This window comes from Triticum dicoccoides, chromosome 5A (genome assembly GCF_002162155.2).
Source record: "Triticum dicoccoides isolate Atlit2015 ecotype Zavitan chromosome 5A, WEW_v2.0, whole genome shotgun sequence".
Taxonomy (NCBI): Eukaryota; Viridiplantae; Streptophyta; class Magnoliopsida; order Poales; family Poaceae; genus Triticum; species Triticum dicoccoides.
Window position 1 is genome coordinate 541,049,600 of NC_041388.1, and position 64,798 is coordinate 541,114,397.

At 46.0% G+C, this 64,798-nt stretch overlaps 3 protein-coding genes across 3 annotated transcripts; 2 read left to right on the plus strand and 1 right to left on the minus strand.

Moving 5' to 3' along the window:
* The first annotated feature begins 7,290 nt into the window (after positions 1 to 7,290).
* Positions 7,291 to 11,530, plus strand: LOC119302642 (protein XAP5 CIRCADIAN TIMEKEEPER). Its single transcript, XM_037579683.1, has 12 exons — positions 7,291 to 7,619; positions 8,263 to 8,328; positions 8,419 to 8,483; positions 8,573 to 8,685; positions 9,743 to 9,806; positions 9,900 to 9,976; positions 10,082 to 10,143; positions 10,234 to 10,365; positions 10,469 to 10,522; positions 10,918 to 10,983; positions 11,072 to 11,146; positions 11,248 to 11,530. The coding sequence occupies exons 1-12, from the start codon at positions 7,455 to 7,457 to the stop codon at positions 11,296 to 11,298; spliced, it is 990 nt and encodes a 329-aa protein (XP_037435580.1). The 5' UTR covers positions 7,291 to 7,454; the 3' UTR covers positions 11,299 to 11,530.
* Positions 11,531 to 12,288: 758 nt separating this feature from the next.
* Positions 12,289 to 13,911, plus strand: LOC119302643 (formin-2-like). The gene has a single exon (XM_037579684.1). It carries the CDS (start codon positions 12,310 to 12,312, stop codon positions 13,708 to 13,710), a length of 1,401 nt encoding a protein of 466 aa, XP_037435581.1. The 5' UTR covers positions 12,289 to 12,309; the 3' UTR covers positions 13,711 to 13,911.
* Positions 13,912 to 36,263: 22,352 nt separating this feature from the next.
* Positions 36,264 to 41,411, minus strand: LOC119302644 (disease resistance protein RGA5-like). The gene is made up of 3 exons (XM_037579685.1): positions 41,046 to 41,411; positions 39,940 to 40,951; positions 36,264 to 39,507 (listed from the first exon to the last, which is right to left on the minus strand). Exons 1-3 carry the CDS (start codon positions 41,296 to 41,298, stop codon positions 36,417 to 36,419), a joined length of 4,356 nt encoding a protein of 1,451 aa, XP_037435582.1. The 5' UTR covers positions 41,299 to 41,411; the 3' UTR covers positions 36,264 to 36,416.
* Between the last annotated feature and the right edge of the window lie 23,387 nt (positions 41,412 to 64,798).

Sequence of the window (64,798 nt, forward strand, 5' to 3'; positions counted from 1 at the left end):
CACCTCCCCTCACCGATCCCAGGAGACACGGATTCTATTTTTTTATTTGTTGATTTCTTCCCTAACTTTCCATTCTGAATTGATCCTCCCTCTCCAATTTTCTACTACAGAGTATTTTGTTCTATAAAATCAGGATATTTTGTTGTTAAATTTTGTATTTTTAGAAGCAGATACCGTTCGTTGTTTTTCATTTACAACGGTACATGTTCAGTTATGTATTCATATATTATGTACAGAGTTTTAGATATGAAGCAAACAGTTCAAGGTATTTCGGATTGGTAGAGCTTAATCTGTGATGTGTGATGTTTTCTAATGGCACTGCTTATTGTATAATTTAAGATATAACTCGTTATAATTCTGTAAGTCATACTTATACATCTAACAACCAACATGTGTAGTGATGTACTCAGCCACCTTCTTAAAATTGAAACTTCTTGCTAATTATAGCTGCATGCAAGAATTGATTTTCAATCTGGTAGCTATTAGTATCTTTTAGAAGGGGATTACTTTGCTGGAAAAAAATTATATGAGACCAGGTCTCACGGTTACCAGGTGAGACCCATCCTGATAGATGACACGTGGCATTCATCAGGATGGGTCTCGCGTGAGACCTGGTCTCATAGAATTCTTTTCCTTACTTTGCTTCAGGGTACAGGATGTTCTGATCTTTGTTTTTATTGCTTTCCTATATGCCACTGAATAGTTTTGACATTGACTTCCTTCCTTTCCTTTCATTCTCAGTGAAGAAAGGAAGCCTTGTGCCAAGGAGAAACAGAACTCTCGATGTTTCTTGTACCTTTGCTAAAAGAAAATTTAGATTGTTATGGTGAAAGTACATTACACGAAAATTATGAATGTTATGCTATTCGAGAAAGACACTTGTTTTCTCACTAACACTCTAAATGTCTTCTTACCTTGTATTGTATGAATGCCTACATTTCTTTTCTCATAAAAAGATGCAAATCATCTTTAACTTAAGATGTGTATAGATGTCCAGTAATTGTAGCACATGACCTGGTGTTTGTGCTTTATTTCCAAATAAGAACCAAGCTACTCTTTTAGTCACAATCAGTAAGAAGATTGAATCATCTTTATCCTGAATCAAACATTTTCAGATTAAAGCTCCATCTTTGTACCGAAACAAACACGTACAGATTTTATTCCAAAATAAGAAACAAACTTAATTAAATGTGGACGGATCCAGTCCCTTACCTCTCACCCCCATCGCTCCCGTGGACGACGGCTTGGCGAAGCCTAGCTTTGCCGCCTCCCTCCCCTCCTCCACCCTCGCCGTCGCCGGAGGGCCTCCGACGCTGCCAGGCAAAGCATCGATGGCAGCAAGGCCCCTCTTCCTCCTCGCTAGAGATTGGCAGCACGGGTTGTGGTCACTTGTGAGGGACATGGCGCTAGCATGGGGCGCGACGTCGGTGACGCGTGCGTTCACGCGGGCTATGTGGGGGTCCCAGGGTGAGTAGCGGCGCGCATGCTGGTGTCCTCATCTCCATGGGACAGGCTTGGGCGCAGGAAGCGGGCAGTCCTGATCGATGGTCGAAGGGGTGGGAGGCAGCATGGGCTTGGTTGGAGGGTGTCTTGTGGTTGCGGGTGTTGTCGTGCCTTGCTTGGGCGCTTGGTGCCCTGGCTCACCCATATCTAGAATTGCTAGCTCTGGCGGGTGGTAGCAGCCGCCCCTTCGGTAGCCCCGGCTGGCAACGGCTGACCATGTGGAAAATGGCCACCGGGACTTGTCCCTGTGCGTGGATGTCCTATCTTGCACCGTGTCGGGTCTTCATCGTACCCTCTGTCCTTGTCGAGGGAAGAATTTGTGGCTGAATGGTTGTGGCTCGGTGCTCTGTTGGTGACGTGAAGGTCCGGAGGTAGCCATGGGTGGTCGCTTGGGTCACTGGTGCACCCGTGCTGCTTTGGTGGCAACGGTTTGTTGTTGGTGACGGGGTGCGGGTGGTGGTAGTGCCATACCTTCTCCTTGGTCGAAATCAGCCGGCACGTGGATTGCTCGCGCTATGGGGATGGCGACGACATGGGGCTCGTGCTCAGGCGGGCCAGCTTTGGGTTCGAGGCAGGTCGGAGATTTTGCTCCGAGTAGGTGAGGCAAGCACGGCCCGGGTGGTGCTCGGTGGTGGTGGTCATGTTAGCGTTGCGTCGGTGTACGGATTGGCGCGGGTGACCATGTAAATGCATTTATGGCACCGTGTGAGCTCGCCTGGCCAAGGGCTCAGGGCTGACTCGCCGGTGGCCGTCGACAGTCTCAGAGTCGTGTCCCTCGAGTCCATCGGGTATTGGCTGGGGATGCAGGTGTGGACAACTCATACGGTTGAAGCGCCTACCTTGACTCTGGGACTGATGTCGGGCTAGGAGTATATGGAGTGTCGTCGCTCTTCAAACCGTGGTTGAGTGCGTTGTGATGTGGGCGGGGCGGCGACCCTAGATGGCGTTCCGTGCGGTTGCTCTTCGGCAAGCATCATTGCAGTAGTGGTGGCTACCGTCCCGGTTTGTGTCGGACAACGAGAGGTGTTGAGACGGGGCAGCTCGGACGTGCCCTCTCTCTCGGTGGGGCGACTTCCTGATTCGGATTTGGGGATATGACATTGTCGCACTACTTCTGGCGGCCTCGTGGTGGCACGGGTGAGTTGCCTAACAAAAGCTTCGTGCCTTGGCGCCGACGGTGACACACTCTTCTTGAAGACGTCGGTGTGGTTCTTCTTTCCGTGTCAGGGCTTCGGGTGAAGACTTTTGTCCGATGTGGACTCGACAGTGGCAACGCTCTGCACCACTATCCCTCTTAGGGGCGCTGTCGAGGAGTTTAGGTGTGCTAGGTTGTAGCATGAGGGTGTTTAGTTCTTCTGATACTTGTTGTTGGTAGCATAATTGTGTGTGTTCTGCATGTGCCGGATTTCTCCAGATCAGAGAGGGCTACCTCACCATCATGTATTGTTCGGCATGTACTTCTTCGGTTGTTGCTTTATCTATAAAGCGGAGCGAAAGCCTGTTTTTGAGAGGGGTGTGAGAGGAGGCGGAGCAATTGGACCTGGGTATGGGACACTAGTGCAGAACCGGGCAATAGCACCGGTTCGTAAGGCCCTTTAGTGTTGGTTCGGTATCCGGCACTAAAGTGTGGGCACTAAACCCCCCCCCCCCCTTTAGTACCGGTTCGGCATGAACCGCTACTAAAGGCCCACCACGTGGTGTGAGCTCATGTCGTGGTATGGGGGACCTTTAGTACCGGTTGATGTTACCAACCGGTACTAAAGGTTTTTTTTTAATTTTGAAAAAAATTGTTTTTTTATTTTTGATTCTCTGAACTATTTGATGATTTAGTCTCTAATCACCCCTCTTAACTGCTCAAAGTATGGATCACTCATTCCAAATCATCTAACTTCCCGACCGATCATCTATCCTCTCACTCCCCCAGCCTGAGCACGCTTAACTTCGGAGTTCTATTCCCCCTACTTTCCAAGTCTGCACTTGTTGTTTTCCTGACAAATGTAAGCTGTCAATCCTATTAACCCTCAGCAGTTTAGCTTGAGCATTAGGTCACATGTTTCACCGTTTGAGTTTGAAACTATTATTCTAAAAAACAGTAATTATTTAGTAACACTAATATTTCTTGAATAAGTTTGACCATAGTTTGACCACAGTTTGACTATAGTTTGACCAGATTTGACCAAAATTCAAAAAATTGAAATAATTATTTAGTAACACTAATATTCTTGACTAATTATGTAGTAACATTAATACTTCTTGAATAAGTAGTTTGACCAGATTTAACAAAAATTAAAAAAACTGAAATTTGGGCATATTTTTTTTCCTTTTGGAATTTGAGAATACTAAAAAATTGCAAATAGACTGTAGCCTGTCAAAATTGGATGCAGATTTTTGTGCTGGACTTTTTGATATATTATACGTTCTTCTCCGAAATCGTATGCAAAAGTTATAGCCGTTTTTACATTTTCCCTACACTTTTTGCAAAACATGTCCAAATTTAAGTTTTCAAATTTTCCTTGTAGATGTAGTAATATAACTACCTCTCAAAACATGTCCCGATTTTTATTGATGCGATACATGGGGGGGGGGGGCAGAGTTTGAAAATTGCCTTACAGTCCTGGTTTGTGTCTCCAACCGGGACTATAGGTCAGACCCCTTTAGTCCCGGTTCATGGCATGAATCGGTACTAAAGGTTCAACACGAACCGACATTAATGCATAGCTGTTCGAACCGGCATTAATGGTACCATTAGTACCGAATCAAAATCAAACCAGGACTAATGTGTCTCACATTAGGTGCTTTTTCTACTAGTGGGAGGAGAGGTACGAATGGGGGAGAAACAGACCTGCGTCACCGCTGCCTTGGTACATATGTCGCCCTGAGATCTCCTTTCATTTTTTTCTTTCTTTTCTTGGGCGCTAGGGGTCGAAGGGGTAAGTTTTGCGGGAGATGGACAAGTAAGAGGAAAATGGAGTGGTATCCATCCAAATGGTTGGAACGAGCTTTGCGTTGGAGCGAAAGCGGCATGTAATTGGCCAGGTGTTTCCAATACGAATTCCATATACAACTAATTGGCCAGGTGTTTCCAATACGAATTCGGTATACAACCAAACATCTGTATTGAGGTCAGATGATTACCAATTCAATTTCTTGGGCTTCAGTAAAGACATTTAAATACAATATTATATGTATTGTAGCCCGTAGCAATGCATGAGCATTCTACTAGTACGACTAATTTTTCAGTGCATACTAATTTCCAAAAAAATACTTGCTCCTACGGACTCGAGGCTACTTGCCTCTGCATACTAATTTTTCAGTACTACAACCCCAAAACTGGGACAAAGATTTTTCAGTCCATTCATTCAGTGCATACTTGCTCCTACAGACTCGAGGCTAATAGCATAGCAAGCGCAAGAAAAAATACCAGTGCTTTGCCGCGGTTGTAGTACCTCCTCCCTCGGTTCGTCGGGCTCCATGAGATCCATCCTAAGGCTTTCATGTCACAGCGGCAATACTGTAGCAGCTCGTACTCCATTGGGCCATGTCGGTACGGAACCGGCGACTGCGACGACGCCTGCGTGCCCTTGCTTCCGCTGGTCGACACCCGACTCATGAGGAGATCCCTGAAGACGCCATTGCTTGGTTGACGGCGAAAGGCGAGAGGCGAGGCGGGGCGGGGCGCCGGCGAAAGGCAAGAGGAGAGGCAGGGCGGGGCACCGATGAAAGGCGAGAGGAGAAGCGGGGCGGGGCGCCGGCGACTGGCGAGAGGAGAGGCGAGGTGGGAATTTTCTCTGCGGGAGAGACAAAGGGGAACAAAGGACAGAGGAGAAGCAAGGGGACAACTGGCTAATGGGACCGCCCTGTCAGGATCTAATCGGCATCAGGGGAGACAAAACCGCTCAAGATTTGATTGAAACCACTAAAGGATGCTATTAACCCTGTTTTAGTAATTTGAGGATGTGATTTGTTCCGGTTTTGAGTTCAGGGGGTATTTTGTATCCCAAAGATTGGGTTTGGGGGTGATTTGTATACCTCTTTCTTTTTAGAGCAACTCCAATGGAGCGATCTATTTCGTCCGCCTGCGTCCGTTTGGGTCGGCGCGGACAAAAGTGGCGGCCCAAACTCAAATCGTGTCCGCGCCGACCCATTTCCGGCTCAAAATTGCGTCTGAAATACGTCGGCGCGGACGCGCCGCGCGTCCTCTCGCGGTCCGCCGCGTCCCCACCTAGCGGCCACCCAACCGCCATGGTCAACATAATTTATGAAGACCGCCCACCTTGGGCCCACGCGTCAGCGACAACGATCGTCCTTTTTTAAGCCGGGCGTGTAGCGGGGCCGTCCTCATCCACTTACCACTCGCCCCACGTCCCCATCTGGCCACCCCTCCTCCCATGCCGGCGACAACCTAGCCATCGCCAGCATGGGTTACTTCTTCGGCATCGGCAGCAGCCGCAAGGGCAAAGCCCCCGCCCGCCATTCCCCCTCCCTTCCCACGCCGGCGCGCGCTCCCCGGCAGAGGCAGCGCATCAACGTGCCGTTGCACCAGGCCGAGTGGCACTGGCACCACCGCGTGCCTCTGCCGTACCCGGACGTGACGCTGCCGCATGACTGGCATTTGGATCCGGAGAGGATCCCAGTGCCGGCGCCGCCGCAGACGGCGAGGGCCCATGAGGAGGAGGTGTGGCGTCGGCGGGCGTTGCTGACGTCGGAGCAGCGCGCCGACCCGCACTTCGTCGCCGACTCGCCCAACTGGGCTCGATGGTTCGCCTTCGAGTACGAGGAGGCGGGGCGACGCGGCGTCCGCGGTATCGACCACAGCCTGCCGCCGCCCGCGCTCGTCGTCCGCGATGAGGACCAGGAGGCCGAGGCCGCCTACCAGGCGGCCATCAAGGAGAGCAAGGAGGAGGAGCGGTGGAGGGAGGCGGACGAGGCGGCTTTCGAGGCTGCCATGGCGGAGGCCATGACCCTCTCCGCGGCGGGCGACTGCGTCGTGCCACCGGTGGCCCCGTCGTCCCCGCCCAAAGCCGAGCCGGAGGAGCCGGCCTACCGCGAGCGCTACTCCTGGACTAGAGTAGTGCGCGAGTGGGTCAGCGCTCCGCCGATCTGGCTCGGGGCGACGGAGAAGCAGAAGACGGCCTACCTCGACCACTGGCGCCGCGTTCGGCTGGCCGAGAAGCACCGGGAGGGCGAGCGTCTGTAGATGCTCGAGCGCGAGGCCGATGAGGAGGCGCGCCAGGCCCAGGCAGCGGCGGCAAAGCCCGACATCACCGCCGTCTGGAACACGACGTTCCCCTCGGCCGGCCCTGCGCCGACGTTGATCGACCTCACCGGTCCCGACGCAGACGCAGTCGACGATGAGGACGCCTAGGGCAGCGCGTCGTCTTGTTTTTAGTGTTTTTATTAATGTAATGTGGACTTTCACCGGCCTTCATGGCCGGCTTTTATGTTTAATTAAATGCATATATTTATTTTCAAACTGCTTGCAATATTTATTTTTTTGGCGCGCCGACGAAATGGGTCGGGCCAGCGTTGGACGCTCGCACCGATTCAAACATAACACCAGACGTTTGTATCAGCCGGGCCGATCCAAACAAACAAAAAACGGACAAAAGCACCGTCCGTTTGGGTCGGCCCGTTGGAGTTGTTCTTAGGCTAACGGGAGAGAAAGAGTTTTCTCATCTCTTTGTCTGGACCTCAATCCGGGCCGGCCTAGATCGGGTGGCCCTGGTGGCGATCGCGTGGTATATGTCGCAGTAGGCGAGGCATAGACTCCGCGATCGAGGCCTTCCCGAAATCGCCCTATTCCTCCACTCTCGGCGACCCGACCTCCCGCCGGCCGCCGCCTCCACTCTCCGTCGGACAGCGGCGGCGCTCCCCCTCGCCCCCCCACCCCCCACCCCCCACCGCCACTCCCTCGGGCAAGGCCGCAACACGGGGAGATCCGGGGAGGAAGGATGTCGGGGTTCGGCGACGGGTACGTGGGCACCGCGCAGGATGCGGTGAAGATCCGGCGGCTTGAGAAGCAGCGCGAGGCGGAGCGCCGGAAGATCGAGGAGCTCAAGAACAAGAACGCCGACGGGCAGCCCGGCCTCCTCCAGTTCGGCTCCAGCACCTCCGAGGTAAAATCGTCGCCGCATCCATCGTGGGTTTGGCTCGCGACCAAATCTTCGTCTGTTTTTGCTGGTGGATTCCCTTACTAGCATGCATGTGGAGTTCGATTTAGATGCTGTTGGACTAATAGAGACATTTGGGTGCGCTTTGGCATGAGTAGGTAATTGCTCGATTTGTCAGCCCTGTGGTATGTTGTTACTTTTGTTGTTGGAGAATTATCTGTTGTGGTTGCCATGGCATAGTTAGCTTTACTTGGATAACTGCACTCAGAAGATGTAAGTTTATAGCCTTGAAGGACATGTGGGTACTTATATATTTGGTAAACAGTGTTGGTCGATGCCTTGCAGTATTGTTCGGCTGGTGTTTTGTTGGATTTGATGAGAAGTTGATAAATCCTGGAGGGTGTAGGACCTGCACGTTGGATTTTGGCACTTGAATGATTCGCTTAGGAATACCCAGAACTAGCAGTACTGATTCTTTTTTCAGAATTCTATGTATGTATTTTAATTTAAGTCACTGAGTGGAGTTATTTCATTGGATCTTTGACATGGCTTCTTCACAGGATTATAGAGGTTTTTGCAAGTGCCGTGTAAATGTATACCGTGGAGCTGTATTTTAGTACAAGCTAACACTAGGAATTGTGATTTTCAGATTCTTGAGACTGCATTCAAGAAGGAAACTGTCGGCCTAGTTACGAGGGAGCAGTATGTTGAGAAGGTAATAGACAGACCATTTATGTACCTTTCCTTGTCTATTCCCGGGCAAAGTAAATTTTGTTCACTTAATTTTCACCCATTGCCTGAGCAGAGGGTTAACATACGAACTAAGATCGAGGAGGAAGAGAAAGAGAAGCTTCAAAAATTGCAACAAGAGTGAGTTTGAAATCCTAGCTTGGCTGAATCAGAAACTTACTTTAGTTTTTTTCCTTATGCCAATTTAAGTGTTGTATTGTTGGTTTCAGAGAAGAAGAACTGCAAATGCAGAAAAGGAAAAAGAGGAGAGTGAGGGGAGATCCACGCTTGTCGTTCTATGATGACATTGGGAACGGAAGTGACGAGGATGAGTTTGAGAACCGTATGATGTTCCAACCTTTTCATTTTATTTACTCATGTTCTGTTGGCTTTACTAGTGTGATTATTTTTCTCAATAATACATCGTTTCAGTTTGTATAATCAGGTCATCTGTTACCTTTCATATTGACTGGATTTTCTGTGTTTGACTGTTTATGTACTTTTGTGATCAAGATTGTTGCGTGCAGTTTGGATATCATATTTCTTTCTTTCTTTCATATGCTAGCACAGCTGAGACTTTGTAGATGAATTTCATTTAATAATAGTACATATGTCATTCCTTTGTATGCGTTGCTCTCTTCTGTCCACAAATTGGTGTTGTGTCTTAGTATTCAAATTAGACCAGTCATTCTTTCGTTTCAACAACTCATTGTTGACGATCCCTATGTTGCTATAACCTATATGTTAATGAATTGGAATAGTAGTATACAACCTGATGGAATTTTTGTATGATAATACTACATTCTAAATGAAATGTTGCTTTGGTCCTTACTTGATTGGTATTTAGTCTTTCACATAAAATTTGGAATTCCATACCTGGTATGGTAATGCTTACTTTGGAAGTGAAAATGTGCACTGATTTCCCTTGACCTCAATTCTTTGCAATACTCGTGGTGTTCTATTTGTACGGTTTTTTTTTGCGAATCTGCAAGGTTTTAATTCTTGTGGACCAATAGTTTTTTCTTCAGCTGCACGTACTTCTTTGCAATTTACTTTGCTTTCAAGTGCTAACGAGGCAAAGCAATCATTTGATTGGTTCCACTGTAGGCTGCAATGTCACCTTGTTGTCATGTCCTGAGTTTTTGCATAGAAAGTTGTGTGTAGATGGCCTTGCATGGAAAGTTGGAAATAACTGAACCTAGACTAGACAAAGCCAATGGTCGGTTCCTGGTGATAGCAACGGAACATGATTATGTTCTCTTTATTTACAGTCTCACTGTTTGTGCTCATAGCGCCCTGGGATATGTATTGACCTATCGGCACTGTTTCTTTATGGATAGACCCTTTGAACTACTTATGAATTATCAGTGTATGAATATTTTGCTCATTATTCATTACAGAAGAAACTCAGAAGAAACAACTTGGAAAGGATCCCACAGTTGAGACAAGTTTTCTACCTGACAGGTATATCTTTTAGTTTATGATTCCTTGGAGTGTTGGTTGTCGGTTTCCAGCTTTGTTTAACCCTCAAGCTGTTTGCTAAGAATGATACTTCAGAGAGAGAGAGGCAGAGGAACAAGCAGAGCGAGAACGCTTGAAGATGCAGTGGTCGCGTGAGCAAGAATTGATCAAAAGTACTGCCACATTCTGATAGCATAATACCTTTTAATCTAATGTGTATCTCTCTTTTGGATTATTCTTGTATCAGAACTGAATAAACAAGCATATCCCTGTTTCAGATGAACCTCTTTCAATCACTTACAGTTACTGGGATGGTACTGGTCACAGGAGAGCTATCCAGGTGCATTTTTAGCACTGGAAAATTGTTCCTCTTTTGATTGTTCTAAAGATGTGAACTGTACATTTCAAACAAATTATTCTACACCCCCAGGTGCGTAAAGGTGACTCTATTGGAGAATTCTTGAGGGCTGTTCAACAGCAGCTTGCTCCGGAGTTCCGTGAAGTACGGACAACATCAGTTGAGAACCTACTCTATGTGAAGGAAGATCTCATTATCCCTCATGTATGTAAAGTTTGAGTTTGTTCCCCAATAAGTTGCGCCTTTTGTTTTATTTTAGTAAGTTTTATTCTGTTCCCATTTCATGTTTGTTATTTTGATTTGACAGCAACACAGCTTCTACGAGTTAATCATTAATAAAGCAAGGGGCAAGAGTGGACCGGTAATGCCTGTTCCTTAACTACCACTGTTTTCTTTTCTTTCCTCTAATATGTTTATTGTTATTCTGGAGCTTCCCCTAGATTTTAAAACATGGATATATGCAAAACTGATACGCTTCTCTTAGATGTTTGAGTTTCTGGCTTGCATCACCGTTATCTTTTAACTGCTCACTGTTTTTTTATCACCTATCATCAAAGCGCAGTAATATCATATGTGCTGTCTCAATATAGTTTAGCGCACTTATGAATGCTGATGGTGAGACTGCAATGTATAAAAGAAAAATCACGTGACACTTGTTCGTGTTCAACCACACAATAACCTTCTGGTTTTCTATATAAACTCTTCACGATCTAATGAGTTGAGGTATTAATCACTGACGCTGATTTCTGTTTCCAGCTTTTCCACTTTGATGTTCACGAGGATGTGCGTACCATTGCTGATGCAACAAAAGAGAAGGATGAGGTGACTGACCAATCTCTTCTATTTTTGGTGCCCACATGCGGCATTCCAGAACCCAGATGTCTAATAATATCATTCTTGATGGTTGCAGTCTCATGCGGGGAAGGTTGTGGAGAGGCACTGGTACGAGAAGAACAAACACATATTCCCGGCCTCGAGATGGGAGGTTTGGCACCGACCCTTTTATCTTTTCATTCACTTGAGGATGATCTGTCTGCATTGTCGGCAAATTCGTCCAGACAAGTAACCACTTGTATTTCCTTGCAGATCTATGACCCGACTAAGAAGTGGGAGCGCTACACGATCCATGGAGATTAGTGTTTGTAGCATGATGCAGCATGGTTTGAGAACTGAAGTGTTTCTACTTTGGATTTATGTAGCAACTAGCACGGTGATTTTGCTAATGCCATATCCGAAGATCATCAGTGTTGTTGTCTGCAACGATTTCCCTTACTGAACTGTAGTAAAGCTGTACACCTGTATGCTCCTGAAAATTTTCGTGTAATCATTTGGTGCACTTGGATATGGTAGCCGCACATCTTATTTTCGACGACCATGTTCCAGTTAGTCTTCTCGGTGCTTTTGGCGCCTGCACAGCGGGCCATGGAACGCCTCGCTATGGTGAGGGACATGTGTGGTTGCATGCTGCATGCTGCATGCTGTTGAAGGACATTTTCGTGTAGTATCATGCTTCTCGGATGCAGATATGGTTCACACACAAGTTTTTCCTGACCATGCATCACTCATGCCTGGGTAGGTTATCACCAACAGTTTGACCATCTGCTGATTGAAAGTAGTAGTTTAGTACTCCCTTCGTTCCTAAATATTTGTCTTTTTAGAGATTTTAATAAGTGACTACACTTTAAAATATGTCTACATGCATCCGTATGTGGTAGTTCATTTGAAATCTTTAAAAAGACAAATATTTAGAAACGGAGGGAGTAGGTTTCATGGCCTAATGCTCTGTCAATCCAGTGATGACACATCATAAAACTACTAGCTGTATCCTGAATTGTTCTGTGTTAATATTTTTAAGGAGAGGTGGCAGCAAGGTTAGAGACCTCCAATGCATCTAATGCCCTAGCTGTTGGAACAGGTGAGCACACCCAAAAAATTCCATCTGACTGAACGCAGCATCTCAATTTGAAATCATATCCCAAACAGCCAAACTGGACTAAGATGCTCTCCACTCCATGCAACGCACACCTTTCTCCTACTACCCCACTACACACTGGAGTTGCTCCACAAATTGAGCTTGCACCAAACCCTCTTCCACCTCCGTTAAAACCCTACACCACCCATCGCCAAGCTCCTCACACCATCATCGCCATGGCCTCTTCTTACCTTGCCATCCTAGTGCTACTCTTGCTGCGGCTCTCCGGCGGCGCCTTCGCCGTCCTCTCCAGCTACATCGCAAGGACCACCGAGCAGCAGATCATCGCCACCGTCGCGCCGGCCGCCTTCGCCGACGCCGATGACGGCGGCCAGAGCGCAGCGCAGCCTTTCCTCGCGTCCCCCTCCGGGTCGTTCGCCGCGTACCTCCGCCGCGCCGCCGTGGGCGATGGCGGTAGCGGGGACGTGTGCTACATCGAGGTCGTCCAGCAGCAGGGGGGCGGCGGCGGGACCAGCAGCGTGTGGGAGTCGGAATGCACGCCGGTGGGCGGCGCCGAGACCTGCGACCTGGCCTTCTCGCCGGTGGGGCTCGAGCTCTTCGCCGGCGGGCACTCGCTGTGGGACACCGCTGTCGACTCCGACCCCGCGATGCTCAGCCTCGACGGCGCCGGAGATATGAGGATCGTCAGCAGGGACGGCGTCACGGTGTGGAGGACGAGGGATGAGCCGTGGACGGGGCGGAGGTGCGGCGCCGCGGCCTTGCCGGTGTCGTCGCCTTCGATGGAGGACGTGCTCCCGCCGCCGTCGGCGACGTCGACTCTCGCCAGTCCGTGGGGCTCGGGCTTCACTTTCGGAGACCAAACGGCGCCACCAGCAGCTGACACGTCGCCTGACCAGATGCTGCCGCCGCCACCGCCAGCTGACGACGACGACGATTCCGCCGACTTGCCCGACCTGCCGCTGCCACCGCCGCCTCCGCTGTCTGACCCGTCAACGGACTGGCCGGACCTTCAGCTGCCTCCACCACCGGCGGACATGCAACCGACCCCCGAGACGCCGGACCAGCCTCTGTACTCGTCGCCACCACCGGCGGACATGCACCTGACCCCCGAGACGCCGGACCAGCCTCTGTACTCGTCGCCACCGCCAGCAGTCAGGCACCCGATCCCCGAGTCGCCGGACCAGCCTCTGCACTCGTCACCACCTCCAGCTCCTCCGACCCCCTTTGTCCCGCCTCAGACGCCATCGCCGCCCGTCGACACGCCCCCACTCGTGTCATCTCCCGGCTCGGGCATCGCCACGCCACCAGCTTCATCGGACGACGACAACATGGCATTCTCGCCACCACCTCACGGCACGCCGCACCCGCACCATCTTCCCCTGGGAAGCTCGCCGCCGACGGCGCCGGGCGCGGTGGCGCCAATCAGCGGCGGCCATGGCCCGCTCCCGTTCGGGCAGGGGCAGCATGGGCAAGGGCAGGGGGTGTTCGGGCAGCAGCAGAACCAGCTGCTGAACGGCGGGGGGCAGCCGCTGGATCACAGCGCCGGCGGGTGGTCAGTCAGGGGGCGCGGCGGAGCGGCCGCGAGCTTGGCTTTGGCTGCTCTGGTTTTCGCGTAGTTTTTCATTCTCATTGGCAAGTTTGTATCACATTCACATCATATCGCTCACTTTTGTAATTTTGTATTTGCTGGCCGGGTTGGGTTCGTTCATGGGCTAAGACATGTCCTTGTTGCTGAATTAGTTAGGGATTTCTGGTCAGCATGGCTGGTTTATTCATGTTATGCTTTGTGTTGATGTGTTCCATGTATCGGCAGTACACTCTCTGGTGTTTTCTATATTTTCTTTATCTATCCTTGATGCCCTGCTTGACAGTGTGTTGCAACAAACCAAACAATGGCAGCCAATTTTTCGGTATGGCCTGTGTGAGCAGCTAGCCGGACAGAGTGGTAGACCAAAACAATGCAAACAAACATAATTCACACAAACAAACAATGAATCGACAAGATTCGATAAAACAGAGACACCCATTGCCGATCTGGTTTCCTCCATCAAGGATGACATGCGTGCTTGGGCTAAGGCCGGCGCCACATGGCTACAATCTATTATCAATGTAATGTGAATTGTAAGGTCCTGGAAGAGACACCCCTGAAATATCTTGGCTCACCGGTGTCCAACAAAAGAATTGGTAATAAAATGTGGAGGAATGTAACTGAGAAAGTTAAGAAAAGATGTGCCTGTTGGCAAGGTAGGTTACTAAATATTGCAGGTAGAGTCACTTTGGTGCAGTCCTGCTTGTCCAATATTCCTATATACATGATGTCCCTTTATCTTTTACCAGCTGGAGTTAGAAAAAAATTTGGATTTTTACAGAGCCAGGATGGTGTGGCAATCAGAAGAGGATAAAAGGAAGTCCCACCTGGTGAATTGGAAAACTTGTTGCCTTTCAAAACAGCAAGGGGGGCTGGGGATTACCAACATTGAAATGTTCAACATTGCTTTGTTAGCTAAGTGGTTGTGGAAAATAGAGAATGATGTCTCTCTGGGATCAAACACGAAAATGGGGACTCCCAGTTTTGGTCTAATATCTTGAAAGTGAGAAAATACTTCTACCCACATATTAAGAAAAAATTGGGGGATGGAAAAAATACTAGGTTTTGGGAAGATTGGTGGGTAGGGGATGAACCTCTCAAGGAGGCTTACCCTTCTTTATTCTTTATCAGTAATGATCAAGGGATAACAGTTAAAGAGGCTGTTGATAAAAGTTGGAGTGGTTTTACTTTCAGGAGATCACTCTATGGTGACACTGAACAACTTTGGGAGAGTGTGAAAGTGAGATGTGAGGAAGTCCTGATGCATGGGGGTAGAGATAAACCTATGTGGATGCTGACCACTGATAGAAAGTTTTCTATCAAGTCTTCATACAGATATTTGATCACGACTGATGTGAGGTTCCCCAGGAAATTCATGTGGAAAATTAAAGTTCCTGCTAAAATTAGATTCTTCTTATGGCTTATGGCGAGGAAAAGTGTTCTTACTAGGGATAACTTGCTAAAAAGAGGTTGGAAAGGGGATAAACATTGCGTGTTCTGCGGGAAGGATGAAACAATTGATCACTTGTTTTTCTCTTGTTCGGTGGCCAAAATTATCTGGGCATTAGTAAGATGTGTGTTTGATTTAAAATGTACTCCTAGAGACCTTGATGATTGTCTCGGAAACTGGCTTAAAAATTTCCAGAAAGATAGTAAGAAGCTTATATTGGTTGGCGTCTCAGCGCTGTTATAGGCGATTTGGAGATGCATAAATGATATTGTATTTGATAGAAATAAGATTTCTGACCCAATGGGAATTGTTAAAATGCTTTGTGGTTGGACTATTTTGCAGAAAAGGGACCCAGAGGAAAAAATGTTGATGCTGGGGGCAAAACTCATCATGCAAGTAGCAAGTGATGCCTACAAGACTGCGCAAGGTCGGTGTTTTGGGGTTCTTCGTATTCAGCAGTGACAAGAAAATGAAGATCTCTCTTCTTTTGGCGCTCCAGCGAAGTGAAGCAGGGGAATTGCGCGTGCGACTCATCCTTTGGGGCCTGACCCCGGGCGTCTTTTCTTTATGTAGCTTCTGCTTGGTTATGGTTTACTTTGAGACTCCCCCCCGGCATGTAATAGGATTAGCTTAAGTCGTGTGTGATAACAACATATCCGGATGCTGTTTCGCTGGTTTCTTTAATGGAAATCGAAGAGGAAACCCTCTTTTGCTAAAAAAAGTGAATTGTAAGGACTTCGGCCGAGCATCCCCTTCCTTTGCTCTTCGGAGACTCGCGCACCTAGTGGTTTACGTGTTGGAGGCTCTCCACCCCCTGTACTGCCTTTCTATCTATCTATGAAGCAATGATACACACTCACCTTAGTGGCCAATATAGGACGTAATTTCAGGGCAGGCTCAACTTCAAGGATACTAATTTTTTGGTGTTGGATGTCATTTTATGCGCTGCACCTAACTACTAGTGTGCTGACCATTGGTGGTGTTTTTGTTATGGAAAATGTAGGATGACTAATGTTTGTTGTTGTTGTTGTATTGATCTGACCCTTGTGGGGGTATATATAGAGGTACAACGGAGGGATAGAGATTTGAAGTAGAGGACAAGTAATACATGGTTTAAACCTATTCAATCTCTACTCCTTATCTCTATATTTAACCCAACTTATATTCTAACATTTCCCCTCAGTCGTAGCGGGAGTGAAACGGATGATTACGACTGGATTTGAAGTATTGTGTTTCTGTCGTCTTATCCGTTGCGCCATCATCAACTGCGTCTCTAATGGGTGATGGGTCAGCACCTAGGGTGGTGACTGCGTCCCCTTCTGGTGCCTCCCTGGACTCTCCTCTATTCCCTCCCGCGGTCACAGCGAGAATGGCGTGGACGCTGGTGACGACGCAGACGCTGTTGACTGGAGTTGTTGCCGATGTGTTGCTGTAGACCAAGCCATTAATGTCAATGTCGAGGTAGCCGATCATGGTCATGTAGCCGTGGTCGATGTAGTCGTGGTCGATAGTGTAGTCGTCGTGGATGATGAAGCCGCACAAAGCCGGATGCGCAAAAAAATGCGCTATGACGGAGCTGCAGACGTGGACGATGCACCTTGCGGATGTCAGAGGGTGCCGTCGGCGATGAGTCCGTCGGTTTTGCGAAGACCGGAGGAGGCCCATCGAGCACACATCGGTTTTGCCAGAACCGTGTGGCCATGTAGGGTCGTCACTATAGTGACGCCGTGTCGATGCAGTCGTGCCGTCGTGGATGACATGGTCGTTGCCGTCGTCGTGACGCGGTCAATGCCGTCGTCGAGGTCGCGTCTTGCAGAAAACTCTGTCAGAGGACGCTAGGTGTCCATCTTGTGGACAAGGCGGCGGTGTGTTAAGAAAGATGTTGGTGAAGATCATGTTGATGAAGACCTTGACGATGAAGTGTCGGCAATGGTGTTGCAGCGGCGTGTCGACGATGATGACGCTTGAAGGCGTCCCTCACGGCGACGATGTGTCGATGCCGTGCCGTGTCGGAGAAGTCCATGAAGATTGCATCTTGTTCCACACCAGTCTGGCGTGTGGACAGTGCATGTTGAGGTCGCTTCTCATATGTGTGCTCGATGAAGTATGTTGGCTGGCAGCCAGGCTAGTCGTACAGGTCGATGGAGTCGGCTTGGTGAAAATCGCGTTCGTGCGCGTGCCTCGAAGTCAAAAACCTATGGGCCTTCCCGGTGTCCGGCGCCGCAGTGACATGCGGCTAGGTGTTGTGGTCGTCGGCCAGATCGGATCACAATGGTGATTGTTCCCATGTGCGGATCGCAGAGACCTGCGTGTCGTTGCCTTTCGACCCTTGCAAAAGGCGCGTGGCTGAAGTCCAAGGCTCCACGCCATGCGCGTACGCATGGACGTCTTTGTGAGTTCGGCCATGCACGTATGCATGCGCACATGGCCGTGTCGTTCCTTGCTGCTCCTTGCGTGAGTGTAGTCGACGCGGCTGTTGGCGCTTGGCGATGGGTAGCTCGGTGCTGAACCGCTGATTCGAAGGAGTTGCTGGTTGCGCCGTCGGGAGATCCGTGTACTCGTACGCGATGGAAATCACTGCAGGATCTACGCCCTCCTGTGAACCGAGAACGACGCGTCGTGCAACGTAGCCTCTCGCTGCAGTCGGTGCTGACTCGGACTTGCTTGCGGCTGGCTCGTCGACGGTTTGATCGGATCGTAGCTGGTTGTTGCACAGACATGCTCGCGCCGATCGGTCAAGGCTGGACGGGCTTGATGTAGATGAGCTGGTGTTGATACATGCATCTGCTCGTGCATGTGTTGCTGGGCTGCTGGCTATATCGTACTGCTCCATGGCGGGGTTAGCGGCCAGCGCATGGATCGGTGACCTTTGCATAGGCAGATCTCATCTGGTCCTCACCCGTCCGTGCGCGCGTCTCACGGGGTCACTGCTGCGTGTGGCAGCCGACGACGGATCATGAATCGTAGGTTGATGCCGCGTGCCGCAGACGGAGGAGCGCCCATGGCGCCGTTCCATCGCCGTCCGGCTGCTGGGTTGGAGATCGCCGAATTTTATTTGGCTAAAGAAGAAATATCAGAAGGAAAATCAAGATATTGATCTAAACTAATCTAATGAACCGAACTCATTTTTGATGGTCGGGTGCCGCGCCCCGGGGAGAGGAAATTGATCTCCCCGGGGGCGGCGCGCTGCGGAGGTGGAGGAAGGTCCTAGGATCGGTGTCGTGAGACTAAACGCTTTAATATCATGTGGAAAATGTAGGATGACTAATGTTTGTTGTTGTTGTATTGATCTGACCCTTGTGGGGGTATATATTGAGGTACAACGGAGGGATAGAGACTTGGAGTAGAGGACAAGTAATACATGGTTTAAACCTATTCAATCTCTACTTCTTATCTCTATATTTAACCCAACTTATATTCTAACATTTGTGTGTGCCAAATTTTGAGGGTAGGCTAGAGCCTATTGAAGCCTGTTGAGTAGAATCACCACTGCTAGAGGGCCGATCCATAGACTATACACCAACCTCCAACTTGATGCAGGCATAACATGCGAAAAGGCTCAATGGAGCTCCGCCTCCATGGAAGCCGTATTTCAAAAGATCAAAATTTGAATTTGCACATATCAAAAAATTGAAAACAAATACACATATACTTAGAGACATAATGCACAAGTGTGTAACTTCCAGGATGAAATACGTTAAAATAAGTGTTGCATAAAAAAGCAAATCTGAAAGTTCATCCAAAGTACAGAGACAATGATGTGTGTAATGAAGCCATATATTTGAGTTCTATAGTAAAATCAGACAGAAACACTTAAGTTGGCTAGCCTATATATACACACATCTATATAATATGCAGGAGCAGTATGCATGACAACCTAGGTTTGAGTCACAAGAGAAAGAGGACCACTGATCACCATGTTGATGCTGGTACAGATGGGGCGTATTGATCAGTGTACTGCTGTTTGGCTTAATTCAGGTCCTGATGACCTTTGTCTGTTATGTCAAAACGAGGGTAAAACAATTCCCTATTAAATAAAACTCTCGTTTAACCCGCAAAAAAAGGGTCAAAAACCTTGTCGAAACATGGGAACACACACTTAAAATCTGACATAGGCCTTTCCCCCTTTTATGGACTGAAGTACCAAGCAACCTTGCTTATTGATTCTGATCAATTTCATTTGCTTTGGACAGCTCCTCGCTCACAAAACTTTAGGACATTTACAATGATGGGCACTCTCATGCAATCACCAATCAGTGTAACCGTAAGCGCAAGGTCCATTTCAGCATCTTCTAAGTTTTTTGAAATGTTTGGCAGAGCATTATATGTTTTTTCTTCAAAACGGAGATAAAAGATTTGCCTCATCGCTATACAGACGGGCACTATATGCCCACCATGATATTTGCAGCGGCATGCATGTATCCAGCTGGATAGAGCAGCCAAGAGTTATTAACGCCACATGGACGGAGGCTTGTTCAATTTATACATCTGAACCATCCAAAGTACAGAGACAACGATGTGTGTAATGAAGCCATATATTTGAGTTCTCTAGTAAAATCAGACAGGAACATTTAAGTTGGCTAGCCTATATATATACATATACTCCCTCCGTTTCAAATTAGTTGACTTGAATTTATCTAAATACAGATGTATCTATACTTGTTTAGTGTCTAGATACATCCGTGTCTAGATAAATATGGGTCAAGTAATTTGGAACAGAGGGAGTATATAATATGTAGGAGTAGTATGCATGACAACCTAGGTTTGAGTCAGAAGAGAAAGAGGGCCACTGATCACCATGTTGATGCTGGTGGTAATCTTTGCACTAGCATCACAAAAGGGAGTATCTTCGATGGGAATGGGTGGTGTTGGGAAAGGGTGTCAAAACACATCACTGAATCTGACGATTCAGGGCCAGCCGGCGAGGTGGCAGGTTGCAGGGGCCCTCTCCTAAAGCTGAGCACAAGGTGACTATTATGAATATGATGTTCAAGCCTTCATCAGTTTACACAAGCACACGTCTCCTACTGCTTGCCGTATTCTGCTACGTGGTCGTTGCCACGCCTTGTGGCTTTCATCGAACTCTTGATGTGCTTAGATAGACCCCTTGAAAACTCTATGTTTGTTTTGCATTGTAAGTGCATTCCTGTAGTGTTGTAATTCGGCCAATCTGGACATAACTAACTTTAAGATATACTAGCATGACTTACCATCGTTTTTTTTAGAAAATCATAAGAGGACTTACCGACCACGATTGATCAACCACCCCTTGGGGCCAATATTTTCTACTAGTATTTAGTATGAATTTGGAGGGGAAATACCGCTTGGTTCTTAGGTGTATATACACCTCATATGGGGATTTTTTAATAATTAAAATAAAAGTCAAAAAAGTTTAGCAGTTTTTTAGAATAAACTTGATTTTCTTTTGCACTATTATAGAAATTTTCGTGAATAAAAACCCAAAGTTGACTTCAGGGCAAAAAACAAAACAAAATTTATTTGCTATCATAGGTCACTATTCACACTATTTTGGCCGATTTTTTTGTTTTTTCTAAAAGAAGTCAACATTTTTTTCTTTTTTTGTGGATTTTTTTACAAGTACAATGGAAGGTCAAGATTATTTCAAAAATATTTTCAGAATTTTTTAACATTTTATTTAATTACTAATATATTTTTATTTTTTTGAACACTACTAATTTATTTTTCCATATAGGGTGTATATACGCTCATAGACCAAAAGTTCCCCTCCGAATTTGAAGTATGTAGTTCAGAAATTGGTTTTGGCACGTAGTTGGTACAATGTACTAACCACTAATTTTGTGGTCTCTACTCAATTGCCTACATTGCCATGGTTGTGTTTAACCCATTTTTGTTACTCGTTTTAATAGAAAGAAAGAAATGCCTGAAACACACAAGGATAAAAAGGAATAGTCCTCATAAATCATGAAAAATAATTAAACATTTCATATTACTACAAAACAAATTCGGCCAAATACGCTAAAGCGAGGATGATAGGTACTCCCTCCGTTTAGGTATGTAAGTCACCTTACGAAAACCAAATAATCCCAAAACACTTAAGCACGGTACATTAACTTCCTTCTTGTTTCTTGTTTTGTGACATATCAACCAATAAGAGATGTGGGCCGTGCATGCTTTCAATGACTTGAGACTACCAAACATGACATGCAGTGGTTAGTTCATTGCACGCAATGCTATTAATTAGCAAAAAAGACATTAAGTTTTCTCGTTTTTCTCTCCGCCTTGATCGCGGTGCACAACGTAAGATGACTTAGACTGCTCATAGTGGGGAGTAACATAGAGTAGTAACTTGCCGATGTTACTAGTCTATGTTACTACCTTCATAGTGGATAGTAACATATGAGTGGTATCATGAAAGAGTTCATTTATTAGGCTATAGACTCATTATGCCTTGAAATACGTAATATTATAGTAACTACCTAAGTTACCACAAACCTCTCTCTCCTTATTAATTAGCTGTCACATAAGCAATATTATATTGAAATGTATGAATGTCAGGTTCAGAGGGGCGGGCAAGACATTGGTCGCCAGGAGGTGTACGAGAGCGATATTGTGGTCAGCCAGTACAAAGCATGGGCTTGGATTCGTGCGGCGGACAAAGGCGCGGTGGATGTTCTCAAGGAGATCCTAGAGGGAACTTGTCATGCAGGTTATTTGGGATGCGAGGACTCTCGTCACAAGTCTCAGAAAATGCTTGGTACTAACAACATCACAAAAGAGAGTATCGGGAATGGGAATAGGTAGCATTGGAAATAGGTGTCAAACGGAAGTACATAAATGCAAGGCAAGTCGGCAGGTTGCAGGGGCGCAACGACATTCTCCGTGAGAGCACCACAAATTGACTTTCGTGAATATGATGTTTGAGGAGTCCTTCACCGGTTTACACATGCACAAGTCTCCTCTGTTCCTCCAGCTTGCCGTACTCTCCTATCTAGTCGTTAGGACGCCTGGTAGTTCTTGGTGTGCTTGACTACTGTTGGAATTATGTGTCCTGCAACTATATTCAAATTACCTGAAATTGTTAAATATTCAGAATATCTCATTATGGAATTATACATGTATTTGTACATGGAATTGCTTTACATGTTTAGCATGGAATTATCACTTGTTGGAAATTACTTAAGTTGTATGCTTAAGGAAGCTAGTCAATTATCAGTAGAATACAATATACTATTTATATTGGAAAGACTACCCGGGTACACTGATGATTGGAAGGAGTTAGATCGTATAGTTAGATTACAGCCCTAATGTTGATCCATAATTAGAGAAATTTACACTCTATTATGGCGCGTTACTCACAAGCGCGTGCTCCGGGGACAAAACAAGTAGAATCCGTTAAACAGACAAATATGATCATGGTTGGTAATTTGATCTGGACCCTATCCCGGAAATTAGTGAAAAAGACTAGGAATCTTATATCTGTATAAAAGGCGGATTCTTTGAAAAGACAATATAATAAGGTCCCTACCCCCTAGCCTCAGATACGTTAATTGTGAGCGGCACCACGGATAAGCGCAGAGGAATTAGGGGGTAGACCAAAAAAAATCCAACATTGGCATCAGCGCAAGGTTCGATCGCTCTAACCCTAGTCCCGTGCAAACTATCCGCGGTCGTCGTGATTGCCGTCGGTCGCATCTGATTCCGCTGCGTACTCTCCTTCGTATGTTGATCGGTTCTCTTATACAATCGCATCCCACGCGTGCAGTCTGCCTGGTTTCAGATCTGCTCTTTGATTCAGCAATTTTCCTATAGCTACGTGTACCTCTTGGTACGTACAGTACTTTTTATATGTCCAAGCAAAAGGGGCACATGGATCGAGTCAGACTAGTACAAATTGCTGGATCGTTCTGCTGAATAATTTATGTGGACCGAGAAATCAAGCAGCAAGCGCGCCGCACTGCAGGTTGCTGGAAGTTTTGCGCGTTGATCAACCGGAAGCACAGCCGTGACAGAAATCTAGGAAGCTAATCGTGACATCACGTGGGGCATGGAAGGTTAAACTTGCTGCACGGAGATCAAGGAGTACTACTGGCGTTGATATTTCGTGAAGCCACATGAGGTAATTCTGGGCACGTGAGGAAGGAGTGCTGGAAGGTGATCCAATGCGTGTGTGTGTGATCGGAAACACGGCAAAGATTTGCTGCCGGAAATTGTTAACAGATTCTTCTTTTATTTTAATCGGATCTGGAAGTTAAAGATTTACTCTGGCATCATGTAACAGTCGCGACTCACATGGTCCTCGCATCGCTCCGTCGGGACGTTCAGAAGTTTGCGGCCTCTCCTACTTGCTGCACGAATAGGCACGGATGCGTCGACAGCTATACAGGATCAAACTCATCTCTAATTGACCTGAACTTGGCAGCTTGCTGACCAAGGAACAGGAAATCTCCACTCAAGGACTTTCCAAGTTGAACGAGCAACTGCTCGAAAACTGCAGGTCATGCCAACGCTTGCTGCCGCTACTATCTATATCATCAAGAACAGCAATTTTTCATTTAAAAATTACTGGAATTTCAAGCCATTATTTGAAGGAAAGAGAGGGAATTTCTATTGTTATTTATTGTGTCTAACATGTCTGCACGGTCGAGAGGCCGGCCGGAAGAGCCGCGCATGCACTTGTGCACGGGTGCTACGGGGAAAAAGAAGCAAATTACGAATCCTATCTGTTGATTATTATATTTTATTACATCACTCATTAATGGTTTGCTAATCAACTGCATGTATGTCATAACAAGGAAAATATGTCTACTCCTTGGAAGAAGTTGATCAGCAAATGGTTGAATTATTCTGCGGAAAGTTACGCATAACCTGGAAAGGGATTTCAGAGAAGTACATATTATTTTTGCATCACTTGTTTATGGAGGAAGATGTGAGTTGCTTCGAGGACAAGGAAATTTGCTCTTCATTTGCTGGTATGCCTAATGATAATATTTGCACTATATTTATTTATTTGGTGCTATTTTTTCAAGTATAAATGGATTTAGGCTATGTCTTATTGCTGGAATACAATAGCAATTTTATTGACATGCTGATAGCCAAAGGAAATTATCCATATTTATGTGTTTCGTCATTGCTGCTAAATCTTATACAATTTGGAATTGGAAAATTTGCCATGAAACTCCCTTGTGGAGGAAAAGTATTTTTGTTATAGGACATTCTGTGCAACTTTAGTAAGAAGGGATTTGATTTATGGTTCTATCTTGAAACCCATTGTTTATGAAATACTATTTGGAAAGGGAAGAGTGGAAATATTGCTCAATGATAAAATTAGTGCATTACCGAATTTCACACAATGGTTTATTCTTTCTTGATGGTCCATTGAAAGTTAGCAACCCAGATTGTCATTTGGGGAAGATAACTCACGGAGAGGAATGTTGTTAACGGGAACACATGCTTGGAATTTATCATTTTGTCATGGACGACTTGGTCAGATATCATGGAACAGAATTGAGTAAGAATTGAGTGGCTTACTGATTCTGGAATTCTAAACTTTAGTGGGAGGATTGTGGTACTTGGGAAGCATATATAATGAGTATTTTTACTTGCACACCTTCTTTTTTAAGGTGGAAGGAAATAAAAAGGTTTCACACTTTTTCTTGTGGTACTTATGGTATTATTTTTTGGACATTCCCACTAGAGGTCATGTTATTTATTTTTATCTTATCATTGATGATTGCACATGATATGGTTATGTTTATACTATTTCAAAATACAAGTCGGAATGTTTTATTGTGCTTGTCACATGTTGTACTGAAGTGGAAAATCGGTTGATTAAAGATTACCAAAGTTTTAACAACCAATTGGTGGGGGAAGTACACTTCAGTAATATATCAATTGAACATGTAAATATCATGGAATTATTGAATGTCTTTTATACTCCCTTGTATTTTTTAAAGATGTATTGGACACTGTCGTTTGTTGATATCATTATTCATCTAGCACAGTCACTATATGTCTTGTAGACTGGAAGGAAATCTTCTATTTTGACAGGAAATTCTCAGTTAATACAAAGTGCACACAAGGGAGTATAAACTATCTTCCAACATTGGCATCAGCGCAAGGTTCGATCGCTCTAACCCTAGTCCCGTGCAAACTATCCGCGGTCGTCGTGATTGCCGTCGGTCGCATCTGATTCCGCTGCGTACTCTCCTTCGTATGTTGATCGGTTCTCTTATACAATCGCATCCCACGCGTGCAGTCTGCCTGGTTTCAGATCTGCTCTTTGATTCAGCAATTTTCCTATAGCTACGTGTACCTCTTGGTACGTACAGTACTTTTTATATGTCCAAGCAAAAGGGGCACATGGATCGAGTCAGACTAGTACAAATTGCTGGATCGTTCTGCTGAATAATTTATGTGGACCGAGAAATCAAGCAGCAAGCGCGCCGCACTGCAGGTTGCTGGAAGTTTTGCGCGTTGATCAACCGGAAGCACAGCCGTGACAGAAATCTAGGAAGCTAATCGTGACATCACGTGGGGCATGGAAGGTTAAACTTGCTGCACGGAGATCAAGGAGTACTACTGGCGTTGATATTTCGTGAAGCCACATGAGGTAATTCTGGGCACGTGAGGAAGGAGTGCTGGAAGGTGATCCAATGCGTGTGTGTGTGATCGGAAACACGGCAAAGATTTGCTGCCGGAAATTGTTAACAGATTCTTCTTTTATTTTAATCGGATCTGGAAGTTAAAGATTTACTCTGGCATCATGTAACAGTCGCGACTCACATGGTCCTCGCATCGCTCCGTCGGGACGTTCAGAAGTTTGCGGCCTCTCCTACTTGCTGCACGAATAGGCACGGATGCGTCGACAGCTATACAGGATCAAACTCATCTCTAATTGACCTGAACTTGGCAGCTTGCTGACCAAGGAACAGGAAATCTCCACTCAAGGACTTTCCAAGTTGAACGAGCAACTGCTCGAAAACTGCAGGTCATGCCAACGCTTGCTGCCGCTACTATCTATATCATCAAGAACAGCAATTTTTCATTTAAAAATTACTGGAATTTCAAGCCATTATTTGAAGGAAAGAGAGGGAATTTCTATTGTTATTTATTGTGTCTAACATGTCTGCACGGTCGAGAGGCCGGCCGGAAGAGCCGCGCATGCACTTGTGCACGGGTGCTACGGGGAAAAAGAAGCAAATTACGAATCCTATCTGTTGATTATTATATTTTATTACATCACTCATTAATGGTTTGCTAATCAACTGCATGTATGTCATAACAAGGAAAATATGTCTACTCCTTGGAAGAAGTTGATCAGCAAATGGTTGAATTATTCTGCGGAAAGTTACGCATAACCTGGAAAGGGATTTCAGAGAAGTACATATTATTTTTGCATCACTTGTTTATGGAGGAAGATGTGAGTTGCTTCGAGGACAAGGAAATTTGCTCTTCATTTGCTGGTATGCCTAATGATAATATTTGCACTATATTTATTTATTTGGTGCTATTTTTTCAAGTATAAATGGATTTAGGCTATGTCTTATTGCTGGAATACAATAGCAATTTTATTGACATGCTGATAGCCAAAGGAAATTATCCATATTTATGTGTTTCGTCATTGCTGCTAAATCTTATACAATTTGGAATTGGAAAATTTGCCATGAAACTCCCTTGTGGAGGAAAAGTATTTTTGTTATAGGACATTCTGTGCAACTTTAGTAAGAAGGGATTTGATTTATGGTTCTATCTTGAAACCCATTGTTTATGAAATACTATTTGGAAAGGGAAGAGTGGAAATATTGCTCAATGATAAAATTAGTGCATTACCGAATTTCACACAATGGTTTATTCTTTCTTGATGGTCCATTGAAAGTTAGCAACCCAGATTGTCATTTGGGGAAGATAACTCACGGAGAGGAATGTTGTTAACGGGAACACATGCTTGGAATTTATCATTTTGTCATGGACGACTTGGTCAGATATCATGGAACAGAATTGAGTAAGAATTGAGTGGCTTACTGATTCTGGAATTCTAAACTTTAGTGGGAGGATTGTGGTACTTGGGAAGCATATATAATGAGTATTTTTACTTGCACACCTTCTTTTTTAAGGTGGAAGGAAATAAAAAGGTTTCACACTTTTTCTTGTGGTACTTATGGTATTATTTTTTGGACATTCCCACTAGAGGTCATGTTATTTATTTTTATCTTATCATTGATGATTGCACATGATATGGTTATGTTTATACTATTTCAAAATACAAGTCGGAATGTTTTATTGTGCTTGTCACATGTTGTACTGAAGTGGAAAATCGGTTGATTAAAGATTACCAAAGTTTTAACAACCAATTGGTGGGGGAAGTACACTTCAGTAATATATCAATTGAACATGTAAATATCATGGAATTATTGAATGTCTTTTATACTCCCTTGTATTTTTTAAAGATGTATTGGACACTGTCGTTTGTTGATATCATTATTCATCTAGCACAGTCACTATATGTCTTGTAGACTGGAAGGAAATCTTCTATTTTGACAGGAAATTCTCAGTTAATACAAAGTGCACACAAGGAATTTTTTCATGGCTATTCTAGTGGATCAAAGGGTTGTTTTATTTTTGATTTGAAAAAGGAAAACTGGTGGAAAGTAGGAAAACAATTATTTTTATGATCAAGGGTGGAAATATTAACAATCATACTGGAATAATCTTGACCCCAAAGGAAACTACAAGCAGTGAAACTCCCAATACTAACATGCTTAGGATAAGTGTGAGGAATTAGCTTGGACGTCTGGATAATTATTATGTGTTATTGGGGGATGTCACTCTAAATTTTAGAGGAATCACTAAATTCTCTTAAGAAAGTTTTTTTTCATCAATGTCAACTATGGGTGGAAGAATTGCGGGAAGGAATAAACTCAGATGAGGAAGAGCATAGTTTGGGAACTTAATATCATACCAAATAATCGCAAGCCTATTTGTCTGGAAGTGTTTTTATATTTTGTAAGGAAATTTGGCTCACTGGAATATTATAATGTCACTCTTGTTGTTCAATTCTTCACATAAAGGGAAATATACTTTGTGGAAACTCTCTCCCCTGGAATTTTGGGAAAGAGGAACTAAAGACATGGTTTGCTAATTGAGTGTATTAATGTATGGTCATATAAGAACCTTCACATCAATGGAATAGCAGGTCATATGGTTTTCTAAAGGAATCAAGGCAGTCATCTACAAAACTTGGTCATGTTTTAACTTTCATATGAAAGGAACATTTGAAAATCCTATTTAACTTTACGAGTGGAAATACATAGAAAATACTTTGAAGTGTTTCTCTATGGAAAATTGCAAATGTGTTAAAATACCTTTGATAAAGGGAATCATACTCGGTCAGGAATTATATTTGAACTACTGAGGAAAAATGGAATAATAAATGGTACTGGAGTTCGTATGTATCTTCATTATATTATCATACCTTAGCTACGGAATTTATGCTGCGTTCAGGCAGTGGAAGGAAAGATGAGCAGTTAAGGGAATCTCACACATCATATAAGATTGTGGAAAGTGCATCACAACCTGTCACTTGTTCTTAAATTTATATTAAAGGTAAACACATTGATGAGGTCTACAAGATGAGAAATAAGTCCAGGTGCGCATATTCATATCTTTCGTTAGTACTAATATGGTGCAGGTTCACTGATCGAAGTCAGGAATTTCTAACATGGTTAATCATGGAACTTCATTTACTTATTGGATTTGATATTTATGTGGTTTTCAAATTTTATTCAACATGGTTATCTTATACTTGACTCGACGCGGAATTAATCATATTATTATATATGTGATGGAAAATAATTGATGCAGAATTTCACTTGAGGAAACAAAATACTCAAGGTGCCTATAAAGGTGGAATTACACTCGAGAAAATAATACTCGAGGTGCCAAAGACAGCTATGCTGGAATAACTAGGCGGAAACTAAAGGTCTCTAGTGATCTTAAGTGTCACAGCAAGGAAACATATTAAAAGGAAATATCACCGTATATATATTTGTGGGTTTCCAACGTAGTGTTAATATGATTGTTGATCCCTTGACTAAGTCTCTTAGTCAGGAGGTATTTGGCAAGCATGTTAAGGCTATGGGTTTACGAATATTTGAATGATCGTTTTGGACAAGTGGGAGATGTTGGAATTATGTGTCCTGCAACTATATTCAAATTACCTGGAATTGTTAAATATTCAGAATACCTCATTATGGAATTATACATGTATTTGTACATGGAATTGCTTTACATGTTTAGCATGGAATTATCACTTGTTGGAACATACTTAAATTGTATGCTTAAGGAAGCTGGTCAATTATCAGTGGAATACAATATACTATTTATATTGGAAAGACTACCCGGGTACACTGATAATTGGAAGGAGCTAGATCGTATAGTTAGATTACAGCCCTAATGTTGATCTACATAATTAGAGGAATTTACACTCTATTATGGCGCGTTGCTCACAAGCGCGTGCTCCGGGGACAAAACGGGTAGAATCCGTTAAACAGACAAATATGATCGTGGTTGGTAATTTGATCTGGACTCTATCCCGGAAACTAGTGGAAAAGACTAGGAATCTTATATCTGTATAAGAGGCGGACTCTTTGGAAAGACAATATAAGAAGGTCCCTACCCCCTAGCCTCAGATACGCGAATTGTGAGCGGCACCACGGATAAGCGCAGAGGAATTAGGGGGTAGACCAAAAAAAATTCCAACAACTACACCCCTTGAAAAATCTATTTTGGTTTTGCATTGTAGTGTATCGGCATAATGTTGTACTCCCTCCGGTCCTTTTTAGTTCGCATATAAGATTTGACTGAAGCCAAACCTTGTAAAGTTTGGCCAACTTTCTAGAAAAAAGTGCCAACATTCATAATCTGAAATCAATACCACTAGATGTGTCATGACTTAAAGTTTCATATACCCACAAGGTCGGGTGGTTTTTTGGTCCTCGGCCGGTACTTGTGGATTCAAAAGCTCAAGAAAAGCATCACCCTATGCTGGTCAAAGAACAGCAGTAGATGCTATTCGTACAGTAGGTTTGCAACGAGTAGAAGTTATGGTAAAGGGCGCTGGTAGTGGAAGAGATGCCGCATTACGAGCCATTGCTTTAAGTGGTGTGCGATTAAGTTGTATACACGATGTAACACCTATGCCGCATAATGGATGTCGACCGCCTAAAAAAAGACGTCTGTAAAAGAATTAACCCGCTTTCAACTTTCATTTCAAGAGAAATAAACGATGTTGATATTTTTTCATATAAATACGGTCAAACTTTGTGAAATTTGACTTTAGAAAATTTTAATATGCAGAGTAAAAAGGACCGGAGGGAGTACTTCGGCCGATCTTGGCTTAATCAACTTTAAGATAGACCGGCATTTGTTGCCATTGTTCTTCTTTTTAGAAAATATATGAAGAGGAACTACCGACCACCTTTCTATTCTGATGTTTAGCGTGAACTAGGAGTATGTAGTCCGTAAAATGCCACCACAGATTATGTGGCCTCAACTCAATTGGCTATATCGCAATGAGTGTGGCTAACCATCTCCGTTACTCGATTCAATAGAAAGAAGTGTCTGAAAGAGGGATGAATAAAATAGGATTGGTTCCTAAAATTAAATTTTGCATACGAGTACTAAAAAACAACCCCGACCAAATACGCTAAAATAAGGACGGCAAATATTACTAAATAGGAAGGCGCGCTCCGCCGCGCCCGGCTATAGCCACATTTTCCACGTACAATTGTAGGCACTCATGGTTATGCACTGTTGGGGCTTGATGCCTAGGCAAATTCTCTATATGGACAAACTCATCTAGGCAAGCTCTCTTCTCGGTTTCTGCCTCTGTGCGGTGTGGCTTTGATGGCAGCAATGCCGTGCCCGTTTGCCGGGTGGTGTCGCTCGGATGCAGAAGAGCTTTGCGTGCTCGGCCTTTCGCTGTTCCTGGCTCCATCTAGCTAGCGTGTCCGCGAATGCCTGGTCTGCTTTTAGATGTCGTTGAGGCTGGCCCGTTGGCATGGTTTGGAGCACCTACCCCTGTTTTTGACGCTCCGGGATCTGGATGGCTTGGTTGTGGTCGTCCAATATTTTTTTTTGAAAAATTTACGAAGTCATCGTAGGCACCTCCTCGTCGACGGGAACGTCTCCTCCCACTGAATGTGCATCACCGAAAATTCTAAAATAAATTCAGAAATAAATGCGAGCATCAGGATTTAAACCCTGATGGGCTGGAGATACCACAGTCTCTCTAATCATCCAACACCAGGTTGGTTCGCTGTCCCGCACCTTCTTGATCAGTTGGTGTAAGGTTTGGGTGTGCTTTGTGGGCATAGTTTTGAATATATTAACAACAAATGGTTAGCTAATATACATGCCAGAAATCCTACGAGGAGAAAGAAAAGAGCAAACCAAAAGATCCAACACGGTCCAAGAACCATTGGAACCGAGCGACGAGAAGAAGGACGCAACACCTCCAGGGGCCTCTGCTCACAAAGGCCGCGTCCTCCTCCGACCAAGGAACAACGAGAAGAAGCTCATAAAACCATGGCGACCGCAGCCTCCTCCCGTACCTTTTCCCAAAGGAAACGGAAACAGCCGCCGGCCACCTCGGCTTTCCGTTGCCCTCGCTTACTTTAAGCACGCAACGATGGCCGCCTCGACAATGGATGCCATGTTCACATCGACACACCCGAAGACAGGGGCGGAGCCAGGATTTAGGCATAAGGGGGGGCCAGACGACGATGAAGCCAGAAAATATTTTGTGCCTCACATACTACCCAATAATTCTATATTCAAGTATCATTCAAATTTAACTTTGCCTAGACACACAAATTTTATTTGCAGCTGGAGGGTGTCTAGCGATAGCTAATTGGTCAATAGCTTCAGATATGTGCCAAGAGGACGAAGTTGGTAATCAAACTATTCTAAAATATGACATGAAGTGTCATGCTATAAACCATTTTCATATTAAAATTTAACATACACAAACAAGAATTATCATGTATTACCATATGGTTGGCTTTTAGTTTCCATTTATATAGGTTTGAATGGCAAATCATCGTTGGTTGTATTAGGATATTTTATTGTTTAATTTGCAAAAAATGATCAATGTTGCCATATACCTATAGAATCAACTCCAGCCCCTCCTCATTGACGGGTCCGAGATTTCGAACGATTGCAAGTGCCTATACCCTAGCGCAGCGACCCATCACAAATCATCACAGCCAATATAAGTAAATTCTGATGTAGAAGTTCAACATGATACAAGATGAGAATAGAGAGAGATTAATAGACAATGTGATCTGTTATCCTTAGGCCTTAGCTAGTTTTTTGACTGCAGCCTAAAGAATTGGTGAGTGAAGCAGCTTGTGTCGCCGTATGAATCAGTTCTTTTCTTAGGAAAGACCCACGGCAAGGAGGCGGCAAAGGCATACTAGTACGGCAGCGGTGCATCCCTAACCAGGCACGCGCTAATCACGGAGATTTAGCGGAGGCCGGCCAATCGTCCAATCTACCTTTTTTTGAGCAAAGTCCAGCCTGCGTTGGAATGGACTTAGAAAATGCCTAATTAGTGGGCCTGTACGTGGGCCTTTTTTTCCTTTCTCAAGAATTCACATAATAGAGGGGCTAACGTACGTTCTACGTTGCAAATCATGTCGCTAACAGATTGCTGCCTACAATGTTCGCTCGATCGTTAGGGGGGGCCAGGCCCCTACACGCCCCCCCCCCCCCTTGGCTCTGCCACTGCCCGAAGAAGCGAGCGACACAAGGAGAATCTCGCATGCTTTAGTGAGAAGAAGAGGATATGGAAGGCCGTACCAAATGGGCGAGCACGCAAGGCACTTTTACGGATGCACAGGGGAGGGAAACCGACCTTACACATTCCATACCACGTCAGCTGGTCACAACCAGCGACGACTAGTGTCTGGGTGGCCAAGCCCCTCTGCGTCCGTGCAGGACAACCCCTACACGTCCAGGCAAACCAAGCCCACCCCCACCCCCCACTAGCAAGCCGCGCGCGGGGGCTCGCCTGGCACGACCGGACTAGTCCCCCGATGGGCAAAGACACCGACAAGCGGGTCTGGCCTCTCTCGCACGCAGGGACAACACAAGAGACACCCGACGTGGGCGCGGACAAAACCGCCTCATGACGGTGGCCCCACACGCGCCCATGGTCCACCCGTCATGGACCCCGAGGTGGGTTGCTCGAGTGCGCGTCGTCCGGGCAGATCGGACGGCGGAGAGCCCCCAAGAGGCCCCCGTGGCACGCTAACGGACGACACGAAAGGCACTCTCACCCGCGAAGCCCCCTAGGAGGCGTGTACTCCAACATATTTGTAGGAGCAATTACTCCTGTAGCATCTTCATGTTCCACTAAGTAAAATTAGTATTTAGGAAACTAACTTTAGGTTAAGCATCAAGAGTTGTGGTTCACAAAATACTTAGCTATTTCAAATGAACATTTGAGAACCATGATTAACCTAATAATCGGGTTTTAGCCTGAAGTTCTTGGACGGAGACCACTAAGATCAACTTAATTTGTTATAGCATCTGTTGCTTTAGGATCTCAATCTGAAACTTAAACATATTTTCCTCCATTTGATTAATAAGCCAGGACTGGTAAAACTATTTTAACTATGACATGGAAATGGTAGGATAGGATTCCCATTTAATACCTGAATCACCACTACACAGCTATGAGCCTGCCACTACTACACCATTACAATAATTAGAGAATGTGCACATAGATACTCAAAAAACCACTAGAAGAACTATAAGTTTAATTAATTGTTCTCTTCTTCTACCAACTGTACCTAAGTGCTTGTTATGATATGGTGTCCGACTGTCAATAAACCTTAAAGAATACTTAGGAGATGCTAAAGTTGACCCTATGCCTACAGTTACACTGATTGGTGACTGCACAACATGGTGCCATCATTTTAAATGTCCAGAAGTTTCGTAAGCGAGGAGCTATGCAAACCAAATGAATCGATTAGAATCAGTAAGCAATGTTGCTTAATGCATGTAAATCAGAAAATAAAAAAGGTCCACGTTAGATTTTGATTGTGTGTGCTCCGATTTATCGACAAGGTTTCTGACCAAAAAACAGTTATGCAGTCAGATTTGTATTTGCATTATATTGTTATACATAGGTAATAAAGAGCCTTTGTCTTAAAAAAATTACTAGCGCTGCTACAGGTATATGTGCAGGGAAGGAGCCAGTAATTTGATAAAGGGGGGCCAATAGAAGAGGTAAAAGCTTGGAGGGGGGCAAACATTAAAAAATAGAGCATTTGAACTAACAATATAGGGGTGTTTTCAGATAATAAAATACCATGGGGGGAGCCATGGCCCCACCTCGCCCACCCCTGCCTCTATCCCTGCATGTGTGACTGCATCAAGTTGGAGTATGTCCTTTTCTGATGACTTTGATTTATACATCCGAACCATCAAAAGTACAGAGCTGGTAATGCGTACATTGAAGCACATATATATTCGAGTTCTCTTGTAAAAGAGAGAAGTGCATATTACACCCCTCAACTCTAGCCCTAGTCTAATATACAACCCCCAACTTCAATACCATATAGTTTACACCCCCCAACTCTCAAAACCAGGCGGAATTCAACCCTTCCCTCTCCGGTGACCGGTTTTGACCTGTTGACTGGGTGAACAGTAAATTCAAAAGAAATATATTTTAAAAAAATTTACGTTTTTTCACCGGCTGAACAGTAAAATTTTAAAAAGTTCTAAATAAATAAATAAAAATAATTTTGATTTTTTAAAATGTTGATTTTTTGTCCAGGTGAACAGTAAATTTCAGGAAAAAAATTAAGGGAATTTTTTTTCTGAATTATATTTGCATGAAACAGTTAACAGTTCGGGCTGATATATTTTTTTTGTTGAGAGACCACTGAAATGTCCAAACAAGCTGAAAATTGTCACAGACATCACGCGCTGAAAAATCGTCCACGCAAAAATAATTCGGTTTTTTTGGAAAAAAGTATTTTTGGAATTTACTATTCACCAGGTAAAAAATCGAAACTGCTTGTTGAATTTTATTTCCAACTTTTTTTTGAATTTACTGTTCACTCATTGGAAAAACCAAAATATTTTTTGATTTTTTTGTTACTGTTCACCCAGTCAACATGTCAAAACCGGTCAACGGGGAGGGGAGGGTTGAATTCCGTCTGGTTTTGAGAGTTGGGGGTGTAAAGTAGATGGTATTGGAGTTGGGGGGTGTATATTAGACTAGGGCTAGAGTTGAGGGGTGTAATATGCACTTCTCTCCTAGTAAAACGAGACAGGAACTAACGCCAAGTTGGCCAGCCTATATATATGTAGTAGGATACTCTCCTGATCACCACTCTAGCCTTATTAGGCGTTAGCAGGCATGAGCCACCCAAATTCTAGAGCAGCATGCCAACCTAGGTTTAAGTCGTAAGAGGAAGAGATTCGATTCAAGGATCACCAAACTCTTGGCACAAGCATCACAAACGGGAGTCTTTGGGATAGGAATGGGTGGTGTTGGGAATAGGTATCAAAGCACGTTCACGCATTTGTCGATTCAGGGCGAGCGGACAAGGCGGCAGGTAGCCAAGGCCCTCTCCAGAACATGTCTTGAATGTTGAAGTCAAGCCTTCACCGGTCGACGCTCTTCATTTTAGGTCAACCATGCTCTCTAGTCGAGCCGTCGATTGAACCTACACTGTAGCCAATTGTTAATTCGTGCAGCCATGCCTTCTAGTTTTTTTAGACGAGCCACGCCTTGTAGGTTTTAGCCTTTTTTTTTTTTTTTACTATTTGGTTTTGTACTGTGAACTGAATCACCAATAATTTGTAATCCGACTGATCATGACTTAAATAACTTTAATAGCATGCCTTGATATTGTTCTTCATTTCAAAAAATCTGAAGAGAACTTACCACCAGTGGTCAATCACCCTTCAGGACTTTCTATTCTAATATTGTGAACCAGGAACATGTAGTTGGTACAATGTCACCCTGGAATCTGTGGCCTCAACTCAATTGCCTACGTTGCAATGTTTGTGGTTACACATTTCCGGTACTCGGTTTAAAAGGAAGAAGTGTCTGAAACAGAGAAGGATAAAAATGAACAACCCTCCCATATCACGAAATATGATCAAATTCCACATATTACTAAGAAACAGGTAGTTCAGAGTTCACACAATACATGGTTCAAAACAACCCAGATCATGAGGACATAGCACAAGCATGAAGTTGGTCGTTAGATCACATTATAACACTAGTGCCATGCAGACGATACCACGAGGGCCCTATTCTTCCATCCGAGGTATATCACCCCGTCCCTCTCGGCGAGCCTGTAGTTCGACGAGTAGTAGTGCAGCAGCGTCCTGAGGTTGTCTTTCACCCGGGAGCCCAGTGGCAACGGTCTGAACCCGGCCATCGTGAGGCGCGCATTCCACTTGCTGAAGACCTCGTGCCGCTCCACCCTCTCCGCACCCTCGCAGGCGACGATGTTCACAATCTTCCTCGCCAGGCAGTGCTGCTCCATTTTGGTCCTCTCCTTCGGTTCCCTTGGGCGCTCCACGTCGATGGACTCGAAAATGGCGGTGTAGTAGTCGAGTGTCTCCGCGAACCTCTGCGTGAAGGGGCCTGTGTTCGTGTTGAGTTCCTGCTCCACAATGGTGACCACCTTGGGCGACAACTGCTTCACCAGCCTAAGGATCCGGTCGCGGTGGTTGGCCGCGCTCACGCTCTCATCAGGAATCTGGTGCAGTGTCAGGTTGAAGTTCACTGCCACAGCTTCCCCAGGGATGACTCCAAGATGCCCTTCTTCCACTCCGCTGACAGAGATATCTAGTGCATGGAATTCAAAGGGCAACCCGAACTCGCGAGCAATGTCTGACAAAGTATTCCCGAGTATCTCTAGCCCGCCTCCTCGCACGTAAGCTGATTCAGAATCATCAATGCATGTGATCCTTACAGTTGGTGGTCCACCAGGCCTGGCCGCAAGAGCCTGGATGAGAGAAATCCATTGAACACCTTGAGAGATACGGAAGTCAATTATGTGAATCATATCTTCTCCTCTGACGGCTTCTGCAATTGCACCGTTTGCCGACACGTAGCCAAACTTTAAGTAGGGGCAGACGGCATACAATTCACGCTGGTAGGATATCATTTCAGAGCCATGTGGCTTTTGCCACTTCAAAGCTCTGTAGATTGAATGGCCGGAGGAGGCAAGTCTGGCAACAAGCCCTTCAACCATGTACTCTCCAAGTCTCTGGAGTGGCTTGCCAGATACTGAAACATTTTCCCCCAACTCCGGAACCGTCATATCGATTGCCAAGCTGTCCTTCTCATCCACAGCTCGAGCACAAGACATAAGTAGCTTCTTCAAGTATCCAACTCGGTCTTCCTCCACAACCTCATCTTGTTCATTTTTATCATGCGTGATCTCATCACCATCAAAAGTATAATCCACCAACTGCACACTGATCCTAGGATTGCTCGGATGATTGCTAATGGCAGTTGCTAAAGCAGACTCTGCATCAGCACATGCACCCCCGATTTTTGCATAGATCTCTCGAAGGCATGGCAAGTGGCCAATGCTTATAGCCGTACTAGCACCATGCTGGTCTATGAGGGGTCTGGGGGCATTGAAACCTAGTTTGAGCTTCTGGAGATTAGGCATTGAGTTCGCCTCAAATTTCAGGCAAGGTACACTGCACCTGAGCTTGAAGTAGTTGAGGACTGAGAACCCCCCCTTGTCAAAGACAATCCTTTCAACAGCAGCCGTCTGCAAATACAGCGACAGATCAGTGAGGGCGGGCAAACCTCTGAGAGCATCAATACCATCCATCGCAAGTTCCCTTGCTGCAATCTTCAAAATGTGGAGCTCACCAAGTTTTCCGATCCACTTCGGAATACGGGACAGTATGCAGCTGCGTAGCGACCAATCAAACACCTCGAGAAGTGGAGGAGGTACTAAGCCATCCCAGGAGACAGTCACTTTTGAAGCACCGCGAACCACGGTATTTCTGTGACAGAGGCCATTAACCAGGGCTAGAGTTTTCAGGTTGCCATGTCCTGAGAGTAGGGAGCCCAGAGCTTCTATGCTTCTCTTCAGATAGTCTGAAGACGGTACGGAAAAGGTCAGATGAAGATCTCGCAGGTTGTTCAGCTTGCCAACGAACCTCATGCTGCCAAGCCAATGCAACAAATTTGTCATAACAAGCAGACTCAGGTGAGACAAGCTTGGGAGGTGAATAATATCCCATGGAACAGCAGTAGCTTCACTATCCATAACCAGTGTTTCCAAACAATGTAGCCCTAGCATATGTTCTGGTAGTTGTATGCAGATATCACTTGCAATCTTTAAATATCTCAGTTGGAACAGATCTGAAATCCCAGTGAGGTTTATGGTGCCACGGCCACCATAACCAGATAATTGAAGGCTTAGCACACGAAGAAGCTTAAACTCTGAAATAGAAGGCATACTCTCAAATAATCCAAAAAAAGTAAGCGACCGAACTTGTGACCTTCTCATGTTTTCTGGTGTCTTCGCATATTTTGCATCACCAAAGAGGAGAGATAGGCGTCGAACCTTATGAGAAAGTGCCACATTCTTTCGACTAGAATCTATTACCACATTGAAATTTTCTTCTTTAGACTTGTCTGCAATAAGATCGTGTACCACATCATGAATAGTACAGGACGACACCTCATTGTTGTACTTGATACATAGAGGTTGGATGAATCTTCTCTTGATAAGTTCATCGAAATAGCTTGCTGCAACTTTCTCCATGTCTTGCACTCCTGTTGTATGGATGAAACCTTCAGCGACCCATTGCTTCACCAAATCATCCTTCCACATTGTGTGGCCCTTCGGGTACATACTAAGACACAGCAGGCATATCTTCAAATAGCGAGGAAGATTATTGTAGCTGAGGTTCAATACTTGTCTTGTTCCTTCTGAAGGAGATGTCCACAAACAGGAGCTTAATGAATCACACAGGTACGCCAAAAGATCCATTTTTATAACAGGCTGGCTTGATAGTAGACTAGCTATGCTGATTGTTGCTAGCGGCAAACCACCACATAATTCAACAATTTTATTTGTTACTTCTTTGAGTTCTTTAGGACAGTCACTTTCAGAGCCAAAAAGTATGTTAAAGAACAGCTTTCTTGAGTGATCATGATCGAGAGGCCTCATCTCAAAAATATGCTTTGAGTGATAACAACAACATGTTAACGCAACCTCTTCCATTTGTGTAGTTGTTATAACTCTGCTTCCACGATTACGTTTTGGAAAAGCATGACTAATAATATCCCATGTTGATGCAGTCCATATATCATCAATAATAATTAAGTACCTGAATGTGAACAAAATTCATGCATGTATACATTATGTTAGGATACTATCAAAATTGGTTAAAATGGAGCAGAATAAAAAAAATAAAAAAAGCATAATAAGCATGCAACTCAAGGTGTAACCAGGTCTATGGCATCATGTGATGGATTGGTCTCACTAACACATTTTGTGTAAGTTCTTGTCACTAAATAGATGTCGTTTTAGACACCGGAATGGTCTCCAATAGACACTTTTATCCATCTTCTTTCTGTATATGCATATGTTAGTCGAAAGATATACTTACTTTATCAAAGTGTTCTTTTGAAAAATCTAATAATTCTATTTTCACATTATAACTCGATATAATTGTTTATATGTAAGCAGTCAAAGTTAGAAGGGCTTGGCTTCACCTTTTGTAGCTAGGAGGGTATGTGTCAATAAGCAGAGGTGGTACCTTTTATCTTGTAGATGTTTCCTGATACTGCTAGCAAGGTCAAGTTCCTTAGAATCCTCAGTGGGCTGCTGCCCCTGGACTTGCGTGAGCATATCGCGGAAAAGTCTCACCACATCAGGCCTTTTGGACACCTGGATGAAAGCTGTACAGTCAAATTGCCCCGCAAATTTGTTGTACAACACTTGTGCAAGTGCAGTTTTACCAAGACATCCAGATCCAAGAACAGATACCACCTTGAGCTGTTGATCCCTATCATTATCCAATGAGTCGATGAACTCACTCACCCGGCCATCAATTACCATGTTGGCAATTCCTCCATACGGCGTTGGAAGTGTACAGCCAGCGGACACGAATCTACGTCTGAACGTGCTGTAGCAGTGGAGTTCATACCTCTCATGCCGTTCAATCGCTTCTTGGATGTACACCCTGAAATCTGATATCAGCTCCATGATATGCTTGTACCACCGGAGCCTCCTGGGAAGACAATTGATGACAACACGAATGGCTTTGCAGACTGATCTGGTCTTCCCACCATGTTCTGCTGGCACTTGAGCTGTGTAGGCAATCTGTTTGAGCCCTCTGGGAAGTACTCTTTTGGAGAAGAGCCTTTTGGGAATCTTAACACGGCCGATTTTGCAGATGAATCTGGTGGTCTTGATGGCAGGCCGTAGACACATGTCCATGTTATCCTCGATGTCATAGGCCAGCTCGCGCGCCTCTTTCATCCAGCGCTTGGCCGTCAGGGGAAGGTCCTCTGCCTCTGCCATTTCAGCAAGGTATTCGCTTAAATCTTCAACATCTTCTTTGAGGAGGTGCATTCTGTCCTTAACCCGGCTCGGCAGCCTGCACCCCTGAGGAGCTAGCAGCATGCCCAGCTTGCCAAGAAGGAACCCCATGTCAAAGGGGGCCTCCATTGTAACTTGGCCACACCTTTGATAATTTGGGAAATCGACATTTCTGCAGGGACTAATCAATTGGTGTGTCCAATCGCAGTGCCGACACTCCCATAAACCTTGGCAAAGAAATTTTCAAGGCCAAGTTTAGAATCAGTTTGACAGAATGCTCCGAATTGCATCAGGCGAGAATGCAAGCATGGAAGCTCTCACCTTTGGTTGGATCGAAGAAGACACTCCTATGCTGCCCAAGCACCTCCCCCTCTGTTGGGAAGGAAGTGGAAGAAAATCCAGAATCGTTGATGCTTCTGTCGGTCAACCCTTCTTCCAGATCCGCTAGATCCACAAGGGAAGTAACCTGCCCAGAATGCTCCTCGGCCAGAAAAGAAGTGTGCTCTGCCCCCCTTTCCTGCAGCGCCGACCTCCACTCTTCCCCTTTCTTCTTCAATGCCCACCCCACCTCCATCACTCAATAACGTAGCTCCCTCCTCCGCACCATTGTTTTACTCAGTCCTCTCGCCCTCACGGACACGAGGTGGTTTCGACTTGAGTAGAAAGCACACGGGGGCAAACCGTGGGACGAAACAGGCCGTAAGACCAACTCTAGCAAACCCCTAAAATTAAACCCTAAGGCTTTGTTTGGTACTAGCGTATTTTAGGAAATTGACGAGGATTATCCCGGTCAAACTCCTAAATCCCCACATATCTCGCTGCACTTTTTTTTGGTAATCTGATAGGCAGAGTCCACACACACATCCGAGGGACACGACTCTTTATCCTCCTGACTCCTCACGTGTCGCCCCTGCGCGGCGACCGGGGGGAACCCTAGCTCCGCCGCTTTCTCGTCCCTCCCCCGACCTCTTCTCCTCGCCGCCACCGGGGCGCGCCGCCGGGCAAAGCCCGGTCGGCATCGACGGCGGCGGGATCTCTTCTCCTACGACTCGCTGGATCTGGCGCGGGCGGATCGCGGCGGTTTTTGGCGGCGCGCCGGCGCAGGCTTGGGGCCGACGGCAGGGCTCACGCTTGCGATTTCTCCTGGTGTGCATGGGAGTCCGCTCAGGGTGCGCGGCGACGACCCTCGGCAAGCGGTGGCGGGCGCTGGGCTCTTGGCGGCGCTCCGACGTGTGTAGGCGGCGGTGGTCCCTGTGCGTGGTTGGCGGCACCGTCTCTGACCCGGACGGCGTGGGGGTTGGCGGCGGCCCGGCGTGACCGGCGATCTGGATGCGGTGGTGCCGGTGGCTCGCTGATCTGCCGGTGCTTCAGGGTTCTGCCTGGTGGTGCTGGTGGTGACGGCGGCCCGTGCACGAGAGTTGGATCCCTTCGAACTGATCTGGGTGAAAACTTGCCTTCGGCGTCTGCTAAGGTCGACAGTGGCGGCGCTATCTGCGTTGTTCCCTTCTTGAAGGCATCGCCGCGGAGAAGTTCAAGGCCACTCTCTGCTACCTCTGGGGAAACCCTAGATCGGATGACGGCGGCGCTTTGGTGTCGTTTCTTCCTTGGGGGCGTCATTCTTGGAGGTACACACGTGATCGAGGGACCAGAGGACGGATTCTTTGGTGGAGCGGTGATTCATCCTACACACTGATGGCGACGGATCTTGATGGCGTGGCGCAGTGCAGATTCGAAGTTCGCTGTGGGAGGATGGACTCGCGCAGGAGGAGGACGCTGTCGGGCGTCGTGGTGGCGTCGATGGCAGAGAGACCTAGCTCGGTACATGCAACGGTACAACTCTGAAGATGGATTGGTGGCAGGTGGCGGCGGCGGCCTCATACCCGGCAGGCGTCCTGATTGAGGAGTGCGCCGGACTGGTAGGTGCCCCATACCCGGCAGGCATCCTGGTTGGGACCTTAGGTATTAGATACTATTTAGGTTTGGCTGCGATGTCTATTTGGTATTAGACCCAGACTATCTGCGTCCCTTCATCAATTAGATAGGTGTAGCGACAGTTGTTGCTTAGACGATGACTTTAGTCTTGATGTTTGTATGGCTTTGCAAGGTCTTGTGAAAATAATTAATAAAGTGGACATATGTATCTCCCAGATGCATAGGCCGGGGGTCATCCTCTTTTTCTAAAAAAAATCTCAAAACACCATTTAGTTATAATGTATTTGACATGTTTCATCCCCATATTTCATCACAAATCTTCAAACTCTAGTGCATTTTCTCAATACCCAATACACTACCCCTACCTAGTGGATTGGGGATAAATGAAAGGGATTGGATCCTCTCAAAAACCCTAGTACCAAACAAGGCCTAAGGGTATGTAGGTTTATCGCTGGAGAAAATGGGAAGATTTAGTATTGTGCGGATGTTTTGATGACAGAAGCCTTAGCTCTCAAATTTGGCCTAACACTGGCGCAAAAAGTGGGGTGTAATCGCCTTATTATTAATTGAGACAACATGGAAGTGATTGACACCATGCAGAAAGGAGGCGGGTGCGGCGGCGGCAACTTTCGATGATTGCTTTTACTATGCATGTGATTTTATTACGACTAGATTCGAACATTGTAATAGAAATAAAGTAGCTCATGAGCTTGCTAGAATAGCTATATTTTCTTCTACTTCGGATTGGTTCGAGGAGCCTTTAAATGAAATTGTAATGATCCTCATGAATGATGTATTGATTATTTATAATTAATGAAATATCATTTTTTTTCAAAACAAAATGTCAAAAAAAGAAAAACTAAGGGTAGCTCCAACGCATTTGGTCCACGCATGTTTGTTTGGGTTGAAATATACGAAAACACCAGGCCAACGCGCCAGCGCAAACCCAAATCTCGTCCGCTCCCTATCTGTGTGGACGAATTTCCGGCCCAATTTTGCGCTCGATTTGTGTCCACACAGACACGAGATGGACGCGCCGCGCGTCTGCCTCAGTCCCACTTGTCAGCCGGCCAACCACCATCGTGGTCATAGTCAATGCGTACCTACCACCTCGGGACCACATGGCAGCCAATGAAAGCGTCCGGAATCCATGCTTTTTAATTTGTAAGCATGCAGGGGGCCGACCTCATCCACTTCTTCTTCCGCCCTTCCAGATCTAGCGATGCGGGCCCCATCCTAGGTAGACAGAATCCCTAGCCCTAGCCATGGCAGGTTTATTTGGCAAAGGAAATGCAATCCCAAGCAGGATGAGGCCAGCTCGTTGCGCGGACCGGCGTGGTGGCTGCCGGTGCCAGCGATGGGGAGGGCTCGCCAGCCATCAGACCGTCTGTACATCCCGGTGGACCGCGCGGTGCCGCTGGGAGTACCGCGTCCCGCTGCCATGTCACGACGTGGAACTCCCTCATGGCTGGCACCTCGACCCCACCGCATTCCGGTGTCAGCGGTGCCGCAGTCCGTGCGGGCGTGTGCGGAGGAGATCCGCAAATGCCATGCCCTCCTAACGCTAGAGTAGCACGGCGACCCGGTGTACGCGCCAAACTCCCCCAACTGGGACATCTGGTTCGCCAGAGAGCATGACGTGCACAGCGGCGCCGTCCAGATGGACATTGGCTTTGCACCACCACCCCTGATATGGGTGGCTGGGATGACGAGGAGGCCGAGGCGGCATACCTCGCCATACTGGAGGAGACGCACCAGCATGCCCTCAAGGAGTCCAAGCGGGAGGAGGAGGCCTGCTGGCCTAGCCTCGAGGAGGCGCTCTAGCTATCGACGAAGGGGGACTGTGTCTACCCTCCACCGTCGCCGCATGTCGGTGTCAAAACCGGTAGATCTCGGGTAGGGGGCCCCGAACTGTGCGTCCAAGGATCAAAGGTAACAGGAGGCAGGGGACACGATCTTTACCCAGGTTCGGGCTCTCTTGATGGAGGTAAAACCCTACGTCCTGCTTGATTGACTTTGATGAGTATAGGGGTTACAAGAGTTGATCTACCTCGAGATCGTAATGGCTAAACCCTAGATGTCTAGTTTGTATGATTATGATTGCCTCTACAGACTAAACCCTCCGGTTTATATAGACACCAGAGGGGGCTAGGGTTGTACAGAGTCGGTTTACAGAGAAAGGAATCTTCGTATCTGAATGCCAAGCTTGCTTTCCACGCCAAGGAGAGTCCCATCCGGACACGGGGGAAAGACCTCGATCTTGTATCTTCACGGCCCATCAGTCCGACCCACATTACATAGCCCGGACGCCCGAGGACCCCCTAGTCTAGGACTCCCTCAGTGGCCCCCAAACCAGGCTTCAATGACGATGTGTCCGGCACACATATTGTCTTCGGCATTGCAAGGGGGGTTCCTCCCCCGAGTATCCCAAAACAAAAAGAACTGTATTCGACTCCTCAATGGCGATGTAGTATCCGGCTTTTATATCTTCGGCTCTGTTAGGTGAGCCCTTCATGATACTCCGGATGTCTTCGACTTCACATTAAACATCTTATCCTTCGGCTTCTGCGCCTCCTCGCCTCGGCTTCCATGTGTCAAATGAATACGAAGGGTCCAAGCGTTTTTTATAGATAACACCCTGACGGCGCATGGAAGGCGTCTATTTAAGGAGATGGGATCTCAGATGCCATTCTCAACCAGGAGAAAAAAAATCCTTAGAGCTGGCCACAGAGAACCACGCAAACATAGCTGGCGCTCCCAGTTCTTCCTCACACCCTCACGACCCTCAAAAAGGCGACTAGGAGAGCTGCTCGGTCTCCCATGCCTAGCTGACCAAGCTCCAGGTGCAGGGATATCTTCCTCCCGCGGACCTGGTTCCCGTCCGGGCAGGATTAACTTCCATAAATGGCGAAGCCCTGGTGGAAAATTTCCCCAATCCTTCAGAAGGGGAGCGAGTGTGCTTCGTTTCCTTCCTTTTAAGAGGCGTTGGATTTCCAATCCACCCTTTCCTCCGAGGTCTCCTGGAGTACTACGGCCTCCAGCTGCACAATCTCACGCCGGGCTCCATTCTACACATCGCGGGCATCGTGGCTCTCTACGAGCTGTTCTTAGGTTGCGAGGCCCATTTTAAATTATGGAGGAGACTTTTCTGCCTCGTCACCCGCTCCCAAAAGGGGTCTATATTCGAGGTGGGCGGCGCCGAAGTATGGCGTATAGCTAAAACATGATACATGTCCAACACTCCGAAGAGTGGCCCTCAGAGTGGTTTTATATTGAAGACGTAGTTCTCCCAGACCCAATCCGGCAGGGCCTACCCGAGTTTTGCAATGCTCCATTAAAGAAACGCCACAGCTGGCGTCCCCGGAGCCTCGAAGAGGAGGACAATGTGGAGATTAAGAAGCTAATGAGCAAGATAAAGATACTCGCCCAATCCAGACTATCCATAATTGAGGTAATGGCGATTTCAATAATGCGAGGCTTTCAGTCAATCCAATCCAGAGGACTCCCCATGTGTCACTATAATGGGGAGGATGACGCATCACGCTGTGGGTGCAAGGGTCCGGACAACTTTGTCGCCGTGGCCGCCATGTTGGTTGATCTTTATAAAGGGGATAAAGAAGATTTTACTCGCCTTAAGTGCCGAGAGGGCCTTTCCATGTACAACCCTCCTAGCTGGGTGAGCTTTCACTTCGCAACCTTACTCAATCCTCTTCCTGAGTCACACCTAGTTGAACTTAATCCGACTATGTTTAACAGGAATGGAGGAAGGTTGTCGCGGGGATCTATAGCCCTGCCCCGCAGCCAGAGGACCATGTTCGGGACTTGGATCCCGGATTTGAAGAGGATCCGGATATATTCATAGAGCTCAAGGAGGGGGTCTTTTATTAGGCGAGCTTTCTTCCCTCCTCCCACGTAAGTACCTAGGGGACGTCTCCTCCAAAAGAGTTTTCTCATCGCGCCTCACCCATCGCACTGTCTCGTGCTCCAAAGGGGCAGCACTCGTCTCGCCACGCCGCATCAGAAAGGTCCCTTAAGAAGGCGACACCTGCGCAGGGCGGATCTTCAAAAAGAAAGGCGGACGACGATACTGCCAAACCCCCACCTTCATCAAAAAGGTATGGTTCTTAATATGCCCTTGGCAGATATACCGAATTGTGACGTTTCCCGCTGTGCCACATTTTTTAGGAAAAGCATATGTGGGACTATGTCCGGAGGCCTCGCTGGTCATGCATCACCCAATCCAAACCCGGACCCTGTTCCAAGGGCTGGGGTTGATATCGGTGAAATGCCGGATTGTCCTCTCCCTGAGGATTCGGATGATGTATCCGTTACCAACTCCGAACTGGAGAGTGCGATGAACCATCGGCGCCGGAGGGCGGCTATGCGCGACCCAACTTTCACCGAAGAGGCATTTAATTCCTTCAGCTCAGCAAATGCCTATATCCGAGTTGCTCGGGATGGGCTCGTTGGAGCCACTCACCAGCTTTCAAAGGATATGCCGGTAAGATCATGTGTCAGTAGCCCCCGAGACTTAAAGCTGTTGAAGCAATTGATTTAAGGATCGTTTCATAATCAGGTACTCACAGAGAAGAACACCATATTGTCTCGGGAGCTGGAAAAATGCCGGACCCAGCTAACTGTTGTCACTGCCGAACTGGCGAAGTCCAAGGAGGCACCGACTGGGAATGTCCTCTACTGTCTGGAAAATATAATCATGTGCCAGCCATGTTTTTCTTGAAATAAACACTGATGTATTCATGATGGCAGGATCGCCTGATCAGATGGAAGAGAGATTGAAGGTCGTGCAGGTGGATAAAAAACATGCCGAAAGCAAGAGGCCGTTGGTCAGCGTATACTAACACGGACCAGGGATGAGAAGAACAAGTTGCAAGATGCCAACATCAAGCAGGCAGAGGAACTGGAGGACATACGAGCCCAACTGGCGGATGCCTTGAAAGAGAACAAAAAGCTAAAAGGCGGCATATCCAGTATGCTTTTTAACCTTACTTCCATACAGTCCCCTAATGGGAAGTTTTAACAACTTTATTTCTGTATGTGTGCTGATTGGGCGGCCCGAAGGAGAGGTGTCCGGATTTCAAGGCGATCTGCTACAAGAGCTATCCAAAGTACATGAGCGAGCCCGGAAGGCAATGAGGAACATTGCTAAAGCTTTATGGCCCGCTGAGTCTCCTCCAGGAAGTATGGAGGAACTCGTGAATTTATTCAAGCGAGCTCGTTGCCACTTTGGACTATGGAAGATATCTGCATGCCGAGAAGGCGCACGAGAGGCCTGGGCCATGGTGAAAACATGGTACACCGGACTTGATCCAAATCATATGGCCCGGGTCGGGCCTCGGGGACCAAATGGGCAGAAAATTCCTGTTAGCTTAGTATATGACCAAGTAAAGATAGCCGCCAAGTTTTCGCAACAAGATTGTAAGCTAGACAACTTATTAGATGGTCTAGAGGAGGAAGTTTTCGAGTCCAAGTACTATGTATTTTTATCGACAAACGTATCTCCAGCCGAATTAGAAAACTATTGTCATGGTAGACCTTCCGCTTTAACCTCCAAAATCCAAAGTTTGGAGTGTTTCCGAATACTGTACCGGTGGTAAACACCGAAGTATGTTCAGAAACCAGGAAGTCTGGTCATAGTTTCTTGAACAGACAAGTTGTATTCGGGGAGTTATGTTATGTTACATTTGATCGTAAGAAACATCTTCCAGAGAGAATAGTTCCGTTAAGGGTTCCTCTCCCTAGGCCAGCATGCGTTGTTGTGCATGCCTGAGCTGTGATGCTAAAAATCACAGTACACGTTGTATTTTGGGGGCTTGTATCACAACGAGGGCAGTTCATCTTAACCCGGCTGTAACAATCACAGAGGTGCTCCCTTTATGCCCTAGCCGAACAAGCAGGAGCGTAGGGCATAAGCATAGGAGCCAGGCAACCCAGCTTGGCAAAAACTTAAGTCATAAAGGTGCATATAATGGCGAAGAAAAGACATATATGAGAAGACGACACATATATATGGTGAGCTTGATGCTCAATAAATAATAAGCTTCTGTGAATAGAAGCCCCCGGGTATTGGGGGGATGTACATTTAAGGATGTATACCCCTTAAGTGTGCGGTTTATCCGAACACAGGCTAGAATTCATATAAAAACAAAAAGACGAAAGAGAAAAAAGAGAAAAAGGTAACGGACAATGAGTCCGGGCTTAGGCGTAGAATCTTCGGAGTCTGGCAGTGTTCCATGGGTTCGGCTCTAGGCGATTGTCCGATGCATTACGAAGGCGGTAGGCTCCTCTAGTGAGAACTTCATCTATAATGAAGGGACCCTCCCATTTGGGCTTGAGCTTGTCCTTTTTCTTCTCTGGTAGGCGTAGAACGAGTTCATCGATATTATAAGTCTTGGCCTGCACTTCTTTTCTTTGGTATCTTCAAGCTTGTTGTTGGTAGAATGTTGAAAGAGCTTTTGCGACATCGCCCTCCTCCTCCAGGCCATCTAAGTCATCTTGCCGATCGAGCTCGGCCTCTCTCTCTCTCTTCGTACATGCGTACTCGAGGTGAGTCGTGAATAATATCGCAGGGCAAGACGGCCTCTGCACCGTACACCATAAAGAATGGTGTATATCCGGTCATGCGATTGGGCGTGGTCCGCAACACCCAGAGTACGGCCCAGTGTTTATCTGACTCCTTTAAGGATCACACTAGTCTGGGTTTAATGCCGCTCATTATTAGGCCATTAGCCCGTTCGACTTGGCCGTTTGTTTGAGGGTGGTAAACGGAGGCATAATCGAGCTTGATGCCCAAATTAGCACACCAAGTCTTCACCTCGTCGGCTGTGAAGTTAGAGCCGTTATCGGTAATGATGTTGTGTGGGACACCATAACGGTGTATGCCACCGAATATGAAATCTATCACTGGTCCGGCTTCGACCGTTTTAACTAGTTTGGCCTCTATCCACTTAGTGAATTTATCCACCATGACCGGCAGGTATTTTTTCTTATAGCTTCCCCCTTTAAGGGGTCTGACCATGTCAAGCCCCCAGACCACGAAAGGCCAAGTAATGGGGATTGTTTGTAGGGCGGTAGGCGGCATATGGCTTTGATTGGCGAAAAGTTGGCATCCTACACAACGTTGGATGAGGTCTTGTGCATCTGTTCAGGCCATAGGCCAGAAAAAACCGGTACGGGAGGCCTTACTTACAAGGGCCCAAGTTGAGGCGTGATTACCGCCAAGACCAACATGAATTTCGGCCAAAAGTTGCCGCCCCTCTTCTTCGGAGATACATCTTTGAAGGACTCCGGTAGTACTTTTCTTGTAGTGCTCACCTTCATGAACCTTGTAGGCTTTCGGGCGTCGAACGATACATCGAGCCTCATTTTGGTCCTTAGGGAGCTCTCGCCTATTAAGGTAGGCCAGGAAGGGTTCGGTCCATGGGGCGATCACCGCCATGATTACATGGGCCAATGGTGTTATTTCGGTGGCCGAGCCCCCGATGATATCAAAATTGTGTTCGGAATCTGGGGGTATGATCGGCTCTAGACTTGTGTTGCTGCTCTCGTCCTGCCATACCACGGATGGCTTGAAAAGCCTCTCCAGAAAGGTATTGGGTGGGACGGGGTCGCGCTTAGCGCCCATGCGAGCAAGGATGTCTGCTGCTTGATTACTCTCTCGGGCCACGTGATGAAACTCGAGCCCCTCAAACCGAGCTGATATTTTAAGTACGGCGTTGCGGTAAGCCGCCATCTTTGGATCTTTGGCATCAAATTCTCCGTTTATTTGGGATATTGGAAGGTTTGAATCCCCGTGCACCTCGAGGCGTTGTATTCCCATAGAGACGGCCATCCGAAGACCATGCAATAGGGCCTCATATTCGGCTGCGTTATTAGAGTCTGTATACAGTATTTGGAGCACATAACGGACTGTGTCTCCTGTGGGGGATGTCAGGATGACACCAGCCCCAAGTCTGGCTAGCATTTTAGAGCCGTCGAAGTGCATCACCCAGTTGGAATATGTGTCGTACTCTTTAGGGAGTTTGGCCTCTGTCCATTCGGCGACGAAGTCAGCCAACACCTGAGATTTAATAGCTCGGCATGGCTTATATGTTATTTCAAACGATAAGACCTCAATGGCCCATTTGGAAATCCGGCCGGTGGCGTCCCGGTTGTTTATGATATCATTAAGTGGTACTTCGGAAGCCACCATGATCAAACACTCTTGAAAGTAGTGCCGCAGCTTCCAGGATGCCATGAAGACCGCATACGCTATCTTTTGATAAAGTGGGTATCGAGACTTGCATGGTGTGAGGACCGTCGATACATAGTATACTGGTTTTTGAAGTGGGAATTTATGTCCCTCTTCCTCTCGTTCGACGACGAGCACTGCACTCACCACTTGGTGTGTTGCAGATATGTATAGCAACATGGGTTCGCCGACGCTTGGCGCGACCAGGATTGGGTTGCTTGCTAACAAAGCTTTTATTTCTTCTAGTCCGGCTGTTGCATCATCCGTCCTGCAAAGTGGTTGGTGCGTTGGAGCAGGCGATACAATGGCAGTGCCTTTTCTCCTAATATGGAGATAAAGCGGCTCAAAGCTGTCACGCACCCTGATGAGGACATCAATACCATTGTTACACCCACAACCTATGCTGCTATATATATCGGACCAATTACTAGAGCTCGTGCACGCCAATTAAATTATCAGGTACTTCGTTTCTTGGTAATGATTCTAATGTTCATGAGAATATGATGCTGCCTAAATTGGATACATTTGTTTTTCTTATAAATGAAGGGCCTGGCATGGATAAGAGGGATGAACACTGGAGCAAGACCAAGCATGGAGATGATGGCATGCGCAAGGGGAACAAGAACAGAGTTAAAAGTGATGATTTCAGGACTTTGAAGCCACCATAAGGAGTGCATGAAGCCTTGGACGAAATATACAAGATGCCACTTCATAAATTTTGTCCAGAGGCTATTCTAGGTGCTGTGTCACCTTATTATTGAGCCAGGCCCATGTAATTTCGAAATACTTAAGTATAGGTTGTTTTTAGAGTCCATATGTGTGGGGAAACAAGAGTTAGGGTTGGTTTCGGACCCCTCCTCCAAGGGCCACAAAATTCCCCCCTCTTCCTCCATATATACAACCCTTAGGGCGTCGTTTAGACTTTGGGTTTTGTTTAGATTAAAAGTTCGTCATAGCTGCAACTTCGCGTACTTCGTTTGTGTTCAACGACCAGACCAAGACGTCACAAAACCCCACCTTAATCAATAAGTCTTTCATATTATATTCACAATATCCAGATTGCAATCTTAGTTTCTTGCTTGTTCTTCGTTTGCTTACAGGAAATAGACCTCCGTGGTCAGGTTGATCGTGCTCCAGCGTGGTCAATAACCTCTTGGAGTTGGTTCAGCAATTTCTAAGGCGCGACGTCCTCGCACGTTCATAGTCGGATCGTCAAAGTCGACTTCCACCGAAGAGATATCCATCATCTCATCGAAACACGGGACACCTTTGCCTCTATCAAGTGGTATCAGATTTCCAGGTTGCTTGGTGAGATTTTACAGTTTTTCGTAGTTTAGGTCGAGTCTGTTCTTCATACCTATAGTCCACGAAAAAGCGAAAATAATAATAATTTAGAGTTAGTTCATCCTATCCGAACCAGTCTGAGCCTTTGCATTGTCTTTTCGGTATTTTGCTTTGTTGAATTTGTGGTTACATCGTCGTGTCAAGTTGCTGGTCTTAGCGTCTAGTCTTTTAGAGTTTCAAGTTCTGGTCATAAGTTGTCACACCGCCACCGCACCATCATCATCGCCCCTACCATCTACCACCACCGCTTATCCTCCATCACTCTAAATCCGTATCCATATACCACCATCAATCTGTATCCATATACCGCCACCGATCTGTATCCATATACCACCACCGTTGTCATATCCTACCACCATATATCCACCACCAATCTGAGTTCCTTTCATATTAGGTTTGTTTTTTAGGTCCATCTAATTGCCTATTCGTGTTTCCTTGCCTGAGTAGGTTTCAGAAAAAAAAAGTCTGGAGACCCCCGGGCAGTTTTTAGGCCAAAATTTCAGCATGCGAAAATATTTTTCCCTATCTTGTTTTTTGGCTTTTCCGAGTCTTTTGAGCCACGTTCCATCATAGTGATTTTTTGTCGCACTTTTTCGTCGTCCCTGCCCTGATTTCCGAAAAAATAGTCAAAAAAAATTTCATGCCCATCCTGTCATTTTGTGCTGGGAAGAGTTTTGAGACACTCGCCATTATAGTTATTTTTCGCAAAAAAAGAGGAGCGCAAAAAAAGAGCACCAAAAAAATAGAGCGAAAAAAATTCCAAAGTGTGCTTTTCCCTTGTTTACGTGCAGCGCCATGATTTTGTTAATGTTCTAGGCTCGCGTCTCTAGCATGGTCTAGCCTAGGACCAGCACAGTACCGTCATTGAGCATTTATTCAACTTTGCATCTCTGAATTGATTATTGCTGACCCTTTTTGCTACCATATTATAAGCCTTCCCAGCTCCACATACATCTACTCGTGCGTTTGACTCTCCCTGACAATCACTCTATCCAAGCTTTTGAGAGTTTTGACTACAACAGTTGCCGATCACCACCTGCTGCTTGGTAAGAACTGGTAAGATTTTGAAATTCGCTTGACAGATTTGTGACATATTAGCACCACTTCCTAGTAGTCTGTAGGATCATATTCTTGTGTGTTTCTATTGCTGCTAACCATGGCAGGATCACAAGCTGACGAGACTGACTGGGAGAACATGACGAACAAAGAGTTACATGATAAGTTTCAGCAAATGATGAGTGGACAGGTGGAAGATGTGCTAAACAGATTTGAAGAGGCCATGGAGAATATAGATGGCATTAAGAAGGCGTTCGAAACAAATCTCGATAACAAGTTTAATGAATTGCTTGCGCATCTTCCACAACCACCGCCCGCTACACGTGTTGCACCTCTACAACAACAACAACATCGCCTTCCAAATCAAGTGGGACGAGCACAACGCGTTCCCCTTGAGCCTGGTCAAACTTCTAGTGCCGTTGTACCTATTGTTGATGCTTATGTAGCTCCTGCGGCTATTGCAGAGGTGAAGGACCATTACGAGGATGAGGTTGATCAAAATCATAACTACGTGCAACCACCAGCACCACCACCACCAGGGCGTCCTCATGCATATCATCGCAACGGTAGGGCTGCACCACCTGAGGTACGAGATCATGACCATCTTCCTAAACTAAAATTGAATATTCCACCATTTGAGGGTAGATATGTTCCTGATATATATCTTACTTGGGAGTTAGAAACTGAACAATGATTTACATGTTTACAATATCCTGAGGAGATACGTGTTCCTGCTGCTATTTGTGCTTTCACTAGCTTTGCATGTGTTAGGTGGTCTGAACATTGTAGATAATATCCTATTCCAACTACTTGGGCTGATTTGAAAACTGCTATGCGTACTCGTTGGGTTCCACCATATTATCAACGTGAATTACTTCAAAAATTGCAGCGTTTAAGACAAGGATAAAATTCTGTAGAAGAATATTATCAGGAATTACAGACTGGCATGATTAGATGTGGTATTGTTGAGGAGAATGAAGCTATGCTTGCACGTTTTATGGGTGGATTAAATAGAGATTCAGACCATTCTAGAGTATAAGGAGTATAATAATATCACTCGTTTATTCCATCTTGCTTGTAAAGCTGAACATGAAGTGCAGGATCGACTAGCATTGGCGCGAACTAACTTTTCTGCAGGTCGACCTTCATCATGGACACCACGTGCATCCTCTACTTCCACTGCACCAACACCTCCATCAGGTGCCACCTCCAGCCGTGATACAAGAAAGCAGGCACAACCACCACTATCTGCCAAGAGCACACCTGCCGGGCCTGCACAGAGCTCTTCTTCTTTGATGGCATCAACATGGCACACAAGTGATATTATTTGTCATCGTTGTAAGGGAAGAGGTCATTATGCAAGAGAATGCAAATATGAGCGTGTGATGATTGCTACTTAGGATGGTGGGTATGAGTCCGCTAGTGACTATGATGAGGAGACTTTGGCTCTTATTACACGTGAAGAACATGCTGGAGATGATTTTGATCATGAGATGCAATACATGGCTCCTGAATACGCTGACATGTATGAATGTTTAGTTGCTCAACGTGTTTTGAGTGTGCAGGTCACACAAGTTGAGCAAAATCAGAGGTATAATTTGTTCCATACAAAGGGAGTTGTGAAGGAACGTTCTGTTCGCGTCATCATAGATGGAGGGAGCTGCAACAACTTGGCTAGCATGGAGATGGTGGAGAAGCTATCTCTCACCACAAGACCACATCCACATCCTTACTACATCCAATGGTTCAACAACAGTGGCAAGGTTAAGGTAACACGTAATATTACTTGGTAGACCATGGCATTTTAGTATCTCTACATATGCTGATCATGTTGATTGTGATGTGGTACCCATGCAAGCATGTCCGTTATTACTTGGTAGACCATGGCAATTTGATAAAAAATCTGTACACCATGGTAGAAACAATCAGTATACTCTTGTTCATAAGGATAAACATATTACTTTGCTTTCTATGTCTCCTGATTCCATTTTGAAAGATGATATTAATAGAGCTAATAAAGCAAAACAGGAGAAAAATAAGAGTGAAAATCAAATTGTGGCAAAACAATTTGAGCAACAAATGAAGCCTAATAATAAACCATCTAGGCTTCTGAAATTAAATTGAAAAGTGCATGTTTACTTGCCACCAAATCTGATATTGATGATCTAGTTTCAGCAAATCTGTTTGCTATGCTTTTGTGTGCAAAGAGGCATTATTTTCATTCGAGGACGTGCCTTCCTCTTTGCCTCCCACTATTACTAACATTTTGCAGGAGTTCGCTGACGTCTTTCCACAAGACGTGCCATCGGGATTACCACCTATTTGAGGGATTGAGCATCAGATTGACTTAATTCCCGGTGCTTCGCTACCCAACCGTGCACCATATTGTACCAATCCAGAGGAGACGAAGGAGATTATGCGTCAAGTCCAGGAGCTGCTTGACAAAGGTTATATACGCGAATCCCTTAGTCCTTGTGCTGTTCCTATTATTCTAGTGCCAAAAAAAGATGGTACATCGCGTATGTGTGTTGATTGTAGAGGCATTAATAATATTACTATTCGTTATTGTCATCCTATTCCTAGGCTAGATGACATGCTTGATGAATTGAGTGGCTCTACAATATTCTCCAAAGTTGATTTGCGTAGTGGATACCATCAAATTCTTATGAAATTGGGAGATGAATGGAAAACTACATTTAAAATTAAGTTTGGTTTATATGAGTGGTTAGTCATGCCTTTTGGGTTAACTAATGCACCTAGTACTTTCATGAGATTAATGAACGAAGTTTTACGTGCTTTCATTGGACGATTTGTGGTAGTCTATTTTGACGATATACTGATTTATAGCAAATCTTTGGAAGAACATTTGGAACATTTACGTGCTGTTTTTATTGCTCTACGTGATGCACGTTTGTTTGGTAACTTTGGGAAGTGCACCTTTTGCACCGACCGAGTATGTTTTCTTGGCTATGTTGTTACTCCACGGGGAATTGAAGTTGATAAAGCCAAGTTGAAGCTACTGAGAGTTGGCCGCAGCCCAAAACGGTCACACAAGTGAGGAGTTTTCTTGGACTCGCTGGTTTCTATAGGCGTTTTGTGAGAGATTTTAGCACCATTGGTGCACCTCTCAATGAGCTTACAAAGAAGGATGTGCCTTGTTTGGGTACCACACAGGAAGAAGCCTTGATGGTATTGAAAGATAAGTTGACACATGCTCCTTTACTCGAACTTCCTGATTTTAATAAGACTTTTGAGCTTGAATGTGATGCTAGTGGAATTGGATTAGGAGGTGTGTTATTACAAGATGGCAAACCTGTTGCATACTTTTTTTGAAAAATTGAGTGGGCCTAGTCTGAACTATTCTACTTATGATAAAGAATTGTATGCTCTTGTTCGGACCTTAGAAACATGGCAACATTATTTATGGCCCAAAGAATTTGTTATACATTCTGATCATGAATCTTTGAAACATATTAAAAGTCCAGCAAAACTGAACCGTAGACATGCCAAATGGGTTGAATTCATTGTGGCATTCCCTTATGTCATTGAACACAAGAAGGGTAAAGAAAATGTTATTGCTGATGTATTGTCTCATCGTTATACTATGCTTTCACAACTTGACTTTAAAATATTTGGTTTGGAGACCATCAAAGATCAATGTGTGCATGATGCTGAATTTAAAGATGTTTTGCAGAATTGTAACGAAGGTAGAACATGGAACAAGTTCGTCGTTAACGATGGATTTGTGTTTCGTGCTAACAAGCTATGCATTCTAGCTAGCTCCGTTTGTCTTTTATTGTTGCAGGAAGCGCATGGAGGAGGACTAATGGGACACTTTGGCATGAAGAAGACAGAGGATATACTTGCTACACATTTCTTTTGGCCAAAGATGAGATGGGATGTTGAGCATTTTGTTGCTCGCTGCACTACATGTCAAAAAGCTAAGTCACGACTCAATCCTCATGGTTTATATATGCCTTTGCCCGTATCTAGTGTTCCTTGGGAGGATACATCTATGGACTTTATTTTAGGTTTACCTCGAACAAAGAAGGGGAGGGATAGCATATTTGTTGTCGTGGATAGATTCTCGAAAATGGCACACTTTACATAAAAGCGATGATGTTGTTAATGTTGTTGATTTGTTCTTTCGTGAAATTATTTGCTTGCATGGTGTGCCAAATATTATTGTTTCAGATCGTGATACTAAATTTCTTAACCACTTTTGAAGATGTTTATGGGCTAAGTTGGGTACTAAAATGCTTTTTAGTACTACTTGTCACCCCCAAACTGATGGACAAACTGAAATAGTAAATAGAACATTGTCTACTATGTTTAGGGCTGTTTTGAAGAATAATAAGAAAATGTGGGAAGAATGCTTCCCTCATATTGAATTTGCTTATAATTGTTCGTTGCATTCTATTACTAAGATGCGCCCTTTTCAAATTGTGTATGGTTTCCTACCCCGTGCACCCACTGATTTGTCGCCTCTTCCATCTTCGGAGAAGGTTAGTTTTGATGCTAAACAACGTGCTGAATTGATCTTAAAAATGCATGAGTTAACTAAGGAAAACATTAAGCGTATGAATGCTAAATATAAACTTGCTGGAGATAAGGGTAGAAAACATGTTGTGTTTGCACCTGGAGATCTTGTTTGGTTACATTTGCGTAAGGATAGATTTCCTGATTTGCGTAAATCAAAGCTAATGCCACGTGCTGATGGTCCTTTTAAGGTGTTAGAGAAAATAAATGATAATGCATATAAACTTTAGTTGCCTGCAGATTTTGGGGTTAGTCTCTCTTTTAACATTGCAGATTTGAAGCCTTATTTGGGTGAGGAAGATGAGCTTCCGTCGAGGACGACTTCATTTCAAGAAGGGGATGATGAGGAGGACATCGATACAATTGTTACACCCACAACCCCTGCTGCTATACATACTGGACCAATTACTAGAGCTCGCGCACGCCGATTAAATTATTAGGTACTTTCGTTTCTTGGTAATGATTCCAATGTTCATGAGAATATGATGCTGCCTAAATTGGATACTTTTGTTTTGCTTACAAATGAAGGGCCTGGCATGGATAAGAGGGATGAACACTGGAGCAAGACCAAGCATGGAGATGATGACATGCACAAGGGGAACACGAACGGAGTTACAAGTGATGATTTCAGGACTTTGAATCCACCATAAGGAGTGTATGAAGCCTTGGACGAAATATACAAGATGCCACTTCATAAATTTCGTTCAGAGGCTATTCTATGTGCTGCGTCACCTTATTATTGGGCCAGACCCATGTAATTTCGAAATACTTAAGTATAGGTTGTTTTTAGAGTCTGTATGTGTGGGGAAACAAGAGTTAGGGTTGGTTTCGGACCCCTCCTCCAAGGGCCACGAAATTCCCCCCTCTTCCTCCATATATACAACCCTTAGGGCATCATTTAGACTTTGGGTTTTGTTTAGATCAAAAGTTCGCCATAGCTGCAACTTCCCGTACTTCGTTTGTATTCAACGACCAAACCAAGACGTCACAGAACCCCGCCTTGATCAATAAAGCTTTCATCTTATATTCGCAATATCCAGATTGCAATCTTAGTTTCTTGCTTGTTCTTCATTTGCTTGTAGGAAATAGACCTTTGTGGTCAGGTTGATCGTGCTCCGACGTGGTTAATAACCTCTCGGAGTTGGTTTAGCGATTGCTAAGGCGCGACGTCCTCGGACATTCGTAGTCGGATCGTCAAAGTCGACTTCCACCATAGAGATATCCATCATCTCATCGAAAGACAGGACACCTTTGCCTCTATCAAACCTGGCTAGTTTTTGGACCTGCTTGAGGTCTTTTGGTGTAGCCAACTGTGATAGGGCTCGGATTTTGGTTGGGTTCGCTTCGATTCCCCTATTGGAAACAATGAACCCAAGTAGTTTTTCGGCGGGAACACTGAAAACGCACTTTTCCGGATTGAGCTGTATGTCATATCTTTGGAGGTTGTCGAATGTAAGGCGTAAGTCGTCCACCAATGATTCGACAGGTTTAGTTTTGATGACTACATCATCTACATATACCTCAATTGTCTTGCCGACTTGCTTTTCCAAGCACGTTTGAATCATGCGTTGATATGTGGCACCGGCGTTTTTGAGCCCGAAGGGCATGGTGTTGGAGCAGAAGGGCCCGTATGGGGTGATGAATGCCGTTGCGGCTTGGTCGGATTCCTTCATTTTGATTTGATGGTATCTGGAGTATGCATCGAAGAAGCACAGCGAGTCGTGTCCTGCGGTTGCATCAATAATCTGGTCTATGCGAGGTAGTGGGAAGGGATCCTTAGGGCAGGCTTTATTAAGGTCCTTGAAATTGAAACACAAGCGCCAGGATTTGTCCTTCTTTGGCACCATGACCAGGTTTGCTAGCCAGCCCGGATGTTTGATCTCTCTGATAAACCCGGCCTCGAGTAGCTTGGCTAACTCCTCACCCATAGCCTATCGTTTGGGTTCGGAAAATCGCCGCAATGTTTGCTTTACTGGTTTGTATCCCTTGAGTATATTGAGACTATGTTCGGCCAGCGCGCGTGGGATTCCTGGCATATCCGAGGGATGCCAGGCGAAGATGTCCCAATTCTCGCGCAAGAACGAGCGCAATGCGGCATCGACCGTCGGATCCCGCTATGCCCCAATGGAAGCTGTCTTCTTGGGGTCTGTCGAGTGAACTTGAGATTTGACTATCTTCTCTGCTGGCTTAAAAGAAGTGGATTTGGGCCTTTTATCAAGAATTACGTCGTCTCTATCCACTATGGAACGCAGAGTTGTGAGCTCCTCGGCCGCCAGGGCTTCGGATAGTGCCTTGAGAGCCAGGGATGCAGTTTTGTTTTCGGCGCAGAGTGCTATGTCCGGATCACTAGCGATAGTGATAACACCATTGGGCCCGGGCATTTTGAGCTTCATGTACCCGTAATGAGGTTCAAGCGTGTGAATGCGTCTCGCCCTAACATGGCATGATATCCACTATTGAAAGGGGCCACCTGGAAGATTATCTCTTCGAACCTATAGTTCTCTGGTGTGCCGAATAGCACGTCGAGTTTAATTTCCCCCGAGCATTTTGCTTCCCGACTGGGGATAATTCCTCGAATGATTGTATTACTCTACTCAATGCGACTCCTGTCCATTTGCATTTTATTGAGCGTGTCTTCATAGATGAGGTTCAGTCCGCTACCGCCGTCCATGAGCACTTTAGTGAGGCGAAAGCCATCTATAATTGGGTTTAGGACCAAAGCGGCTGGTGCTCGGACTGATCGAGCCCTTGGCTCATCACTTGCGTTGAAGGTTATCACCATATCGTTCCAATGATTTATTGCGGCTACATGATTCACTTCGGTGAGGTTACGGAGCATCCTTTTACGTCGGTTGTTTGAAGAAAAGGTCTCGAAGACCGTAAGTACATTGTGGTCGTTATCCTTGAGGGAATGCCTTGCCGGAGTGGTGCTGGTGAGAATAGCCTCCTCGCTTTTACCTGCCGGAGTATCCAACATGCCCAAAGGCTATGAGTTGGTTCGAAATTCGGCACCGCGTGTATCTGACAGGGCTTGTCGAGCCATTCATCAAGGACAGTTTTGTGTCCCGGTAAGGGCTTAATTTTTCTTTCTGGGAAGTAATGATCAGGTGCCCCGTAAGGGTGCATCCGTTTGTCCGGTCGGTGGGTGGCTTAAAGGCCGATGGTTCCCACCGAGCTGTCTGGGCTTTCCAGACACTTTCCATTTTGCAATACTTCTGTACAATGTGTGCCAAATCTGCAAAGTGTAGTATGTGGCACCGATTGAAAGCATTGAGGATCCCCTCGTCCATACAGTTGCGGCAAAAGACTGATACCACATCGTTGTCGCAGCAATCTTTGATCTTGTTTTTAACAAGTAGGAATCTAGCCCAGAAGTGATGGACTGTTTCCTCAGGTTTCTGTCGTATATAAATTAGATCAATATGTCCGGGGGACCGGAATTGCTTGGAGAGTATTGATTGTGGTGGGTGGGTTTAAATCCGAACCCTGACCCATTGCGGAATCCAAATTTTGGAAAGTTTCCGAGGTCATTGGCCCAGGATTCGGAGTGTCCTAGGGTTTTTTAGACTCGGCACCTAATTCTATGTTCAGAGGATAGATGATCCTTTCTCGAAGATGAGTGTCTGGCTCGTGGGGCTCGGAGATCCGAACATAGTTTGTTTTCAGCGCACGAGGAGCAGTATCCTCAACTTTTTCTTCCATGACAGTCACCAGGTGGGTGATAGGTGGAGACCTGATTTCCCTCTGATCGAGTTTAAGCCCAATCAGATCGTAATCTATTGCGACCCCCAGGGCAGCGATGCAATCTAGCAGTTTGTTTAAAGACGAGACATCTACCGGATCCATCCTATCAACGCTTTCGGGGTTGATGCGGAGATGATTTCTGGCGATCCGGGGGACCGCCTTGGGCTTAATGGCCGGGTGGGCGCCTATGGTGAAGTTGCCGATCTGGAGGGTCTGCCCAGGAACTAGGGCTCTTCCAGAGGTGATTTTGTCGTTGACGATGAGGCGAGCCATCGTTCCTTCTATCGACCACATGGAGGAACTCTCAATGAAAGCACCAATGTCGATGTCAAAACCGGCAGATCTCGGGTAGGGGGTCCCGAACTGTGCGTCTAAGGATCGAAGGTAATAGGAGGCAGGGGACATGATGTTTACCCAGGTTCGGGCCCTCTTGTTGGAGGTAAAACCCTATGTCCTACTTGATTGACTTTGATGAGTATAGGGGTTACAAGAGTTGGTCTACCTCGAGATCGTAATGGCTAAACCCTAGATGTCTAGCTTGTATGATTATGATTGCCTCTACGGACTAAACCCTCTGGTTTATATAGACACCGAAGGGGGCTAGGGTTGTACAGAGTCGGTTTACAGAGAAAGGAATATTCATATCCGAACGCCAAGCTTGCTTTCCACGCCAAGGAGAGTCCCATCCGGACATGGTGAAAGATCGTGGATGTCGCCTACAGGGGGGTGAATAGGTGTTTTAAAATAATTACGGTTTAGGCTTGAACAAATGTGGAATAAACCTAGCGGTTAATTTGTCAAGCACAAAACCTACAACAACTAGGCTCACCTATGTGCACCAACAACTTATGCTAAGCAAGATAGACTACTAGGTGATAGCAAGATATATGATAAGAAACAATATGGCTATCACAAAGTAAAGTGCATAAGTAAAGAGCTCGGGTAAGAGATAACCGAGGCACGCGGAGACGATGATATATCCCGAAGTTCACACCCTTGCGGATGCTAATCTCCGTTTGGAGCGGTGTGGAGGCACAATGCTCCCCAAGAAGCCACTAGGGCCACCGTAATCTCCTCACGCCCTCGCACAATGCAAGATGCCGTGATTCCACTAAGGGACCCTTGAGGGCGGTCACCGAACCCGTACAAATGGCAACCCTTGGGGGCGGTCACCGAACCCGTACACTTTGGCAACCCTTGGGGGCGGTCACGGGTACCCGTCAAATTGCTCGGGGCGATCTCCACAACCTAATTGGAGACCCCGACGCTTGCCCGGAGCTTTACACCACAATGATTGAGCTCTGAACACCACCAACCGTATAGGGCACCCAAGCACCCAAGAGGAACAAGCTCAAGGGTACCAAGCACCCAAGAGTAATAAGCTTCCCAACTTGTAACTTCCACGTATCACCGTGGAGAACTTAAACCGATGCACAAATGCAACGGCAAGGGCACACGGAGTGCCCAAGTCCTTCTCTCCCAAATCCCACCAAAGCAACTAATGCTAGGGAGGAAAATGAGAGGAAGAACAAGAAGGAGAACACCAAGAACTCCAAGATCTAGATCCAAGGGGTTCCCCTCACATAGAGGAGAAAGTGATTGTTGGAAATGTGGATCTAGATCTCCTCTCTCTTTTCCCTCAAAAACTAGCAAGAATCCATGGAGGGATTGAGAGTTAGCAAGCTCGAAGAAGGTCAACAATGGGGGAAGAACGCGAGCTCAAAGGATAAGGTTCATTGGGGAAGAAGACCCCCTTTTATAGGAGGGGGAAAATCCAACCGTTATGTGCTCAGCCCGCACAGGAGCGGTACTACTGCTCCACGAGCGGTACTACCGCTCAGGTGGAAGAAACAGGAAAAAGGAGCAACAAAACATGAACCTTGGGGCGGTAGTACCGCAGGACACAGCGGTACTACCGCTCCCTTCAGCGGTACTGCCGCACAGAACGAAGGGTAAAGGGAAAGAGGGAACCGGGCGGTACTACCGAGGAGGAAGGGCGGTACTGCCGCAGCGAGGTACCGCACAATCTGACACAAAAAAAGACCCCTCGAATCGACGCGGTAGGGACCTGGTAAGCCAGCGGTAGTACTGCTACGGAGTCACCGCCGGTACTACCGCTGCGGAGCGGTACTGCCGCTTGTGACCCCTCAGCGGTACTACCGCTGGGTACCACGGCACTACCGCTGGGACCCTGACAAAACCACACTCAAGAAAACAAGAACTGCCATAACTTCTGCATATGAGCTCCGAATTGAGCAAACTCAAGCTTGTTGGAAACAAGACGACGAGTAGCATCAAAACAGCCCGGATGTAAGAAGAGGCAGGGGAGGTGTAACACCCCGGATGTAACTTTCCCTATTTGTACTCCAACTCTTGCCGTTTCCGGCGTTAAGTTATATTTATTTCTCGGGTTCGGGTCTTTGTCTACGTGTGTTGTTATCGTTGTCATGCATATCATATCATGTCATCATGTGCATTGCATTTGCATACGTGTTCATCTCATGCGTTCGAGCATTTTCCCCGTTGTCCGTTTTGCATTCCGGCGCTTCGTTCTCCTCCGGTGGTCATTTCTAGCTTTCTTTCGTCTGTGGGGATTAAATATTTCCGGATTGGACCGAGACTTGCCAAGCGGCCTTGGTTTACTACCGTAGACCGCCTGTCAAGTTTCGTATCATTTGGACTTTGTTTGATACTCCAACGGTTAACCGAGGGACCGAAAAGGCCTCGTGTGTGTTGCAGCCCAACACCCCTCCAATTTGGCCCAAAACCCACCAAACTCTGCTCCATGTTCTAGAGCGTTCGATCACGATCGTGTGGCCGAAAACTGCACCTCATTTGGACTCTCCTAGCTCCACTTATGCCTATATATAGCCCCCTCCATTTTCGGATCTTCTTCCCCGTCCAACCCTAGTCTAAAAAAAAGTGTCAGATCTGCCGCCGACGGACGTGTCCGGTGCGGACCGGACAACGTCCGCCCCGTCGCGCCTGGCCACTCCCGTCCTGCCATCTGTCCCCGGGCGGTGCCCACATCGCCGCCGGCCCGCAGGCCCGAGGCGGGCCCTCCTCTCCACCTCGCCGGGCCCGAGGAGCCACGCCCGCGCGCCGCTTGTCTTCCCCGGCCCCGGGGGCCGAAGCTCACCGGCCTCCGCCCCGCTGCTCACCGCCTCCCCGCCGGCGCCGCGCACCACCGCGCGCCCTCGCCGCCCCGGCG

What these genes read in the sequence shown, in the direction of transcription:
- LOC119302643 (XM_037579684.1), top strand. Translation starts at nt 12,310, where the DNA reads ATGGCCTCTTCTTACCTTGCCATCCTAGTGCTACTCTTGCTGCGGCTC.
- LOC119302642 (XM_037579683.1), top strand. Translation starts at nt 7,455, where the DNA reads ATGTCGGGGTTCGGCGACGGGTACGTGGGCACCGCGCAGGATGCGGTG. An exon ending in ACAAGTTTTCTACCTGACAG is followed by an intron (nt 9,807 to 9,899) that starts GTATATCTTTTA and finishes ATGATACTTCAG; the next exon opens with AGAGAGAGAGGCAGAGGAAC. An exon ending in GTCACAGGAGAGCTATCCAG is followed by an intron (nt 10,144 to 10,233) that starts GTGCATTTTTAG and finishes CTACACCCCCAG; the next exon opens with GTGCGTAAAGGTGACTCTAT.
- LOC119302644 (XM_037579685.1), bottom strand. Translation starts at nt 41,298, where the DNA reads ATGGAGGTGGGGTGGGCATTGAAGAAGAAAGGGGAAGAGTGGAGGTCG. An exon ending in CTTCTTCGATCCAACCAAAG is followed by an intron (nt 40,952 to 41,045) that starts GTGAGAGCTTCC and finishes TTCTTTGCCAAG; the next exon opens with GTTTATGGGAGTGTCGGCAC. An exon ending in AAACATCTACAAGATAAAAG is followed by an intron (nt 39,508 to 39,939) that starts GTACCACCTCTG and finishes GTTCACATTCAG; the next exon opens with GTACTTAATTATTATTGATG.